Consider the following 72089-nt stretch of genomic DNA (forward strand, 5'->3'; position numbering starts at 1 on the left):
ATATGCATAAAAACAATAATGAAATTAAAAAAAGTTGTTTATTTTTATTGGAAAATATTTGTCATAAAATAATTGACATACTGGATATGGTTGATGATGTAATTGGCTATTCAAATACAACTTCTGAAGTTAATATAAAATCGTCTACCAGGAATATAAGTCTCAAATATTTCTCTGAGGTACTGATTCGTAGTTAATTTAGTTTTAAATTAGAGCTTTAAGAAGAAATTCCCGACTAGGCTCCTGATTAAGGAATTTAAATAAGTAAAATGTATCATGTGTGTGTAACTGAAGAGATTTCTGGTGATGAGTTTTACATGATAATGGAAATTTTTAGATGAAATCGATATTTATGATTGCTGTAATAAGCAGATACGGAAGATTTAAATAATAAGATTTTTCAAATTTTTACAGATAACATGTTATTAAGAAAAGAAAAACACCATCTATTGAAAAAAAATGATGGAATTGCTTTTTCAGCTTATTTGTTGTAGGATTTTATGAAAAGGCCAGAAACTGTAATTTTTATTTATATTATTTTGAAAAAAAAAAACTGTAAGTGTTTATATCTCTTTAAACGATTAGCAATGATAAAGTTATAACAGATGAAAATTTTAAATTGCAGTTGCTAAACTTGTTGCCGAAAACTATGAAATCTAAAATGAAATTTCATATACTATACTGCGAAAATGTTGATATAAGATTAGAACCTAGATACGCGTTCGTTATTAATTTGTTTACTACAATATCAAAGTCAAAGAATGTTTTCAAGGAACAAAAATCGGCTTCCGGAATAAAAGAGGATCTTCCGGTCTGTCCCTCTTTTTTGCCGCTATATGGAGTTTTTACCGGTGAAAATCACAGCAAAAATTGAAGAAATCGCAGACCACAGCAACAGAAAATCAAAATTTGTTCGTACGTACGAATAAAATTCCAAATAAAATTTACAAATTCTTGTTCATTTCTCACATTTTTAAATGCAATTTGGGAATTTTGTTCGTACGTACAAAAATCCTGGGTGTTCGTACGTATGAACAATAATCAATATTTCCCTATTATTTTTTAGTTCTGACATGCTGTTCAAACAGCTCAAATTTGTTCGTACGTCCGAACAAAATTCCAAAAAAGCTTTAAAATTATTTTTCATTTTCACATCATTTGTTGTACGCATGAACACCTGGATTTGTTTGTAGTACGAACAAATAGAGAACTGAAAAAGAATTTATTCTTAAAAAATGCAATTTGGAATTTGTTCGTACGTTACGAACAAATCCTGTCCATATTATTTTTCAATTCTGATATTCTTGTTTTAAACAGCCCCCGATTTGTTCGGACGTAGAACAAAATTCCAAACGCTTTAAAAAATTCTTTTTCCCTTTCTCACTATCATTTGTTTGTACGTACGAACAAATAGGGAAATGAAAAAGATTTTTTCTTAAAAAATGCAATTTGGAATTTTGGGTTTGTACGTACGAACAAATCCTGTCTATATTATTTTTTCAATTCTGATATTCTGTTCGACAAGAATTTTTTCTTTAAAAAAAAGCAAATTTGGAATTTTGTTCGTAAAGTACGAACAAATCCTGTCCCCTATTATTTTTCAATTCTGATATTCTGTTGAACAGCCCAGATTTGTAAATTCAAAATTCCAAACTGCTTTAAAATTCTTTTTCATTTTTCAAAATCATTTGTTCGTACATACGAACAGTCTGGATTTGTTCGTACGTACGAACAAATGAGAGAACTGAAAAAGAATTTATTCTTAAAATAATGCAACTTGGAATTTTGTTCGTACGTATGAACAAATCTTGTCCATATTTTTTTTCATTCTGATATTCTGTTCAAACAGCCCAGATTTGTTCGGAAGTACAACAAAAATTTTTAAGCTGCTTTAAAAATTCTTTTTCATTTCTTACTACATTTGTTGTATTACGAACAGCCCGGATTTGTTCGTACGTACGAACAAATGAGAGAACTGAAAAATAATTTTTTCTTAAAAAAAAAATGCAATTTGGGAATTTTGTTCGGACGTACGAACAAATCCTGTCCATAAATTTTTTTTCAATTCGGATATTCTGTTCGAAAAAATCTGTCCATATTTTTTTTAAATTTTGATATTCTGTTCGAACAGCCCAGATTTGTTCGGGCGTACGAACAAAATTCAAAACTGCTTTAAAAATTTTTTTTCATTTCTCACTAATCATTTGTTCTTTCGTACGAACAAATGAGGGGAACAGAGAAAGAATTTATTCTTAAAAAAATGCAATTTGTAATTTTGTTCGTACGTTACAAACAAATCCTGTCCATATTTTTTTTCAATTCTGATATTCTGTTCAAACAGCCCAGAAATTTTTTCGGACGTACGAACAAAATTTTCCAAACTGCTTAAAAATTCTTTTCATTTCTCACTATCATTTGTTCATACGTACGAACAAATGAAAGAACTGAAAAAGAATTTATTCTTATAAAAATGCAATTTGGAATTTTTGTTCGTACGTACGAACAATCCTGTCCATATTATTTTTTAATTTTGATATCTGTTGAACAGCCCAGATTTGTTCGGACGTACGAACAAAATTCCCAAAATGCTTTAAAAATTTTTTTCATTCACAAATTTTCTAATGACAGCCCCATTTGTTTTGTACGTACGAAAAAATGAAGAATGAAGCCCATTTATAAAGATGAAAATTATCAGATTTGATCAGTTTCATCAAAATCTTTGCAAAAAAAACAACAAAAAACAACAGAGCAAAATAAACTTTGGCATTTTTCGTAAATTTCAGAATTTATAATTTGCTCAAAATAGGCCCTACAGACACATTTACTTGTATTCTTGTATTCAGGTGTTCATTTAATAGCTGTGTTGTTACAGAAAGCCCAGAAAGGCTACCATGCAAGTGGTGTGTGATGTGGTTGGTACTGTTGTACTGATAAACAGTCCTAATACGAAAGTAAGTAAAATAAGAATCGAAATAAATAATGACAAGAAGAAGTTCATTTCATCTGCTGAAAGAAACTTACAACCTGAATGTTGTAAAAATGAAAAGAAACTATACAAGGATTTAACAGATCTCACAAAGCAAAGGGATAGGACTAATATGAAGCAAGGAATGGTAAGCTTAAAGTTTAAAACTTGTTTTCCTGGCACACAGATCATGCAGCTTTAAATAGCAATCCAGAAAAAAGACAACTTACGACCTGCATGTAAAACAAAGGTTTTAAATATTGTTGAAATTGAATTTAAATAAAATACATTTTTGTCATGACATGAGTGAACTTTTCTCTAAAACAACATTATTTTTGCTCTTGCTGTAGATATTTAAGAAGTATCTGAATTTGAACTCGTCTACATATTTCATATGGATACCATATATGAGCATCCATTACCAAAAACATGGGCAACCATATCCTTCAAACTGTAAAACTTTGTTCAAAATGATTTCGTTATGAGGACTATGTCAGAACATTACTGCCTTCCCTAGAAAGAACTATGACTGCATACTTACAATCATTATTATTCTAATCTTCATGGTTGTGCCATGGCCCATGAATATATAACTTTTTCTCATTTATTTCATTTTTGAAGTACAAATGTATGTAGGCAAGAAAAAAATCATATCCCAACAAAAAAGAAGTCTCTTTTGAAACTCGCAAAGATGTATGCTAATGAAACAAGGCAGTCTGAAAGACAGCTAAATCCCCCGCCACTGCTATGGATAGTGAAAGGGTAAACCTTTGATTTTAGCTGTGACCTTGACCTTGAACTGACATGGCTGATTCATGAATTCTGCACAACGTCTTGATGAGGTGATCATTTGACCAAAGTTTCATGAAAATCCTTCAAGGGGTTTAGGAGATACAGAGCTGAAACCTTTGACCTTCAGTTGTGACCTTGACCTTGAGTTGACATGGCTGACTCATGAGTTCTTGATGAGGTGATCATTTGACCCAAGTTTGATGAAAATCCTTCAAGGGGTTAAGGAGATACAGAGTGGACACCAAATGGAAGGCTCAAACCTTCGACCCTTAGTTGTGACCTTGACCTTGAGCTGGCATGGTTGACTCATAAGTTCTGCACATCGTTCTGATGAGGTTATCATTTGACCCAAGTTTTATAAAATTCCTTCAAGGGGTTTAGGAGATATAGAGCAGACACAAAATGGAAGGCTCAAACCTTTGACCCTAAGTTGTGACCTTGACCTTGAGCCGGCATGACTGACTCATGGGTTCTGCACATCGTCTTGATGAGGTGATCATTTGACCCAAGTTTTACAAAATTCCTTCAAGGGGTTTAAGAGATGATAGAGCGGACACAAAATGGAAGGCTCAAACCTTTGACCTTGAGTTGTGACCTTGACCTTGAGCCGGCATGGCTGAATCATGGGTTCTGCACATCGTCTTGATGAGGTGATCATTTGACCCAAGTTTTATAAAATTCCTTCAAAGGGTTTAAGAGATATAGAGCAGACACAAAATGGAAGGCTCAAACCTTTGACCTTGAGTTGTGACCTTGACCTTGAGCCGGCATGGCTGAATCATGGGTTCTGCACATCATCTTGATGAGGTGATCATTTGACCCAAGTTTTATAAAATTCCTTCAAAGGGTTTAGGAGATATAGAGCGGACACAAAATGGCAGGCTCAAACCTTTGACCTTGAGTTGTGACCTTGACCTTGAACTTACAAGGCTGACTCATGGGTTCTGCACATCGTCATGATGAGGTGATCATTTGACCCAAGTTTCATGAAAATCCTTCAAGGGGTTTAGGAGATATGGACCGGACACGATTTTGTTACGGACGGAAGGACGGACGACAGAAGGAGGGATGGAAGGACGGACGGACGGATGGACGGACGCAGACCATTCCTATAATCCCTCCGCCACGGCGGGGGATTAACTAAAAACTTAAAAATGGTACAGTAGAAACTAGACTTGCGTAATTCTTGAAACTAATTAAAGGTGGATAATCAGATTTTGGCCATGTAACGGATTTGTTCGAAACTTTAGCATCTGATCATTTACACTCATTTATGTTCACTTAACACTTAATACAAATTAGATTTTCACTGGAGGTATTTTTAAAATTTCATTTTCCTATCCTGGTTGCCCAACCAAGATAGAGTTATTTTATCATATTAAAGTATAAATTTGATAAACATACTTTGCCTAAGGAAATGTATAAATATTAGACATACCGTATTGTAATATATTTGTAAAATATTTGCATTAAAAATTACGTATTTAGATGGAATTCATTAGAAATGCAAGTTTGAAAAATTATTATTACCTCCCTTTGCCTATCTTGGTTGCGCAACCAAGATAGATTGGAAATAAATGAATTCAGAAGCTACACACAGCTTTTAAACTTGCATTTTGGTTCAGATTGTTCAATAGTTGATATGTCTATCAAATGCAAATGTAAAACTAGACATTGTATCGAAATAAAAAGGAATACCCAGCTTTTTATATACTTTCATATTAAAGGGGAGTAATTACAAAATTTTATAAAAAATAATAAAATATACATTTCAAATAGGAATCTAACTCTATGTAATCGGTCTTTTTGTTCCTTAAATAATTCTCTACCAGAATACACAAAAAGAAAAAAATGTCATTAAATGTTGTTTAAATGTGACTGACCACCTTTAAAAGGAATTAAAACATAAATAATCTCTCTATATTATAAGGCTATAGACTTAAAACTCCTCACATCTCTTTCTTTCCAGTCTGGGAAGAGTTCATCAAGTGCTCTTGTTTCTATACATGCCCCTGATAACGTGTGACCACCTAGATAAAATACAAAATTCATTTTGATAAATAAACTGGACTTTTGACCTTGGGTGATAAAGACATAAAACATAATTAAGCATGATAAAATACAACCGTTGGTTATCTTTTTAGATATATTTATGCATCAACATGTCCAAAACCTACTTTTAGAAATAAATGTCTGGCATGGTATAGAACAAAATCAAAAAATATGTAACTGCAATTTGTTAACCTCTCTGTATGTTTGTTTAGAGATTTTAAGAAAAATAACTGTAGAAATCTTCCTTGAGATAAATGTTAAGTACCAAATGAAGGCATAACAGACTAAAGCTTACAATAATAATGATGAAAATAAGAAATAAATTCAAAATTTAATTAAAAACAAAAATCAAATAAGAAAGTCTTTAGACAGCATATTAAATTCTGATAATAATAAATAAACACACTTTGATGCCCTTGTAATTGAGTAAAGTGGAAAAAAACTACTAATTTGGCTTCAAAGAATTCTCAATGAAACTTGTTTTATGGCTGTAAGTAGCAGATATAACTTTGTATATCAGTATGTATTTTTCAAACTGACCAAAAATGGATTATGAGCAACAGACAGGACCTTTTACTATGCATGCATGATTATAGCCCTTTGACTACAGATTCCCATAATGTACAGATCATAATACCTAGCAACATTTTTTTTTATTTCTTGGGCACCAGCTGCATGTCTATCCCCGTTTTTATTTAATAATTACTGCGAAATTCAGGTGGCTTTACGGTAAACTTTTACTGAATGCTGTTCAAAGCTGTGCCTGAAATGTTTTGCATTCAATGAGAAAATGAAATAGTTGAACATTACGAGAAGTTAGTCTAGCCAAGACCACAATGAAGTCTTACCAATTTCTGCTGCCTTTTCAACAAGACAAACTCTGAGTTCTTTTTCTTGTTCATTAGCTAACTGTTTAAGTCTACAAGCTGCAGAGAGACCTGCTGGTCCTCCGCCGACAATGACAACATCTGCCTCATCTGCAAACCTCTCCATGTCAACATCTGTAAAAGGACACAAAACCTGCACTATTTCGATGTAAACAAAGCAAACTTCTTCTCCCATATCGAATTGTCTAAAACTGACTGATTTCAGAAAAGAACTTCAGAATTGCTGCAAAATTTTAGTTCAAACTGACCTTAAATGAAATACGCATAAATATCTCTTATCCAAAATTTTGCTTTTGCAAGAATATACAAAAGCTTTTATCAAAACCTTCAGGAGGTCCTTTAGTATTAACTGTATAATTAAGATAGGATTACATTTCCTAAACAAATTATAAAACAAGAGCTGTCGGAGGACAGCAACACTAGACTATTCAACAGCCTTGTCAACTGAATGAATACAAAATCTGAAAAAGGGGCAATGTACAAATGCGGAACAGGGTTATGGAACCTGCACAGTGTTTATCAGCTTATGACAGTGGACAAGTGTGTGAAGTTTCAATCCATTCCCTTTAGCGGGTACTGAGATAGTTACCAGCTTACAAGGAGTGTTTGAAAAGTATTGTGTATTGTGGTCTGAAACCTTGAAAATTGATAGAAACGTGCATGTTGTCATTTCATACCCTCAAAATATTCCCCGTGGTGAGAAATGCATTATTTTAGTCTCTGGATCCATTTCCGGAAAGCGTCATGGTAGGCTGATTTTTGTATACTATGGAGGTACTGATGGGCAGCAGAACCGAGAGCTGGTTGCGATCGATATCTACGACCAGAAAGGAAGTTTTTCAGTTTTGGAAACAGAAAGAAGTCTCATGGCGCCAGATCTGGGGAATAAGGTAGATGTGGTAGCACAGTAACTCTCTCAGACTTCAAAAACTGTGTTACTGTACTAGAGGTGTGCACAGGAGCACTGTCATGCAACAGTCGAACATGTTTGAAACCTGTGACTGGGCGACGTTTCTTGTAGTACTTCTTTAATTTTTTCAAGATAACGTCACGGTAGTACCTATCAGTCACACTTCTACCCTTATTTACTGGACTCTGTACTGCTATACCTTTGCTGGAGAAGAATATCGCATACAAAACTTTCTTTGCACTCAAAGTGCGTTTTGCAATTATTGGCCTTTGGCCATGTTTGTGGCCCATATTTTGTTCCCAACCTTTCTGACAGGTTCGAAATAATGCACGCAGGTTTCATCACCTGTAGCAACATTTGCAAAAAACTTTTTGTCGTATTTTGGGAACATTTTTAGCAATCTTTTGGCAGTTTCAACATGTAGCCTTTTTTGGTCGTCAGTCAAAAGATGGGGTACCCAAAATTTTCTTTAAAATAAAATAAACTGTTGATAGTGAAATGCCAACAATGCCTGCAATATCGCGTACAGTATATCGAGCATCATTTTGAAGAATTTCTGTGATTTTCAAAACATTTTGGTCACACGTTGCTGTCTTTGGCCAACCTGATTTTGGGGCATTTTTCAACAGACTCTAAACCACAATAAAATTTGTTTTTCCACCTGCAAACAGTCTCATAAGACACTTTTCTAGACCGATAACCACGGGTTATTTCGGCAAAAAGCTCTTTCAAAGAACAACCGAGAAATTATAGGGAACATTTATGCCAAGTAAATTTCAAAATCCCTTCATCAATGGCAGAGTTATGGACCGGACAAGAAACAGACCATGTTAACCTTTGACCTCTAAGTGTGACCTTGACCTTGGAGCCAGGGGTCTGGGTCTTGCTCATGACACATTGTCTCATTATGAGGAACATTTTTGCTTAAGTAATTTCAAAATCCCTTAATGAATGGCAGAGTTATGGACTGGACACGAAACATACCCTGTTAACCTTTGACTTCTAAGTGTGACCTTGACCTTGAAGCTAGGGGTCTGGGTCTTGCACACGACACATCGTCTCATTATAGGGAACATTTATGCCAAGTTATTTCAAAATCCCTTCATCAATGGCAGAGTTATGGACCGGACAAGAAACAGACCATGTTAACCTTTGACCTCTAAGTGTGACCTTGACCTTGGAGCTAGGGGTCTGGGTCTTGCTCATGACACATCATCTCATTATGAGGAACATTTATACCCAGTAATTTCAAAATCCCTTCATGAATGGCAGGACCAGACACGAAACATGCCCTGTTAACCTTTGACTTCTAAGTGTGACCTTGACCTTGGAGCTAGGGGTCTGGGTCTTGCACATGACATATCGTCTCATTATGGTGAACATTTATGCCAAGTTATTTCAAAATCCCTTTATGGATGGAAGAGTTACAGCCCGGACAAGAATTTACTGGATGCACACACCGACGGACGGACGCACGGACAGTGCGATTTTTATATGCCCACCTTCAGAGGCATAAAAATCATATAAATATATGCTAATTAAAACTATTTTTATGAAAAAGTTACATCCATTTATGAAAAATGTCTATTTCCAATTGTTAAATGATTTTTACTTTACATCATACATGTATATACCAGTGTGCTGAGTAATATTTCTCTTTTTTTCTTTGGGATTATTTTAACTCTCAGATTAGCATATGCAATTTACACACTCAGATTAGCATATATGTCAATTAATATCCCAAGTGGTCAACACACATAATATGTTAGTCTTAAGACATACTAACTCCTACCTGCCCATCTTGTATCATTTTCTCTTGGGTTGACAGTGTAATGTGTTGTAATTTTTGGAAATGATGACTCAGGGAAACCATGGTGCACTCCTGAATGTGAATGTGTACATCGGATTACATTGTAAACTGAAAATATAAACGGTAAACAAGACTTGACAATCAGGTTTCACAATACAGATATATAAATATGTTTATGTGGAACTATCAAAATCAGATAACAAACATTTACTGCATTAAGTGGCATTATATCTAATCAAGGCTTTCAAGAAAAGACAGGAGTTATTAAATTGTGCATGAGAAACACTCTCACATCATTACATGATAATTACATGTATCTTTGACTAATTGAGACATGTATGTGATATTGAACCAGTTTGTAATTACTATGCATGCTTTATTTTTTACTTTGTATTCATTATTTGGTGATGTCAATATGCTGTATATGCATTATGACTTGATTAAATATCTGTTCTGTTACAACTGAAAACTTATAGCTGCATTTATATATTCATACAGTGCCAGATATTTCATTCTTACCAGGTATCTCTGAGCATCTATTTTAAAGTCAAACAAAGAACAAGTCTAGGAAAAAAAAATGTCTTAAGGGTTACATAATCGGCCCATAACCACATTTTTTATTCATTTTGAAAAATCTTTTTTTTCTATCAGAACGATTCAGAAGTGAATATTAGGGATAATTTGGTAACATTTTTGTCAAAATCATTCATTACAAGTTTGATTTATAGCTATTTTCACTTTTTAAGACATGTTTTTCATGAAATAAAATTTAGAAGAAAAAAATTGCCTACCTGCCTATCTACCCCTCTTTTTCGATCAAGTAACCCTTATTAATTACTCTTTATTATTCTTACTAAAGAGTGTATTCCAGTGCGAATTAGTTCCAAAGAAAATACTGGAAACCACTTTCCAGTGTTTGATACCTTGCAATTTTCATAATACTGCAATAGTTGAAGTAGACCGGATACCGGATTTGTTATTAAGGATACAGACAAAAACAAGTATTATTATAATACAAAATTTTTATTTAAAAAATGTATGTACATAATATACTAATGAAAATTAATAAAAAGGAAAGAAATTAAAATTTCTAAAAAGCTTGTTACTTGCCATTCTGTCAATGAGAGCAATAATCATGGGTAAATATATCAAACGCAAACAAATTACATGTACATGTAGCATACAATTCCAGCTTCAGAGATTAATTTGCGGATCTCTGAGCTGAAATGCAACTACATGTATATTGAAATCTAACAAGGAATTGTTCTAGAAATCTGTCACTTAACTGAAGTACTACACATCCACCTTTCACTTTAATTAAATTTTAATCATTCTTTCTTTTGATCTACCATGCAATATATTTTTTTCTTAAAAGTTTTATTAAGAAATTTCAAGTGGACACTGATGTCAGCAATACAGTGTACTCAGGTAATTTCCGAACCAGTTTTCATAAATATTAAAATTAGACTAATGCTTCAATATGTACAATATTGTTATATATATTCATGAATAGATCATTAAATTGCTAATAAAAAGCTATTATCTGAATTCTGAAATATCACTTACTTTGCGTAATATTTAAATTTACGGATATTCCGAATCACTATTGCCGTTACTCATTTCTACTTTTTAGATGCTTACCTACGGATATTAAGTTTTAAAATAAAATGCTCTTCGGAATGTTACAAAAACTTTATGATCGGTAGATCATACAAAAAAAAGTATCATTCTTTTGTTACAAAATAATTATTTAGAATTAAAAAAAAAAGACAATGAAAACTGTATTAAATTTTATTTATTTTTACAGTTTCAACATCATCATCATCATCAGGAGACAAACCGCCATTCAGTGAAACACATAGTAGCATGTAAAATGGTTCTGACCTACTATTGACATGAGCTCTAGGCATTTTTAAATAAATGGGATAACACTAGAAAATATCTAACGGTGATGTAAGAGAAGGGAGGCATATATGCTATAAATAAACAACTATTTGGTATAGAATAGAACAGACAAAAGTACATTGATTCAGAATATGCCATATTTAATGACTTTTGTTTAATATGAACAACTTTTGTACATGTAATCTTAAAAGTACTAATATATTTATAGTGTGATAGATATATATTGTACACTATGTCCATTGTATTATACATCACCTTACAATAAAGAAAGATTCTCTTGAAGAGAGCAGCTCTATATTTTCTCGGCAAAAAAATAGCATCTTGAGTCAATATACAACATACTTAAACTGTGTTTCTAACGCTTGAAAACTAGGTAAAAGATATAACCTGTGGTTGTTTAATATGCACAGATGCCTAAAGATTACAAACATAGCAATTTTCTTTAAATTTTGCCGTTCAATAATTGTTGTCATCAGCTGTAAAATGTTTAGAGTGGCCCGCATGTATACCCGAGTAGACTGTATTTGTCCCGACTCTACCACCGCAGTTATCATGCAATCGAGAGTCAACCTTCACTTTCAAATTCGTAAACAAACATGACTGGCATTAAATCACTAATTTTGGTTGATTATTTTTTGTGGATTTAAACTTTCTACCATATGTTAACATGAACATTCTTGAAAATGCTAATTATAATATTTGCAGTTAAATTGTTCTTGAATATCAAAAAGGCTGACAAAATATAAATGACATCTAAAATTTCACATGTTACAAATTTCGCATTACATCACCAGTTTTCTTATGGGAGTCAGTACAGATGTTATGCTTCGTTGCTGGTTAAGTAAACAATTGGGGTAATGGCCACTGTCATCAGGATTCAAAATAGCATCAGTTCAATAAGATAAGTAGATCTGTATTAGGGTAGAGTATAAGGGTGCACTTATATTTCCTTGCTATAAAAGCTAGCTCAATAGCAAGGAAGTATAAGTGCAGCAGCACCCTTATACTCTACCCTACTACAGATCTACATCAATAAAGATATCCAATGGCCATCTTTCAGTAAAATATTTTATCTTTATAAATTTATTTCAAATGTATAAAATCCTGATAAAATGTATTTAACTTTACTCAGAGCTCCAGATTAAAGCAATAAAGCTTTTGGTGGAATCGGGTATTTACCCATCACTTTTTGTCTGAATTGGGTATTGGAAATCTGAATTGGGTTAAAATAGTTAAAATAATATTATTACCAAGGCTTTTCAAAAGTAATTGGGCATTTGCTAAAACCAGTTGGGTATTTCACCAATCTCGCACAATGAGTATTTTTTTTCTTGTGGCTAAATTGTTCTGGATTAAACATGCTTACTGTTACAGTATATATCATTAACCAGGTTTGACTATTTTTCTACATGCCTGTAAGGAAGGTAAACATGTATATTTTAATTTATAGTTCTAATTATGTGTAATTTTAACAGACTTCCGGAAAGTTGGGAATATTGGCTGGACATTCGGTCCGGCAATGTCTAAAAATCTGCCGGACCGAAAAACAATCCACCAGACCGAAAATGAACTTGTAATGCAGAACCAAAAAAAGCCTCTGTAAACTACCAGTTTAACACGCTGTTTTACAAGCTAGGCACGAATCTTCGCCATTTATCATTTATATTAAGATAGAACCTCTTCATTCCGTACTTATTTTAGCTTTCTGTACGTTCGGCATTAATTTCTGGATTCTGCACCGGTATTTTTTTAATGACGCCATTTTGTCCAAGATGTTGCAGTTCTCGGAATACGATAAATGCCGGTCAGGCGGACCGCATTCGGGTAAAAAAACGGTGGACTGCTTCAAAATTTTGCAGTCATGTCTGTCGGACCTCCGACTTTCCGGAAGTCTGTTTCAACCAATGATATTTTTTCTCCAATTGTTTAATGTTTTCTGGGAAACTTTTGTTCCATCGTACTTTTGGCACTTTAAATGCAGCTGACGATCAATTTATCCACAATATGATGAATATTCCGAACGATGTATTCACCGCAATATGTGCTCTTTCGTAAGATGTCGGCTAGTATCGGTGGCACTTTATTATCACAAACAGATAAACTGTCTTTGCTGAACAACAAAATATCCTTCTGTTTTGTTTGTTTGTGCTGCAACAATGTTTTTCTGCAAAGTGGTCAGTTTACTGGCGTAATTTTTTTGTTTACAAAGCGTCCAAATAACACTGATCAGACTGAATGGTCCTGTGCTTTTTCCAATAAATAGATACCCGTTTTGCCGTAACGTATAACCAGTCTGTTGTCTAGCGTTAAAGTCTCGTACCCGTTCTATAATATGGAAAATGAGATACGAGTGATTTTAAATGAATTGGGTATTAGAAATTCTAATTGCATTTCAGTATGCACACTGTATGAATTCAATTGGATTTTCTGCAACTTTAATTGCGTAAATACGCAGCTTATCTGGAGCTCTGATTACTAAATATATAAATTAAGTTTCCATAATATTCATAATTAAATGACACACAGTTACAGTTGATTGTTAAAAAGGCAGCCGGTAGTACACATTTGTATAGTGTTTATCTTTATGTTATGTACTATTTAAAACCTAATGCATAGTACTGCAGTTAATATGATTGGATCAATTGTTAGATTGAAAAGATGAAAATAAATTCAGATATTTCATTATAAGCTAGAAATTTTATTTTTTGTTTTAATTTGTAGGACCGCGGACTGGATAGAATAAATTTTATAAATACGTTTTTAAATTTTGACAACAAATTTGGATCTAATATACCTTTAACTTACATTAACATAGAGAAGAAATCAGTAATACCTAACATGAAAGCTAGATTATACCACTACTTTGTGTATAAAAATATTTATAGCCTCTGGGTATGTCTGTAACTTATCACTTATGTAAGCTGTATCACTATCAGCATATTGAATATTAAATTATTTTCACTTGCAAGATTAGTTTTTGGTGCAAGATCTTTATGACATACGATATTTCCATATAATTAAATGTGAATGAAAAGAAAACCTGCATAAATATTAGTTAGCAGACAAAGAATAAAAGAAATTTAGTTACTTAACCAACGTTATACATAGTGACCTCTAAATTTCTGTTTTGTTTTCGCAAGTTATGTTCTATAAATGTCTATTTGTTAAATATCGACTACAGTTTTCATGGGGCAATATGTGAACTGTGACAATATATCGCTACATTTACAACAAGAATAGCCTGATGAAAGAGATTTTCTTACCGGAACTTCTACAAACTTTGACAGCACGAACGATCGACGCCATATTTTCGGTGTTAGGATAAAAATTTATCCCCGGACTATCTGTAGGGATATATGATTGTGTTAACACCGGTTGAAGAAAAACAAAAGCGACAGAAATATATTAAAAAGAAATATATCGTAGGTTATCGTAAAATGCAACAGTAGATATTTGTTTTGACTGTTAAAGTTGAACTGTTTTGTGTTTCAAAATGTTTTTGATGATGGTTGTCATCTTTTTGCATCCTCATATCTTGGCAGCACAGCCACACTGCACAGTGTATAAAAATGTTGGGTTATCTCCCGTTTTGATGTTCAGCAAGTTTTATGAGGATTTTGACTTCATTAAAATTTATTGAATGCCATCCGGCTTAGCTCGTAGGATGAGCGCAGATCTGTGGTCGCGGGATCATGAGTTCGATCCCCCGGCGCATGTTCTCTAAGACTCTGTGACGATATATAAAAGATGTTGTGTCTGATATCATTCGTCCTCCACCTCTGATTCATGTGGGGAAGTTGGCATTACTTGCGGAGAACAAGTTTGTACTGGTACAGAATCCAGGAACACTGGTAAGGTTAACTGCCCGCCGTTACAGAGAGGTGTAAAATTCCACTCACCCTCTTGCATTAGCGAGTTAGTCCGGATAGGACGAGTTGACCTTGCTGTATGCTCGACCGATTGGCGAGTGCTTTTTATGTAGTAACTTTACCAAAATTCAGCAAAAAATGTTTTGAATTACAGCGAAAAATTATAACAAACCTTGCGTCGTTAAAATTCAATCACTTACCGATAATGATTGTGCGCTAGACTTTGATTATTAATAATTATCAATGCAGTTATTACAAGAAAACCATGTACAGTAAGCCAGTTGAGATAAGTTAATGTTATTATTGTCACCGTTTATTTTCCCGTACTTTGTCAAAGCATGGCAATCCAACATCCGTAGTTTATTTGGAGAGCGATGACAAAAATATACAGTGAAAGAAAAATGTCTGCTATGAAAAGAAAATTTAAGCAGAATGAATATGATTAATTAAAATTGAAATGGAGTGTACAAGAGAATATTATTTGTCTACTATGTGTTATATTGGAAATTTGTTTTTTGTACATAATACTTCTTTCATAAGAGTGAAAGTATTAAAAATGTCATTAAGGTAGTTGTAATTTTATTAGGGCGAGTGACTGTTCACTAAGGGCGAGTAGATTTTACTCGCTACTATTCCTGCAGGGCAAATTTTTACTCCACTGGTTATACATAACTGAAATACTGTTGAAAAACGTTAAACCAAAACAAAACAAAAACAAAAAATTTATTGAATATAATTATGATCAGTGTATTTGTTTGGATATTCCATGGACTCTAGTTTGGCTCATGTCTTGTGTAGTCCTTCATGTTTTAGGTCGGCACAAGATGCCACACTGGTCACTACTCCAACACAAGATACTGCAATAATTAGAATGTAGACACAGCAATGCACAGAACCCCTCGGCAATGCATCATAATGCACCACATTTCACCTGTTGTATTGTGTGTTCTGGTGTTTTGTCACAAAAAGTTTTGCGTGTTCACCGTTCGCTCTTCCAAGTTGATGCACCACAATCGATACAAGGCCCAGCAATACGAAACATCTAGTGACATGAAGCACCACAATGCAACAAGACTCCTAGCTGACATAAATGTTCCGATGTCATTTCGTATTGTCATCCAGCATTGATCGCATTGTTTTGCATTGTGTTGTGTGTCAACTGTCTACTCTTCTAGGTCAATGTACCTGATGCAATAGGATGCAGGACAGTACAAAACCATGTACAACACAAGCATGAAATGTGACACTATAAATTATATGCGGGGCTAAAATACGACAAGATATTACAAGATAAATGTCATCCATGGTTGTCTCAGATAGTTGTGTCATGTGTGGTATTGCATGTTGTGCTTGACCTTGACAAATTTACAGCACTACAATGCAACTTGACAATGTGTCACAAGGCATGACATTAATGTCGTGTTGTTGTATTTTTGCCCATTTTATCTTGTGTCGAGCACCATGTCACTTTTTGTGCATTGTTACACATTGGCGAGTGTTGGTAGCACATTTTCTCATCTTGTCGCATGTCATATTGCAAGTTGTGCATTGACCTAGGAAAGTAGAATGGTCAAAATAACACAAAGTGCAACCAGGCGATACAACGCTGGACACATGATATGATGGGTGACAATACAACAAGACAGTGGGACATTATTGTCACATATTGTGTCACATTATTGTGCAGTGTCTCACGTGTCATGTCGTATTTTTGCACATGGTAATGTGCATCAAATACTGACCTTAGACAAGATGGATGAAACACAACATGAGCTAAACTAGATACCATAATATTCAGCTTGGTTTTAATATGCATGTTATGTCTCACATAAATACGTCATAGACAGGAATAAACAGTAGTCTGAGGGGAAAATCCTCTATAATATTTGAGGTATAGTTTGTTCAAATGACATAGACTGCATTTAGGTGAAATGGAACATGCATAATGAAAAGAGGTGAGATATCCAAGTAAATCCACTAATGCATATTACTTGTGCTCCTTCGTTCTGTGCTGCAATAAACGGGCTGGGAAACAGTTCAAAACAAGCTGTAATAGCTCGAAGGAACTATTTTTAAATTAAATTTAGAAAAACATGAACAACAACCTATTTTTTGTTTATAGAGACAAAAAAATCACACGCTGTCTTAGGATATCAAGTCAGTAGTGATCCCAGACATCAATTTCTGTAGTATTTTGCTTTAAATTTGTCATTTTCATTTTCTGCGATAAAAAATTGCTTTTGTCATGATAACTTTTGATGATTTTCATACATTTGATTTTCCTAGCTGCTTAATCATTTCTAACAGATATCTTTGAAATGTTTCAGGTAGGAAGATGGGGGAACCACAGCAAGTGAGTGCGTTTCCTCTGCCCCCAATGCAGTATGTTAACCAATATACTGATGAGAATGTGAAAAGAGGCAGGGTGCCACACCCTCCACCAGCCATTCAGGTAATATTTATTATAGGGAGTAACTGTTAACCACCTCTGTCAGTCAGTGGGACCTTTATGGGTTGAGAAGTAAAGGCTGCTGGTTTCCTATCACTTGCTTCCCACCACTTTTATATCAAATCTTGCTCCGATAGTTATATGAGTAACCATCCAGCCGAAATGGAGAAGGTCTACTTCTACCTAGGTGTCCACTATCGCCTGGTCTTATTCCACTGTTGAAGCCGGAAAGTTGCCATATGACATGAACTGTGTCCATGTGACATAAACCGAATAAAAACTGGAAGCCACCCAGCTAATACAGCTTTTGAGTACCAAGCTTAAGTATTACTACGTATTCTTAATGTCTTCAGAGGGGCATTGAGTATTATTTCAAACCAGTAAATAAACAGCTTTCTTCAGTATTCTTAATAAAATATGTTTTATTTGTCATAGTTGTAGAGTTTGTGGCACTGTTAAAGACACATTCCTAAGTCTAACAAGTCCAGTTAAAAATAAAAAAGTCTAGCAGTTTTAAAGGTTGTTTGGCATTTGGTTGAAATACTCATTGAAATTTGAACAAATGGTATATTATAAATGATGAAAAAGCTGTTTGCCAGAATATTATTTATTGTGGAGTAAAGTTATACACAAGGTAAATTGGCTAGTGTTCTAGCATACTAGTTCTGCTTTTTGATTTCTATAGCATATACCAGGTACCATATATATAAAACAGTGTTTAGTGGCTGTCTTCTTCAGTTTAAGTTATTAAGAACCATGTAAATTTTCATTTGTGTGCTAAAACATGTCAAGTAGCGGAAGGCATAGTTACAGATTCTTTCAATTGATGTTGAAATTGAAAATGACATACCTGTATAATAAATTATTTTCATTTCATGGGTAAAGAGTATTTTTGATGAGAAACTATTAATCTGCTACTTATTTTATGTTGATGTGTTTTTGAATTTTTCAGGACACATACACAATGTTTGGAAATACATTCACAGCCGATGACATGATTGTACGACCCTTAGAATCTCAGGGCTTTAGACGTCTTCATCCGCAGAGTTATGATCATAAGCGCGAACTAAAGAAACTGAATCATTCTATACTGGCAAACTTTCTTGATTTATTAGACATTTTAATCAAAGCTCCGGACTCGCCGAAAAGAAACGAGAAATTAGAAGATCTGAATCTTCTGTTTATTCATATGCATCATCTCATTAATGAGTTTCGACCGCATCAGGCGCGAGAAACTTTACGGGTAATGATGGAGCTGCAGAAGAAACGGCGGCACGAAGTAGCTGAAAGGTTTCAGGTGCATTTAGATAAAGTGACAGAGTTAATACAGAAAAGTCTGGTGGCTTTGCCCGATGAATTCAGTTTGGACTCTAAAGTTTTGGTAAAAAGTGAGATTTTAACCTCGGAAATGGACGAGCCGGAACAAAGGCGAGATAATGAAGAGTGTGACCAGCTGGATAGAATGATGTGTGACATAGTGGATGGTTTAAACTGAATCGTAACTAAAAATTTTACTGGTTTAATTAGCATTTTCAGACATAGATGCAGTCTGAATAAACCACTTTTAAAGGCAGAAATAACTACATTTACCAGTACTTTTAAAATTAGTTAGGGCTGATCATCCATTAAGAATTAGATACTGTAAGTGTATTAATATTAGCGGAGTACTAATTTTCGCGCTATTAGCGGGAACGGGCATGTGCTAATTCATGTCTAGCGCTAATATTAGACTGAAATGAAAGGCTTTCCTAATAAAAAAGTAACATTTACCTATTGATAATACCGTAATTACAATGCAAGATAACACAAAGAAATACATATGTATTGTGTAAATATGACAATAACTGCATTCCTAACCAATATTCTGCAGAATGTTTCAATTAGAATAATCAAACCTGCTTGAACATTAGTGCAAAAGTCATCTATTATTGTAAATTAAATTGCATTTATTTTTATCTTCGCCATTGTCCGTAAACATCGTATATAACACCTTTGGAGTAGATCACCACTTTGTCTGGTCGCGCTAATTACCAGTGTTACCATAACATTTTACTGCTTTGAAAATCAAGTGTGAATTTGAAAACAAACGATTATCACCATTTTGCACTGTATACTGTAAAAAAAAAGTGTAAATAAAATACAATGGAGATAATAACATTTATTTAATACTAGTACGAGATTTTTCCAAAGTATAAAAAGAAAGAAAAAGAAAACAGATCAACATGCATAATATATATTGCTTTTTTATTAAAAAAAAAGACAATACATATGCAAACTTTATTTTTTAAAGAAAAAACGTGTATATATAGTCCCGGGCAGAACTGTTTCATACAACAGTCACGTTCGGGCCATTCCGTATTTGATCGGAAATTTGTGTTTCAGCTACCGCTAATTGGCTATTTTAGCACTGCTGATACTGCGCTAATACACGTACGTGCTAATATGTCGAAACTACTCAATTTAAGGTGTTTGCGCTAAAATTTAGCTGCGCTAATATAAGTACACTTACAGTATGGGTTGCATATTGTAATGCCAAATTGGCATTTGCTGGAAAACCTGTTAGTGTGAGTGAATATCACTGGAGATTCTTGTTATAATTTTAAAAGACTTATAACAGCTTTAGTATTTTGAAACTCTCTGTCATGCCAAGTAGAATGTATTTTCATGCTAAATGAATTGTAAATCATTATATGCCATACCAGAACGGTTAAAGAAAAGGAAAATATATTCTGTACAGTGAGTTCTGTAGCACATGAGTTGTAATTACACTTGTGATTAGAATGTGTTGGTGATTACATGTTTGTATCTAAGCCTGTGCAGTTTTGTTTTTAGCTCACCTGATCCAAAGGCTCATGGTGAGCTTTTGTGACCGCTTGATGTCCGTCGTCCGTCAGGCGTCTGTCATCAATTTCTAAAAAATCTTCTTCTTCTAAACCATAGGGCAGATTTACTCCAAAGTTGACAGAAATGATCTTTGGGTGGCCCCCTTTCAAAATTGTTGAAAGAATTGAATTCCATACAGAACTCTGGTTGCCATGGCAACCGAAAGGAAAAACTCAAAAAATCTTCTTGTCCAAAACCACAAGGTGCAGAGCCTCGATATTTGGCATGTGACATCATCTAATGGTCCTCTATGAAGTTTGTTCAAATTATGCCCCTGGGGTGAAAGAGGCCCCGCCCTGGAGGTCCCAAGTTTTACATAGACTTACAGGAAAAAACTTTTAAAATCTTCTTGTCTCAAACCACAAGACTAGGCCTTTGATACTTGGTATGTAGCATTGCCTTGTGGTCCTCTACCAAGATTATTCAGATTATTACCCTGGGGTGAAAAGAGGCCATGCCCCAGGGGTCCCAAGTTTTACATAGATTTCCAGAAAATCTTCTTGTCTGAAACTGTTACGCCTAGGCTTTTGATATTTGGTATGTTGCATTGCCTAATGGTCCTCTACTAAGATTATTCAAACTATGCCCCTGAGGTGAAAAGAGGCCCCACCAAGGGGGTCTTTAAAAACTTTAAAAACCTTCTTGCCTGAAACTGCAAGGTGAAGGCTTTTGATATTTGGTATGTTGTATTACCTAGTGGTCCTCTACCAAAATTGTTCAAATTATGCGCCTGGGGTGAAAAGAGGACCTGTCCTGGGGGTTCCAAGTTTTACATAGACTTGTATGGCCTAAAAAAAAAATTCTTTGTTAACGGTAACATGCTCAAAAAAATTAGGGTAGGTAGGTCAGAAAAATTTTTTGGGGGGATTTTTTTTTTATTAAGTGAGACTTTCCAGAAATTATTTTTATGTCAAAAAATGAACACAAATAAGGGGGTTATGCCTTTAGAGCATCAGTAAAGTTGATTTCTAACATCACTGACCATCTTTAAAGCATAAAAGTGCAGTTTTGCAACTTTTTGTTAAAAAGTTGAAAAAAATATTCTCCAAGGCCATAAAAACATTTAGGGTTGGGCCAAAAATTTAGGGTAGGTCGGGACACCAGAAACAAAAAATTTTTTTTTACACCTATAGGAAAAAAAAAAATCAAAATCTTCTTGTCTGAAAGTTCAAGGCCTAGGCCTTTGGTATTTGGTATGTAGCATTACCTAGTGGTTCTCTAACAAGATTGTTCAAATTGTGCCCCTGGGGTGAAAAGAGGCCCAGCTCTGGGGGTCACTTGTTTTACATAGAGCAAAAAGTCCTAACTCGGCAATGCCGGAGCATAGGACTCACAAGCTAATAGCAATTTTTATGCTTTTGTGCGCAAAGCGGACTTTTTCGATAGAACTGTGTAAAAAGACAAATCATGGTGGTTTGTTTAAAAATGTCCATTACAAAGTTGAGGAGGCAGACTTTAACAAAAATGAATTTTGTTTGTTCGGTTTTTGCTTTAGCACTATTTTCTCAAAAGTTTTGTTTCTAAATATGCAATGAGAGTCAGCTTCAAATGGATTAGATGTTAAGGTCAAATGTTTTCAAACACATTGTCTCAAAATTGTCAAATCGTTAGCACCGGTGATCGAACTGTCGACCTACAGAGTCGTAGCCTTGTGCTCTAGATTACCTAACAAAAGACTAACCTGATATCTAGGAGGCGATCGAGCTACCTACTTATTGAGTCACAGCCTTGTGCTCTAGATTACCAAACAAAAGACTAACCTGATATCTAGGAGGTGATCGAGCTACCTATCTATTGAGTCATAGCCCTGTGATCTAGATTACCAAACAAAAGACTAACCTCATAACTAGGAGGTGATCGAGCTACCAACTTATTGAGTCATAAAGTGATCTAGATTACCAAACAAAAGGCTAACTTGATAACTAGGAGGTGATCGAGCTACCTACTTATTGAGTCATAAATTTGTGATCTAGATTACCAAACAAAAGACTAACCTGATATCTAGGAGGTGATCGAGCTACCTACTTATTGAGTCACAGCCCTGTGGTCTAGATTACCAAACAAAAGACTAACCTGATATCTAGGAGGTGATCGAGCTACCTACTTATTGAGTCACAGCCTTGTGGTCTAGATTACCAAACAAAAGCCTAACCTGATATCTAGGAGGTGATCGAGCTACCTACTTATTGAGTCTTAGCCTTGTGATCTAGATTTCCAAACAAAAACCTAACCTGATATCTAGGAGGTCATCGAGCTACCTACTTATTGAGTCACAGCCCTGTGGTCTAGATTACCAAACAAAAGACTAACCTGATATCTAGGAGGTGATCGAGCTACCTATCTATTGAGTCATAGCCTTGTGGTTTTAGATTACCAAACAGAAGACTAACCTGATATCTAGGAGAAGACCGAGCTATCTATCTTTTGAGTCATAGCCTTGTGCTTTAGATTACCTAACAAAAGACTTACCTGATATCTAGGTGATCGAGCTACCTACCTATTGAGTCATAGCCCTGTGCTTTAGATTACCTAACTAAAGACTAACCTGATATCTAGGAGGTGATCGAGCTACTTACTTATTGAGTGATAGCCTTTCGCTTTAGATTACCTAACAAAAGTCTGAGGTGATCGAGCTATCTACCTATTGAGTCATATCCTTGTGCTTTAGATTACCTAACAAAAGACTAACCTGATGCCTAGGAGGTGATCGAGCTGCCTACCTATTGAGTCATAGCCTTGTGCTTTAGATTACCAAACAAGAGACCGACATGATATCTAGGAGGTGATCGAGCTACCTATCTATTTAGTCGTAGCCTTGTGCTTTAGATTACCTAAGAAAAGACTAACCTGATATCAAGGAGGTGATCGAGCTGCCTACTTATTGAGTCATAGCCTCGTGATCTTTATTACCAGCAAAAACCTAACCTGATATCTAGGAGGTGATCGAGCTACCTACTTATTGAGTCATAGCCTTGTACATTAGATTACCTAACAGAAGGCTAACCTGATATCTAGGTGATCGAGCTACCTACCTATTGAGTCATTGCCTTGTGCTTTAGATTACCTAACAGAAGACTAACCTGATATCTAGGAGGTGATCGATCCACCTATCTATTGAGTCATAGCCTTGTGCGTTAGATTACCAAACAAGAGACCAACATGATATCTAGGAGGTGATCGAGCTACCAATCTATTTAGTCGTAGCCTTGTGCTTTAGATTACCTAACAAAAGACTAACCTGATATCTAGGAGGTGATCGAGCTACCTACTTATTGAGTCATAGCCTTGTGATCTAGATTACCAAACAAAAGACTAACCTGATATCTAGGAGGTGATCGAGCTACCTACCAATTGAGTCATAGCCTTGTGCTTTAGATTACCTAACAAAAGACTAACCTGATATCTAGGAGGTGATCGAGCTACCTACCTATTGAGTCATAGCCTTGTGCTTTAGATTACCTAACAGATGACTAACCTGATACCTAGGAGGTGATCAAGCTACCTACCTATTGAGTCATAGCCTTGTGCTTTAGATTACCTAGCAAAAAACTAACCTGATATCTAGGAGGTGATCGATCCACCTATCTATTGAGTCATAGCCTTGTGGTTTTAGATTACCAAACAGAAGACTAACCTGATATCTAGGAAAAGACCGAGCTACCTATCTTTTGAGTCATAGCCTTATGCTTTAGATTACCTAACAAAAGACTAACCTGATATCTAGGTGATCGAGCTACCTACCTATTGAGTCATAGCCCTGTGCTTTAGATTACCTAACTAAAGACTAATCTGATATCTAGGAGGTGATCGAGCTACTTACTTATTGAGTGATAGCCTTTCGCTTTAGATTACCTAACAAAAGTCTGAGGTGATCGAGCTATCTACCTATTGAGTCATATCCTTGTGCTTTAGATTACCTAACAAAAGACTAACCTGATGCCTAGGAGGTGATCGAGCTGCCTACCTATTGAGTCATAGCCTTGTGCTTTAGATTACCAAACAAGAGACCGACATGATATCTAGGAGGTGGTCGAGCTACCTATCTATTTAGTCGTAGCCTTGTGCTTTAGATTACCTAGCAAAAAACTAACCTGATATCTAGGAGGTGATCGATCCACCTATCTATTGAGTCATAGCCATGTGGTTTTAGATTACCAAACAGAAGACTAACCTGATATCTAGGAGAAGACCGAGCTACCTTCCTATTGAGTCATAGCCTTATGCTTTAGATTACCTAACAAAAGACTAACCTGATATCTAGGTGATCGAGCTACCTACCTATTGAGTCATAGCCCTGTGCTTTAGATTACCTAACTAAAGACTAACCTGATATCTAGGAGACGATCGAGCTACTTACTTATTGAGTGATAGCCTTTCGCTTTAGATTACCTAACAAAAGTCTGAGGTGATCGAGCTATCTACCTATTGAGTCATATCCTTGTGCTTTAGATTACCTAACAAAAGACTAACCTGATGCCTAGGAGGTGATCGAGCTGCCTACCTATTGAGTCATGGCCTTGTGCTTTAGATTACCAAACAAGAGACCGACATGATATCTAGGAGGTGATCGAGCTACCTATCTATTTAGTCGTAGCCTTGTGCTTTAGATTACCTAAGAAAAGACTAACCTGATATCAAGGAGGTGATCGAGCTGCCAACTTATTGAGTCATAGCCTCGTGATCTTGATTACCAGCACAAACCTAACCTGATATCTAGGAGGTGATCGAGCTACCTACTTATTGAGTCATAGCCTTGTGCATTTGATTACCTAACAAAAGACTGACCTGATATCTAGGAGGTGATCGAGCTACCTACCTATTGAGTCATAGCCTTGTGCTTTAGATTACCTAACAAAAGACTAACCTGATATCTAGGAGGTGATCGATCCACCTATCTATTGAGTCATAGCTTTGTGCGTTAGATTACCAAACAAGAGACCAACATGATATCTAGGAGGTGATCGAGCTACCAATCTATTTAGTCGTAGCCTTGTGCTTTAGATTACCTAAGAAAAGACTAACCTGATATCTAGGAGGTGATCGAGCTACCTATCTTTTGAGTCATACCCTTGTGCTTTAGATTACCGAACAAAAGACTAACCTGATATCTAGTAGATGATCAAGCTATCGACCTATTGAGTCATTGCCTTGTGCTTTAGATTACCTAACAAAACTGAAAGACTAACCTGATATCTAGGAGATGATCGAGCTACCTACCTATTGTGTCATAGCCTTGTGCTTTAGATTACCTAACAAAAGACTGAGGTGATCGAGCTATCTACCTATTGAGTCATATCCTTGTGCTTTAGATTACCTAACAAAAGACTAACCTGATGCCTAGGAGGTGATCGAGCTGCCTACCTATTGAGTCATAGCCTTGTGCTTTAGATTACCAAACAAGAGACCGACATGATATCTAGGAGGTGATCGAGCTACCTATCTATTTAGTCGTAGCCTTGTGCTTTAGATTACCTAAGAAAAGACTAACCTGATATCAAGGAGGTGATCGAGCTGCCTACTTAATGAGTCATAGCCTCGTGATCTTGATTACCAGCAAAAACCTAACCTGATATCTAGGAGGTGATCGAGCTACCTACTTATTGAGTCATAGCCTTGTGCATTTGACTACCTAACAAAAGACTGACCTGATATCTAGGAGGTGATCGAGCTACCTACCTATTGAGTCATAGCCTTGTGCTTTAGATTACCTAACAAAAGACTAACCTGATATCTAGGAGGTGATCGATCCACCTATCTATTGAGTCATAGCCTTGTGCGTTAGATTACCAAACAAGAGACCAACATGATATCTAGGAGGTGATCGAGCTACCAATCTATTTAGTCGTAGCCTTGTGCTTTAGATTACCTAAGAAAAGACTAACCTGATATCTAGGAGGTGATCGAGCTACCTACTTATTGAGTCATAGCCTTGTGATCTAGATTACCAAACAAAAGACTAACCTGATATCTAGGAGGTGATCGAGTTACCTACTAATTGAGTCATAGCCTTGTGCTTTAGATTACCTAGCAAAAAACTAACCTGATATCTAGGAGGTGATCGATCCACCTATCTATTGAGTCATAGCCTTGTGGTTTTAGATTACCAAACAGAAGACTAACCTGATATCTAGAAGAAGACCGAGCTACCTATCTTTTGAGTCATAGCCTTATGCTTTAGATTACCTAACAAAAGACTAACCTGATATCTAGGTGATCGAGCTACCTACCTATTGAGTCATAGCCCTGTGCTTTAGATTACCTAACTAAAGACTAACCTGATATCTAGGAGGTGATCGAGCTACTTACTTATTGAGTGATAGCCTTTCGCTTTAGATTACCTAACAAAAGTCTGAGGTGATCGAGCTATCTACCTATTGAGTCATATCCTTGTGCTTTAGATTACCTAACAAAAGACTAACCTGATGCCTAGGAGGTGATCGAGCTGCCTACCTATTGAGTCATAGCCTTGTGCTTTAGATTACCAAACAAGAGACCGACATGATATCTAGGAGGTGATCGAGCTACCTATCTATTTAGTCGTAGCCTTGTGCTTTAGATTACCTAAGAAAAGACTAACCTGATATCAAGGAGGTGATCGAGCTGCCAACTTATTGAGTCATAGCCTCGTGATCTTGATTACCAGCACAAACCTAACCTGATATCTAGGAGGTGATCGAGCTACCTACTTATTGAGTCATAGCCTTGTGCATTTGATTACCTAACAAAAGACTGACCTGATATCTAGGAGGTGATCGAGCTACCTACCTATTGAGTCATAGCCTTGTGCTTTAGATTACCTAACAAAAGACTAACCTGATATCTAGGAGGTGATCGATCCACCTATCTATTGAGTCATAGCCTTGTGCGTTAGATTACCAAACAAGGGACCAACATGATATCTAGGAGGTGATCGAGCTTCCAATCTATTTAGTCGTAGCCTTGTGCTTTAGATTACCTAAGAAAAGACTAACCTGATATCTAGGAGGTGATCGAGCTACCTATCTTTTGAGTCATACCCTTGTGCTTTAGATTACCGAACAAAAGACTAACCTGATATCTAGTAGATGATCAAGCTATCGACCTATTGAGTTATTGCCTTGTGCTTTAGATTACCTAACAAAACTTAAAGACTAACCTGATATCTAGGAGATGATCGAGCTACCTACCTATTGTGTCATAGCCTTGTGCTTTAGATTACCTAACAAAAGACTGAGGTGATCGAGCTACCTACCTATTGAGAAATAGCCTTGTGCTTTAGATTACCTAACAAAAGACTAACATGATATCTAGGAGGTGATCGAGCTACCTATCCATTTAGTCATAGCCTTGTGCTTTAGATTACCAAACAAAAGACTAACATGGTATCTAGGAGGTGATCGAGCTATCGACCTGCAGAGTTACAACCTCGTGCTCTAGATTACCTGACAAAAGACTAACATGATATCGAGGAGGTGATCGAGCTATCGACCTGGAGAATCACAGTCTTGTGCACTTGATTTCTTGACAAACGACTAACATGATATCTAGGAGGTGATCGAACTATCGACCTACAGAGTCATAGCCTTGTGCTCTAGATTACCTAACAAAAGACTAACATGATATCTAGGAGGTGATCGAGCTACCTATCTATTGAGTCATAGCCTTGTGCTCTAGATTACCTAACAAAAGACTAACTTGATATCTAGGAGGTGATCGAGCTATCGACCTACAGAGGCAAAGCCTTGTGCTCTAGATTACCTAACAAAAGACTAACATGATATCGAGGAGGTGATTGAGCTATCGTCCTGCAGAGTCACAGCGTTGTGCTCTTGATTACCAAACAAAAGACTAACATGATATCGAGGAGGTGATAGAGCTATCGACCTGCAGAGTCATAGCCTTGTGCTCTAGATTACCTAACAAAAGACTAACATGATATCTAGGAGGTGATCGAGCTATCGACCTGCAGAGACACAGCCTTGTGCTTTAGATTACCTGACGAAAGACTAACATGATATCGAGGAGGTGATCGAGCTATCGACCTGCAGAGTCACAGCCTTGTGCTCTAGATTACCTAACAGAAGACTAACATGATATCTAGGAGGTGATCGAGCTATCGACCTACAGAGTCATAGCCTTGTGCTCTAGATTACCTAACAAAAGACTAACATGATATCTAGGAGGTGATCGAGCTATCGACCTACAGAGTCACAGCCTTGTGCTCTAGATTACCTAACAAAAGACTAACCTGATATCTAGGAGGTGATCGTGATACCTACTTACTGAGTCACAGCCTTGTGCTTTAGTTTACCTAACAAAAGACTAATCTGATGTCTAGGAGGTGATCGAGCTACCCATCTATTGAGTCGTAGCCTTGTGCTTTAGATCACCTAACAAAAGACTAACCTGATATCTAGGAGTAGATTGAGCTACCTACCTATTGAGTCATAGCCTTGTGCTCTAGATTACCTAACAAAAGACTAACATGATATCTAGGAGGTGATCGAGCTATCGACCTATAGAGTCATAGCCTTGTGCTCTAGATTACCTAACAAAAGACTTACATGATATCTAGGAGTCTTTAATTGTCTTTTAATCAAGTACCATTTGATGTTAAGTAAATAAATAAAAAACCCACAGAAATGCGAGTCAAACGCAGGTCAAGGTTCCTCGGATATATGATAACGAGGTGACCCAACATTGACGGGACAACTATCAGTACAGTTTAAATAATTATGTGGCACCGCTTTGATCAAAGCGACCCGTGTGCAACCTTTTGTCTAATTAGAAAGTAATCTACTGAATATTATTGTGAGTGTCTAGCCACCGAAAAAGTTAATGTCCTTATGCTAATTTCAGAACAAAGGATACAAGATAAGGTTTCAATTTAATATCTTTCAAATATATGTTTGGGTTTTCCATGTACATAATACTTAATCTAACTAAAGATTTTAAATGTAAGGGTTAAAAAACCTTTTTAAGTGTAAGGGTTCAAAAATATGATTGACGTGGTTTTGAAATCGGTTCTGCCATGGTATTAAATAAAGATTACATTTGTTACTCTGAGCGGGCCATTAAATATCGTCGACATCAACAGTTAATTATACCAGACCGACATCGGGTCTTTGTCGGACCTGTCTGTGTTTGTTTTTGTTGGGTTACGACGCACAGCGACACGGTGACTATGCCAGCTTTTAAGTATGGAGGAAGACCCATGGTGCCCCTCAGGCCTTGTTTCAGGCATGGGCGGGCAGCTGGGTAGAACCGCCGACCTTCCATAAGCCATCTGGAATGCCCCCTCTAATGAAAATTCTACATCCCAAGCGAGATTTCGAACCCACAACAGGGCAAGTGATTCAAAGCCTCTCCGATATACAAATTGTACTGGTCCAGTGATGGCTAGATATTGGTGCACTGGGCTGGTAGTATTTCTTTTGTATTATAGATCATGCGCCATTTCACTTTTTAAAAACTTTTTTTTAATTTTGTTACTTCGTAAATACAATGTAAAAATATGTTTTACTTCGGCAATAAATATCAGTGCAACTAACATTTTCATTGTATTTGTGCACACTTACGATATTTGACACGCAGCAGTTTGGAATGATTTCATTTCATTCGTTCATAAATACTCGTTCACAGCCAGTGATCGGACATTAAATTTATTTAATTGGAAGGAACATTGATCTCAAAAAAGGCAAGTGTAAATTTTTACTTTGGATTTTTTTTTTTCAATTAAACAACATGATTAGTTTTTAGAGACCGTTCGAGTAAAAAGACAACAGAAATAAATAGATACTATGCGTCAAAGTCGCCGAAAACAAGATGATTTAGAATTAACGTATTTCTGTTTTTAAAATCCACTGATTTAAAAATAAATTTCAAAATGAAAAAAAAAAGTTAGTTTTCATTTGACTTCTGAAAACTACATTTTGTATTGTATAAGGAAGCTGAAGAAAGAAATGGTCAATTGATATTTTTATCTATTGGATTAATATTGTTCAATGGATTTCTGGCTCAATTTTATTAACCATTACGAACTTTTAGTAACATCGATCTATTGGAAAATTGATAAACAAAGAAGGAAAAAGTTTCTTAAATAGAAAAAGTTCTATCTAGAAATAAAAAATTCGATACCTCACAAATTAAAGTTTAGTTTATTCCGGAAATTATGAATATTTAAAAAAAAATAAAATATTTTGATATTTGGTTGGTCCTTTTTGACTTTAAATAGACCCACCTCAGTTCATATAGACTCTGTAGGAAACGGGACAAAAAACTGACTTTTTGAAATAAAAGAGATAATATGAGATATTTTCCGCAAGATATAAAAAAATTGATACCCCTAAAAATGTAAAAACGTTATTCAATTTTGTGGGAATGCATAGATATATAATTACCGATATAGATATGCTCCTTATTATTTTGCGTAGAATGCAGAATAAAATATACAAAGGAGGTTCGGAAAAAAATGCAGAATTATCAACTCATCATGGCTATCTTTCAAATAAAAGTTTGGCCATATTATGGACAATTAAATATGTTTTTTTTTGTTTCTAAATCATTGTAAAATGCCATAGGAAGAAAAAAAAAAGATGACCGCGTCGGGAATCGGACCTTCACCGCCGCGGCAATGAAAAGGTTTTCCGCTGTCGTTCAAAATAACGCTATAAAGGATTTAGTGTTCAATTCGGATTAAATATACAAATGCTTTTAATTTTCATCGCCAAAAATACTTAAAACAACTAATTCTTATGTGTTTCCGTAAAAAAAATAGTCTACCAGAAAGTGCTCAAAGGTGAGCTTTTGTGATCGCCCTGTGTCCGTCGTCCGTCGTCGTCCGTCCGTCGTCCGTCGTCGTCGTCAACAATTTGACTGTTAACACTCTAGAGGTCACAATTTTTGCCCAATCTTAATGAAACTTGGTCAGAATGCTACTCTCAATAAAATCTTGGAGGAGTTCGATATTGGGTCATCTGGGATCAAAAACTAGGTCACCAGGTCAAATCAAAAGAAAAGCTTGTTAACACTCTATAGAGGTCACAATTTTAGCCCAATATTCATGAATCTTGGTCAGAATATTACCCTCAATAAAATCTTTGACGAGTGTGATATTGGGTCACCTGGAATCAAAAACTAGGTCACCAGGTCAAATCAAAGGAAAAGCTTGTTAACACTGTAGAGGCCACATTAAAGACTATATCTTCATGAAACTTGGTCAGAATGTTAATCGTGATGATCTTAAGGTCCAGTTTGAATCTGGGTCAAGTAGGGTCAAAAACTAGGTCACCAGGTCAAATCAAAGGAAAAGCTAGTTAACACTCCAGAGGCCACATTTATGACCATATCTTCATGAAACTTCGTCAGAATGTTAATCTTGATGATATTAAGGTCCAGTTGGAATCTGGGTCATGTAGGATCAAAAACTAGGTCACCAGGTCAAATCAAAGGAAAAGCTAGTTAACACTCCAGAGGCCACATTTATGACATATCTTAATGAAACTTAGTCAGAATGTTAATCGTGATGATCTATAGGTCAGATTCAAATCTGCGTCAAATGGGGTGAAAAACTAGGTCACTAGGTCAAATCAAAAGAAAAGCTTGTTAACACTCTAGAGGCCACATTTATGACTATATCTTTATGAAACTTAGTCAGAATGTTAATCCTGGTGATCGATCTTTAGGTCAAATTTAAGTCTGGGTTATGTTGGGTCAAAAACTAGGTCACCAGTTCAAATCAAAGGAAAAGCTAGTTAACACTCCAGAGGCAACATTTATGACCATATCTTAATGAAAGTTGGTCAGAATGTTAATCCTAACGATCATTAGTTCAAATTAAAATCTGAGTCAGGTGGGGTGAAAAACTAGGTCACTAGGTCAAATCAAAAGAAAAGCTTGTTAACCCTCTAGAGGCCACATTTATGACTATATCTTCATGAAACTTAGTCAGAATGTTAATCTTGATGATCTTAAGGTCAAGTTCGAATCTGGGTCATGTGGGGTCAAAAGCTAGGTCACCGGGTCAATTCAAAGGAAAAGCTAGTTAACACTTTAGAGGCCACATTTATGACCATATCTTAATGAAACTTGGTCAGAATTTTAATCTTTATGATCTTTAGGTCAATAGGTCAGGTGAGCGATACAGGGCCTTCATGGCCCTCTTGTTTAATAATCTAGAAACAAAAACAAATATATAATTTATTATATATATTATTCATAATATGACTAAACTTTCATTTGAAAGATAACTTTGTTGAACTGAAAATTCTGCTTTTTTCCGAACCTCCTTTATATATTTTATTTTGTATTCTTAAATTAATGCATGTTTTTGGTACATATTTTTTATTTATTCGTCTAAAAGTTGCATTATCTATTATTTGTTTTAGTCTCAAGATTGCATACAGTCACATTAAGCATAAAATAATTTAATTGTAACAAATGTTTTAAAATTACCGTCTGACTTTTATTGTGTATTACAATATTGCCTACGGGTAAACAATATCCGGCCAGTGTTGTTTCAAGCAGGGTCATAAAAAGTATGTTACCCCACCTACTAAAAGTGATAGTGATAGGTATTTTCATTGTTTTATGGTTTTCGCATGTAATATAAAATATAAGTTAAAGTATACATTCTTCTGTCTTTATATAGTCTTTTTAATTTTGTTTTTATGATTTTACCCTTATTCATTAATCGTGTGATAGTAGGAAGAATCAATACAAATTTAGAATTCACAGTAATTAATTATCGCAATGAACTTGTCCATCTATGAATTTAGATTTTATCATAAATCGTTAATAGAGAAAGGACTATAAGCCCTACTGGAGTGATGAGTTGGAGAATCTACAGGCAAAGTTATCAGAAGCCAGGGAGGAAGCAGAAAACAATCCCTCACAAGAAAGTAACCTCTCTCTACAGCAAGCCAAGGCCAAATTCCTCAGGCACAAACGGGAAGCACAGAGGAAGAGCTGGAGAAACAAAACAGCCTCGCTCAACCTGGAGCGAGATGGCCAAAAGCTGTGGAGATTGATGAGACAGCTGAACGATGAAGAAACAGGAAGAGGCTCAGTAACTTTGGAAGAGAATGGTGAACTGTTGACCGGTAAACAAGCGGCAAACACTTTTGCCTCTAATTACAAAGATGTTTCCAACATCCCCATCAACAGGGAACGGCAAAGGGAAGCCCGAAGAGAAAAAAGGGAAAGGCAGACAAGCCAAGTGACACCAGAATGCATGAAGCAGAGTCTTAAACTGCATGAGCTACAGACAACTCTTAGGCAGTTGAATACAAAGAAGTTTCCTGAACCAGATGGAGTCACAAATGAAATGCTGACCCATCTAGGCAATTTGCAAACTCCTGGAAATTTACAACTACAGCTGGACACAAGGACTGCTTCCACAGATGTGGAAAGAGGCAGTCATGATCCCCATCCACAAGAAAGGGAAGGATCCAAAGAAGGCTGCAAGCTATCGCCCAATCAACCTAACCAGCTATGTTGGAAAGACAATGGAGAGGATTGTGAATGCACGCCTGAAGTGGTACATGGAGACTAACAACCTATTCGCAACGCAACAAGCTGGCTTCAGACAATTCCGCTCCACTGAGGACCAAACCACTTATCTATCGCAAGAGATAGAGGACGCCTTCCAAGAGCAGAAAGTCGTGCTTACAGCATGGATTGATATGCAGAGGGCGGTTGACAAAGTCTGGACTGATGGACTCTCCGTCAAGCTGATGAGGACTGGAGTAGGAGGTCACATGCTGAGGCGGATTAAGTCATACCTCCGCAACAGAGTCAGTTTAGAACATGTCAGCAGTAGGAAGTTCCTGTTACGTCATGGTTTCCCACAAGACGGAGTCTTATCCCTGCACTCCTCTTGCTTTACATCAATGATCTGGTGTCTGAACTACCGAAAGGAGTTAAGGCTGCTGTCTACGCTGACGATCTGGTGTTATGGTTTAAGGAAGAAGATGTCACTACAGCCACATGCAGGATGCAAGAAGCCATCAACAAGCTTTCAGCTTGGGCTGAAGATTGGTGTGTATCGATCAATACAGCGAATTCGTCCACCACACTATTCTCCCTGTCGTCAAAACAGAGGGCGGGTAAAATCAAGATGGGAAATACTTCGCTGATTGAAGCAGACGAGGCAAAATACCTCGGAGTGACCTTTGACAAACGGCTAACCTGGAAGCCCCACATTAGTCAAGCAGAGGGGAAGGCCCGTAGGGAGCTTGCCATGATGCGCAAACCTGCTGGAACAACGTGGGGAGCAAATGAGCAAATACTCAAGACAGTATATCAGGGAACTGTGAGACCCCATTTAGAGTATAGCTCAACTGCCTGGTCCACTACTGCCAAAACTAACCAACAGGCTTTAGACAAGGTTCAGAACCAAGCACTGCGGATCATGACAGGTGCTACAAAGTCTACACCAATCTCCTTCATGGAGAAGCTAACAGGCACACAGCCGTTACAAGACAGAAGACATGCAAAGGTTCTGCTTCAAGCAGAGAAGTTCAGGTCTTTTCAAGACCATCCCATGAAAGCCAAGCTAGATGGCTACACAAAGAATCGGCTCAAACGTAGCAGCTTCGTACATGAGGCAAAGAAACTCAACCGAGAGTTTAAAACTGAGCTGAGCATACCAACGACTCCCCTAGGTAGTGAAGACATTATAAACCCACTAGCGAATGATCTGTCTTCAGTGACTGTGAGACTTGCTGTTCCTCGTCTTGACCGCGGGAAGCAAGAGGATGAAGGCTTTCGGAAGAGCCTCACACTTGCTATGATCAATGAAGACTATCCTCCGGAATCATGGACTCGTGTCTATACAGACGGATTAGCCACATGCGCCGTCAGAGATGGAAGAGCAGGAGTTTTCATTCAATACCCATCTGGCAAGAGAGAAACACTACATGCAGCCACAGGAAAACACTGCAGCAATTACAAGGCAGAGACTTAGGCACTCATGAAGGCCGTCTCAATGGTTGAAAACTCGTCGTCTTTCTCACAGCTGCACTGTCTGTCATGGAAGCTCTGATCAACAATAAAGCTCCACAGCTGGCCAGGAGGATGCAGAGCCTGAGTATAACCTGCAAAGTAGCACTTCAGTGGATTCCATCCCATTGTGGACTTGCAGGCAATGAAGAGGCAGACAAACTGGCTATGCTAGGAGCTCAGTCAGAACAACCAACAGAACCTATGAGTTACAAGGAGAAAGTCACCATCATCAAGGCACTAACGAGACCAAGGATGGAGGAAGATGCTTTTCATCTCCTTGATCGGTCTGAACAAGTGATGATGGTCAGGCTTCGCTCAGGGCACAACAAGAAATACAGACTGACATCATCGCCAACTTGTCCATGTGGCGAAGAAGATCAGACTGCGGAGCATATACTTCAGAGATGTAAAAGACATAACCAGGAGCGAGCTGCGACTTGGCCGATAGATACCTCAATCCACCAGAAACTGTATGGAGGCATTGAGGATCTGCGGCAAACCACAAGTTTCATCGAGGCTACTGGTCTGACAGTGTAGTCGCGAACGACAAGAAGAAGGTAATAGAGAGATCCTGGCCCAAATTTCACGAAAAATGTTAGTAATTACTAACTTAAGTCTGCTATTCTAAAATTGAGCTATTGCTTAAGTTATTGTTATTCAATGTTGATTTTTTTCTGTAACAATGATTTATTATTAAAGTATACTATGGTAGTAGTACTTGCCAGCAGTACTTGTTCAAGTCACGCAAATATGATAGCATTATGTTTAAAGTAAATTTATGTGCTAGTTGTAAAAAATGTTACGCTTTCTAAATATTATATAAATACCATATGGCAGCGTGTGTGACATTGATATTGTCAACCCGAGGGCAGAATGTCACCCGAGGCGATAGCCGAGTGGTGACATTCTGTTCCGAGGGTTGACAATATCAATGTCACACACGCTGCCATATGGTATTTATTTTATTATACCGAACAAAACTAAACACATAAAAAAGTTTTAAAAATGTTTCTGGTTCATTTAATTCAACAGTTTCATCTTTAGCGCGGTAATCAGTTGTGAACACACTGAATAGCGACGTCATTACAATATGACACTGTGTACAAGGGACGCAATCATATGGCTAAAAACCTGAAGCAGTTATTTGCCCTTATATGACATTCAAAATATCAGCGCGGTCACATGACCTGACAGTCACTTTCGCTTGGTCACGTGTCAGAAAGACTGAAAATGTTTCTGATAGTCAAAATATCTCCTTTTCGGGTAATGGGATTTTACCATTGTAGACAAAAGTGAGGTATAATAAAAATAGATAACATATTCTTTAGTCTATTTACAGACAGTTTCTTGTGCGTAGATATTTCTTTTCTGTACATAGATATATGTTAAGCATGATGTTTCATGTAACAAAAAGAAAGTAGATTCATATGTTAGATGTATAAAATGTAACGATTTCTAAATATTTTAGATAACATATTCGTATTCTTAAATATTACTTTTATTAGTATTACAGAAATTTTCGACTTTTCACTTTAACAGATGGTTTTTTTCTAGTGTGTCATAATTCATAAATATAAAAACTAATTATAAAACAATATATTTGTCGTCGGAATCGAACACTTTTAAAACATGTACTTTCTGAAAAGAAAAAAACCAACAGTTTATAAACAGTTCGAGTGTCGCGTACATCTTTTATTTTATCAAATATATTTTGGGTGCCATTTTGAAGAAAACTAGATTAATATCTAAAAATGCTTCTAGCCAATATTTAATACTAACTGTTATAAAACATAGCCGTCTCGCTAATATACTTTTCACATAGCAAAAAGTTTATTCGATGGTGAAAATACACGTAATTATACTTTCGCGATATAAAATTGCAAAATGTTTTTATCTTCCTTCTTTAATGATAAAAATGTAAGAGGTTATCAAAACATGTATTACAAAAGTACTGGCATCAGAAACGGGGTGTCTTTTAATCTCTAGCCTGCTAAATTTCTAAATTGGACTGGTCAATCAATTTGGGCAATACCATTTATTATTCGAAGGGGGTTCACTGAAAATTTACTGACTGAATAGCGAACAGTGCAGACCATGATCAGCATGGATGTGCAGGCTGATCATGGTCTGCACTGGTCACTTGCCACCAGCAGGCTAAAGGTTAAAAGCAAAGCTGTGTTGTAAGGTATGAGAATGTGTCCTTGTACTACGTTACGTACAAGCTTTATATTTTCCTACAAAATCTATCTTAATATTGTTTGCATTCAACGATGAATCGAGTGTTTAAATCATGTTCGAATATTTTCTTATAATAAAATAAACAAGGTAGTCAATCCGTAAATAGTCGGTAGATTCCTTGCGATTTCGGCAATACGGGTAAATGGATTTTCATTACTGAGGAGTGCTGAATCATATACGGAGAATCAACCATTACGGTGCTATTGCCATACAAGTCTTTAAACTGAAAATAGAGACAAACTATTTCTGAAATATCTCTTTTTGCCACATCTGTTTTATGCGTGAAAGATGTAGATGAAAGAAAGCTTATACTGGACAATATTCACTTAGTGGTTTTTGTTGTTGCTGTTTTTGTTCTTCTTCTTGTTGAAATGACATTAATGAACAAATTGAATGTAATTCTTTGTTATGGGCCTGGCTATATGCACATGTATGGCAATTCTGAGGAGTTTGTACAACTAAGAATTAACTTATTATAGTCGCGCGTACATGGAAGTCATGATTCCATTCTTTATTGAAAATATAGTTTAATTAAAAAATCTTGATACGAAATATGTAAACCAAAAATAAAATGTACGTATTATATTTAAAGGACTACCAAGGACCGCGAAAAAGATGTTGGGTAAGTGGATTATTACCCTGATCTGGATGCATTTTGCATTAGGTGAGTAATGGTTTTACATTATCTTAAACGTTATTTAACCGTTTGCTAATAATCATCAGAGTGAAAATGTCTGGAAATTATTTAGTACGTTGATAGAAGTCACTCGTGTACTTTTTTCAAGGAGTATTTTCAGCTAATTTCTATTGTATTTGGTTAGGTTAGGCACAACTGTTCAATGTGTGTAAAATCTAAGCTCCCATTGCGTGATCTCATTATTGTTGCATTTTTTTCTATTTCGAACACAAACATTTGTAAGGTCATAGCGGAAGTTAATTGCAGAATATAAATTTAGTATATACGTCATCTGGGGTAAAAAAAAAACACCTTAGAGGCCACATTTTCTACCTAACCTTTGTGGAACTTTTTCAATATCTTTGTCTCTATTAAATCTAGGTCAAGTTCGAAACTGGATTTTCTAGGTCAAAATATGTCACAATTAGGTCAACTCATAGAAATTTTTTTTATTAAAACTCAAAAGGCCACGTTTTTTTGACCTGATATTCATTGGACTTGGTAAGAATGTTTGTCTTTTTTAAATGTAGGATAAATCTGTAACGAGTGACCTTGAAAAAAATTAGGTCATTAGGTCAAATCATAGAAAAACTTTGTTGACGTTTCAGAGGCGTCTTTTTCAAGTTGATCATCCGAAATCTTAGTCAGAATGTTTGTCTGTATGAAATTTTGGTCAAAAGTGTCACTAGGTCAAATCATTGAAAAACTTGGTAAATGATCTACCTGATTTACATGAAATATGTCCAGTAGTGTTTGTTTCCTTGAAATCTAGGACAAAACACATACTGTCCTAGAGTTTCCAGTGGTAAGAACTAGGTCAGGTGAGCGATACACTCCATGGTCCACTTGTTTCCAAATGCTTTATATGCAATTCTATATTCTAACCTTGGTCTCAATTTTAATATAAGCTACATAGACACTTAGAATACTTGTAAGAGGCACAACGCCTGGACCATATGAAACCCCCGCCTTGGTATGGGCTTCCCTTATGCTAAGTTGCATTGATTTGAGAGGTGGCTGAGCGCACGTTGTTTCTTTTTCTTCTTACTTTTAACAACAGTGAAATTTGCCATATATACTCTCCTTGTCTTAAAATTGATATAATCCTCCCCTTTAGGTTTTAGCGGGAATAGTTTGTTTTCTCTATTTTCAATAATAAAGTCTTGACCTTATACGAGCTCACCCCATGTGCAATTCAAACCTTGGTATTGATGTGAGAACCCTATTGACTAAGTTGTGTTTGATTCATACTACTTTTCGATACTAATTTTGCTGTGTTTATTGTTTTACGATATCAATTATGACAACGCATGACCCGACAGACAACTTTGGTTTCATTTCAATACATTGTACTTCTATTCAAACACTACTTTCTAGTGTTGCGTGACTGAGGTGAGTTTGACATTGCCACCAATGTGATACAAAGGCTTTTGTTTAAAATCTATAGCCCCAAGCTGTTTCTTAGTGTCGGTATTTTCATCCTGTCAAAATTGAGTTCAATTACTCGGAAGTTTTCTTTATGCAACTTCGATGAAATTCAACACTTACATGACTTATGAGTTAGTGCCTTCAACACTTCTTAGGCTTATTTCGATTTGCAGTTGTCATTGGACAATCACCGACACCAGGCACTGATCCCCGTCACCAGGCACTGACCCCCCTGGTGATGGTACCACCACCACCACAACAACAACAACAACAACTTTAGCTCCTGATACCACCACCACAACAACAACAACAACTTTAGCTCCTGATACCACCACCACAACAACAACTTTAGCTCCTGATACCACCACCACAACAACAACAGCAGCTCCTGATACGACAACAACAACAACAACAGCAGCTCCTAGTACCACAACAGCTGATCCTGGCTGCAATCAGACATTAACAGCAACTCTAACAACTTCATATTTTACAACTGTGAATTATCCATACAACTATGACAGGTAATTTTTTTTGTTCGATAAGCGCTGTGTTTGCAACAGTATACATCGTACTAAGGGCAGGTCTCTAGATATTTGAAATAGTGTTGAAAAACGGCACTATACCAAAGAAACAATCAAAGAGAACGTTTTGATGCATAGAAGGTCGCAACTAAACAAGTAGTCCTACCGTTGAATACTTCTCCGTATCGGATCGGAGTTGTATACAAGGTTTTGCATTCATAAGTGAAATACAAGCTTTGTTTCGGATAAAACATCGTTGATATATAATAAATGCATGTACTTTCCATAGATAACTTACCTTTTAATAGGGCCAGTATATTTTTTGAGTTCCACTGTAAACATATATTATAAACTACGGAAGCCGTGGAGAGCCACTTTTGAGTTTTGACTTACAGGTGTTTTTGACTTTTACATTATGAACGACTTACGACCTTTGACTTTTGACTTTTGATTTTTACATTATGACTGACTACTTTTGGTTTATTTCTTAGCATTTTTAAGCACGTGCTCTAGAAGCTGAACATTTTCTTGCAAGAAGGCAACTTCGTTGATCTCAGGTATGTAATAAACATTTTGAACACCTAATGCAAGCATATAAGCTCTGAATTAAAATTATTTCCAGTAGTCTTCCTCAAATACTCCAGATCACAAGTATTTAATGTGGTTCATAAGGGAGTGTTTGTTTATATTACCGAGACATTTTCGTAATACAAGGTACTAGTAATGATGAGCTGTTGTAGGGCCGAGAAAAGAACTGTCATAAGACTATTGTTATAAAAGAAATGATACTATATATAGGAGGTCAGTAATTTGCTCTAATCGGATAAAGGACATACAGTCCAACCTGTGTTAAAGACCACCTCTGAACAGAGACCACCTGGCAGTAAAGACCACATGTTTTGTTTCCAGTTTTAACATTTACAGTGTATTAAACCTGTGAATAAAGACCACCTCCCAATAAAGACCACATTTTGGCTCTCCCAAATGGTGGTCTTTATAGACAAGTTTGACTGTATATATTTTAGTAAATGGATAAGTTTGTGTCCACCCATCTCAGACTGAAGATGGCATGATTTCAGGAAGAAAAGCTATCCCAGAAACGATCTTTATAAGCCTGTTGTAACTGGCCACCGTGAAAATAGTTACTTTGCTTTGCATCATAGCTTCACGAGCCTTGTCATTGGAATCATCGTAGAATAATGGTCTCGGCCCTTCATCAAACAGCTCACCGTTACTAGTACCCTGTATTACGAACATGTCTTGGTAACATCAACGTACCGCCACGCCCTCTCTGCCGTTAAAAACCACATTAAATACATTTGATCTGGAGATTTTGACGTAGGCTACTGGAAATGCTTAAGAAATGAAATGTATTTTTTTCGGTGTTCATGCGAAATGAACGACAGAATAGGATTCAATTTGGCAAATTAAACATGAATCGCGCAGAATGAACGCCACAATAGGATCGGCAAATCCAGCGATTCATGTTTAATTTGCTGATCCTGTTCTGTCGTTCATTTCGCATGAACACCGAAAAAATGCATTTCATTTCTTATATTTACATTATATTTCCTTTCCATTTGTAAACAAGATTATATTATAAATTGCACACATTTTCTTGCATTTAATCTTAAAATCAGCTTCCCGGATATTCTGTTCAACAGACGGAACAACTGCGACGTCATCTAAGGAAAGTTCTCCCTGACTATACGCGGACGTCGTCAAAACAGCGGCCCGTTATCACTAAGCAGCGTTGACGTAACTTTCGCGCCTTTCATTTTGCTGTCATACGAAATGAACGTCAAAATTTTCAATGGAAAAGAATAGAGCGAATGTAAATATTTTTAATTCAAAGCGTGTATGCTTGAAGGTGTTTAATTACAATATTTATCACATACCTGAGATCAACGAAGTTGCCTTCTTGCAAGCAAATATTCAGCTTCTAGAACACGTGCTTAAATAATTTCAGATATAAGCCAAAAGTCATTAAGTCAAAATGTAAAAGTCAAAAGTCAAAGACTGTAAGTCATAAGTAAAAGCACTCGTAAGTAAAAACTCAAAAGTGGCCCTTCTCGGCTTCCGTAATAAACAGCCAGTAACATTTTATCTATGGTATAAATTAATTTTATTGTGTTCATCTATCACAGGTGAGCACAAACTGCTTTTTCAACATCATTTATTTACTTATTCAGCTTTTGTTAGTTTCTTTCGGTTAAAACGGAATTTATACAGCTTTTATTGAGTATAATGCGATTTATCAAACTTTTGTTGGTTTTTAAGCGGAATTATTAACAGAAATTAACCATGGCATGTGTCTCACTTATGCTCGGTTTGTCCTCTTTTCAAATGAAATATCTACTTGTATGCGGAACCGAAATGTCACTTGTTTGCCATCTGCTTTTCTAATGCGATTTTAAACATTATTTATCTATAATGTGAACCTAGCTGTTGTCGTGCTTTATACGGGTGCTTTGCGCTGGACACGCTAAAGAGTTAGGGAAGCTTCTGGAACTGAAGCATCTTGTGTATCCTGCAAGTTATCCTCCACGTTCTTCTGGAGGAGTCGCCCTTATAAGTAACTGGAGGCGGCTATAAATAAGCATAGATACACAAACTACAAGTTATTCCACCGGCCCATGTAATTTAATCGAAATTTACCTATACTCAGTCTATCGTTGGGTATTTAAATTATACTAAATGTTACTAAAACACATATGACTTTTTTTTTGCATAAAGGTATGGCTGTATAACTTGAAAAGTTGCACATACAATGTTTTTTTTCTTTCAGCAATATGAACTGTCATATACTGATTACGTCTCCAACAGATACGGCAATTACGTTAACTTTTCTCGCTTTTACGTTTGAAGCTGACACGTATTGCACGTACGACAATTTTGCAGTCTACGATTGTAAGTAGTCCTTTAATAAAGTAAAATGCAGATGTACAAAACAGTAATGTGCTTTGATCCGATGACACAATCAGGTGGTCGTCTCAAGGAACCTCATTCTGATTTGATGTCTCATAGCGACTCTGCAGAATCCGATTGACCGTTTCTTATTTGCAGCCTGATCAACTTGAGTCAATCAAAGCCGGAAATCCGTCACTAGGAGTCTCATTGTGATTTAATTAGCCAGGTCATGTCTACCGGGTGCCTCGAATAGTCTCTAAGAATATCAATTCGATCATAATTTGCTAATCCAGTAGGCCGTCTCTTAAGAGCTTTATTTTAAATTGATGACTAAAATCAATATCAATTTGATTTCACGATTCCGATCGAATCTGCCAAATCCGGTCGAACATCCCTCAGAGCCTCATTTTGATTTGAAAACTCTGATTTTGTCTACCGAAACCTGTGGATCGTATCTATGAGAAACATTCAGATCGGCTCAGCCGAACCCGGCTGGCTGTCTCTTAGAGCATCATTTTGATGTGCTGACTTTAAGATCGAGTCTGCCAATTCTGCTGCACTGTTTTAACCCTTACCCTGCTATATTTCTATAATGGACTGGTCCATCTTTCAATTTGGACACTACCACTTATTACTCAAAGGGGTTTTCACTGAAAATTTACTGACTGAATAGCGAACAGTGCAGACCATGATCAGACTGCACGGATGTGCAGGCTGGTCTTGGTCTGCACTGGTCGCAAAGGCAGAATCATCTGCCGCCAGCAGTCTAAGGGTTAAGGAGAACCTCATTTTAATTTAATGACCAGAGTCTTGCGAATCTGTTTCTCCTTGAGTCATACTTGATTTGATGACTCTTCCGAACCCAGGAGCTCCATTTCAGTTTCGAAATCGATGGACCGTTTGACTCTCTATGGACTCCTTTTTGATTAAATGACCCAGATCAAGTCTACCGAAACCTGTGGACCGTGTCAAGGAGCTTCATTTGAACTTTATTCAGGCCAATCCGGTGGACCGTCACTATGGGTCTCTTTTTAATTTGTGAATTAGATTGAGTCTACCGAATCCGATGGACGGTACTATGAACCTCTTCTTGATACGATGACTCAAGTCGAGTATACTAGTACCAAATTCTGCTGGTCTCTACGGACCTCATTTTGAGTTGATAACTCAGATCGAGTCTGCCTAATGAATCTCTCTGACTTTCACCATGAGCCTCCGTTTGATTTGATGACTCAGAGTCTATCGGGTCCACTTTATGGTTTTAGGCACCTCATTTTAATTAAATGACTATTATCAACTCAACTGAATCCTATGGACCGTCTCTATAAATCTCATCGGATGTTTTTACTTAGACCGGATCTACCGAATCCCGTGGACCGTCTCTAAAAACTGATTTTATGTCAGATCGAGTCTGTCATATCTGTTTGACTGTCACAATGACTCTCATTTTGTTTTGATGGCCCGTAAAGGGGCTACCAAAACTACCGGAGCGTCTTTTGAATACTAATTTTGATTAAATGACTATACTTAAGTCAACCAAATCCTGTGGTCTAGGGCCGCATTATGATCTGATGACATATATTCGGTGGACCAGCACTATGGACCTAATTTTGATTCAATATCCCATATCTAGTCTACCGAATATGCTGGATCGTCCCTTGGCACCTCATTTCAAGAAAATGACAATTGAAAATGTCGAATCCGCTTGACCGCCCGTAGGAACCATAATTCGGTCTCAGGAGCCAGTTCAAGTCTGCAGGACCCTGTCGACCAACTTTATGAAATATTAAAAGGTGAGTAGATTATCTGGAAGAACTGAGCCCCGAAAACTCGGCTAGTCACACATCGCAAAGAAGGTCAGCCGTAAACTTTTCTGTATGCCATTGAACCTAATTACACGGGTAGACTCGAGAAGGTGCGGACTGGACAAATGTATCTTATCTTTTATCATTTTGGTAAATTATTTAATGAAATCATATCATTTTAGATTCCACTGTGGATGGATCTACGTCTCTCATTGGAACATACTGCGGGACCAACGCACCAGGGAGTATTCTAAGTAACAACAATGCATTGTACATAGTAATATACAGTGACGGTTCTATACAGCGCACTGGGGCTAATGTTGGTTACGTATATTCGAACAACTGTAAGTTGAAACTTAGTTGTTTTCATGTAGTGTTTAGATAATTGCCAGATGTATTCAGCGTTTTCAAAATATAATCATTACACTTGAATTGGTACCTTAATTCTTGATAAAACATGACCGGTATAGGGGTGTGTGGGGAAGTGGGGCGTGGGCTTGGAAACTACTAAAAGGACAACACATCGTTTTAAGTACTTGACATCGGTGCTGTTTTGGTGTTCACATATTATCTCGAAATAAATTGAAGCCAGAAAGCGTTTTAATGCGACCGTAACAAAATGTAATTTCGCTAATAATACAGACTGAGACATTCCAACACCTCATCATGCCATAAACATTTTATTTTTAAATTATTCAATTATTTTACCTCAGCTTACCCAAATTGCAAGGCTGGCTACACATCATATACAGCCACGAGTACCGTACTGTCTTTGAGCAACACGAATTCTCCATACCTGAGGTAGGTATACCTTATTCCGTCACGTCAGATATTGCTGATGTAATAAATGTACTTTCTTGTCATTGCTGTTTGTCAAACTTCTATGTCTATAACATTTCTAATCAGCACAACATACAATGTGGGCATTCCTATGACAATTGGATCGTTACGAATACTAAAGAATCCCGTAAATTTATAATATCCCCACATGTAAAAATCTCCAGAAAGAAACAACAGATGATAGAAAGGTCGAAACAGCAATGGCGAAAACTCGAAATGAATTCGTGCTTTCGTTACCGAAGTTTCGACTTTTCATCATCGTGATTTGGTTGTTTCGACTTTTCACTTTTTTATTTTGACTTTGCAACATCTTAGTTTCACCATTTCACGATTATAGTGTTGATTTTTCTCCACCGTGACATCAATTCATTATTGTAGTTTCGACTTTCCGCATTGTAGTTTGTACTGTATTGTAGGTATTTGCTATTTCAAAATTTCTTTAACCCTTACCATGCTGGGACACGATTTATTCTGCCTTTGCGACCAGTTTAGATCATGATCAGCCTGCACATCCGTGCAGTCTGATCATAAGATGCACTGTTCGCCATTCAGTCAGTATCTTTTTGGTAAGCACCCCTTTTAACAGTTAATGGTACTGTCCGAATTGGAAGATGGACAAGTTCATTATAGAAATTTAGCAGGGTAAGGGTTAAAATGTAATTAAAATATTTGAGACGGCTTTCTATTGCGAAAATAACTGATGTGTTGTCGTATTATATGTGAAATCCTCTGCTCGAAAATGTCTTTGCTGTTTGTTCCATGTATGTGTTTAATAATGTGACGATATGTTGTATAACACAAACAAAGGCTGCTCAATAACCAATGAAATAATCGGTGCTCGTGGTATATCAACTTTTTGCTTCAAACGATATTGCGATTCAATGCTTTACAGCAAACATTCGTTGCTCAATAACAGAAAAAGTTATCTACTGTTCTCGGTATATCGAATATTACGATTGTTAGCTCTCATGCTCTGTAACTTGGCAAACAGCGGTTGTATGATCATAACAGACTAACCTGGTTCTCGCGATATTTCGAACACTGCAAGTGAATGCTTTATAACAAACAACGATTTATCAATAACAGATAGCCCGGTTCTCATGATCGGATATAACGAACTAACAATGGTTTCCCGATTACAAACAGACAAGCCTGGTTTTCGCGTTATATCGAACATAGCGATTGAATGCTTTTTAATAGACAACGGTTTCCAAATTACAATAAGACTAACCCGGCTCGCGCTGTATATCGATCATAGCGATTGTATTCTTTGTAATAAACCACGGTTCACGATTAAAGACAAAATAGCCCGGTCCTCACGGTATGCCGAGTGTTAGGATTGTCATTTATGAATATCAGAGGTCTACCACAGTTCGTTTCAGAATTACGTAGCGTCGATGGATGAGGATGTACGCTCTGCAATAAACAGTGGTCTGGTTCTTGATCCCTGTTACATTTATCGCTGATTTACTTATAGGGGATGAAAATCCTCGAGACGGTAACGTCCGTATATAGCTATTCGTCTTTGTTGTCTGCATATACTGAGGCAATTTTTTCGATGTTTTCCGGTTCCGGTTTATATACACACACCGCAGACTGGTTGTCTGCATGAACACCCGAGCACCCCGAATCAGTCATAGAAACTCGTAAACCGCGCTAACATGATTATTTTACTTCTTTTTTTGTATTGAAAACTGTACATGCAACTGAAAAACACTTTTAAAACAATAAGGAAGTGTAAAGGCCGTCAAGTTTCTGCGTGGAGTGCAAACAAACAAAAAAAATCATAAAAGCTAGTGCAAGAACGCTGAATGACGTCACCGTCACGGCTTCCGTAAATTTTGCAAAGTATGATATTCGCTGTAAGAGGTATGATGACACTAAATGTAAACTACAGTTTAGAGCAAAGTTTCACTTTCTTGAGTATTGAATATTTCTTTCTAAGCGGATACCGGTGTATTGATCCAAAGTAAATACATGTCAATCTTTTGTCTTGAATTACAGCAATCAGGACGAGTACTTTCTTGTGGAGAATCCAACAGGTGGTAATCTTATTCTACAGTTGTCCGCAATGAGCATTGAACGGGCGTCGGGATGCACATATGATAGGCTGACCATCTACAACGGTAATATGATACAACCATAATACTATATACTACTACTGAAGTATATCTTTCATCGAGTGAACATTAGATGCAATATTTCAAAATGTAAGATCTAATGTTGACGAGTGAAAGATATTTTACCTATAAAAGAGACACATACAAAAAACCTTTCATTTTCCTTAAAATATGTCCAATAGTTTTAACTAAATCATACCGAGTTTCAGATCTGTTCAAATAACTTTATTTACTATTTTTGTCACTGAAATTTCTGGTTGCAACTGTTGAATATATGTTTTATTTCAACTTGAATATTTTTCTGTTAATAATCTAAATCAAAATTTCTTGTAAAAATGGTATTTGTGATATGTTGAATGTAATGAATGTTTTTGCATTTTAATTGTTTGCCATGTTGTAAAGGGGCCTATACAACTTTTTTCACATGTGTTGAACTTTTGCCATGCTGTATTGAACGCATTGTAATTAATCTTACTTATAAATATTCATGTTTAATTGGACAGGTGCTTGCACAAAGAATTCTGTATTAGATATACACTGTGGAACATTCTTGAAGAGATGGGAGTTAACAGGCACTGAATATCTCGTGCATTTTCATTCTGACAGCAGCATAGAAAAGAATGGGTTTACTTTACAATATTTTCTAGGTAATTACATGCACATATACGCTATGAAATAAGACTGTAACCAAAAATTTAGTTATTGTATGTTAAATTAAAATTGTGCTATAAGTCAAACATACATTGCCTTAATCCGCAGCTGTAGACCTGTCCAAAGAAATGCATTATGATCATATGTGTTTTGAAAAAAAAAACAAATACAGCAAAACCATGGTTTAATAGATTCTAATACTACGAAGAGGTTATACGACTGCGGAATAATTTCACGAGGGCGTGACGAAGTGAATTATTCTGCTTGTTTGTATGTAAGCTTATTTATAGTCGACATCGGTAACCCATATTGGCGACTCCTCCAGAAGACTGTTAGAAATGTTAGTCGCAAGATGCAAAAGACGCTCCAATTCCAGAAGCTTCCCTGGTTCTTAAGTGTGCCAGGTGTAAAGCACCCATACACGGGACTCTTATCCCATGCAGTGTTAGTAATTTTTAGTTGGAGGAACTGGAGCTCGAACTCACGACACCTTGTTTCGTAATCAGACAGAGTTACCACTGGACCACTGCACGCGCTCTAATTATTCTGCGCGGTGTCCAACTGTTTAAATATATTAAAACATACTTCATTTGTATATGTTTTTTTTTTCAATTTTGATATGTCTTTTATGTAAACAAGCTGAATGAAATAGGGAAGAATGTTTTAGAGTATACATGACACTAAATAATATGTCGACGTGACTACAACGTGTCCGTGTTTTAAAGTGATTTTATTAAAACAGACCAAAGATGTTATACATCCTGAGGAAATATCTACGAGTGCGTAGAGATAGACTAGCCACTAGACTGATAATAATATTTTCCTACATTTTTCCTTTTTTTATTGAATTTAATTTTATAGAGACAAAAGTCAGTCTATTTTAGAGACTTTCACAGAGGAATGATATGATATTGGACATAGAATATAGACTGGCTCACTTCACTACATTTAATCATAAAAATGTAAAAAAAAGATATATCATAGTCTAGGAGCTAGTCTAGCGTAGAGAGTGCGTAGATGCCTTGTGAATTATTCCGCGTGCGTAATAAATGATTCAAAATATGCGAATATGTATAACACCGATCTGTTATGTCATTCTGATTCTGAAACGCTAGATCTAGTATGATAGCTATGTATGAAATTATGCTCCACATGAGTAACACACCTTGTGTCTTTAATCATGAAAGCAGAGTGAGAAATTATAACCCATACAAGTTATATGCCTTGTGTCTTAATTATAGAAACAAAGTGTGAAATTATACTCGACTTGGGTTACAAACTTCTGTCTTTAGTCCTAGAAACAAAGTGTGAAATCATTCTTCAAATGAATAATCAAACGTGTCATTTTCTACATGCGCACAGGTGTATCTGGAACAGGAGCTCCGACCACCACCACAACTACTATTGGTCCGCCAGTGTCCGCCGAGGTGTTCCTAATCAATGACGTACTGACCAACTACAGTACTGAAAACTTTCCAGTCAGGAATTTATCTACCCCTGTTGAATCAGTTGTAGAAGTGTATTTAGCAGGCGTCAACAGTTTGGACGAGGTACCAGAATTCAGTATCATCTCCTTCTCTTTAAGTCGTAATATATCAGTAAATAATATCATTCAATAACTGAAGTTAAAAACTTTAAAAAGTGTTCACAATGAAATAAGTTTGAGAGTAAAATTATTACAATTAATTCGCGTTGAATAATACTCGCAGTGTTTGACCAGTTTCTGAGACATAAAGGTATATTTTAAAGATGTCCAATGTGCATCTTTCACTATGATAATTTATTTAAAGATACTACATTTACATGGAGGAAATCCTCACTAAATGAATCAAAATTTAATTAAATACATAAACTAGCTCTGTTTGTACCGCTACATTCACAATTAAATGTCATGTATAACAGTTATTTGTTAAAAAACTTCCAGTTCTCACTACAGTTTAGTGTTTTTAAACATTTATACTGTTCTTAACTATACAATTAATACACAGTACGGAAACGTGTTAATTTTATGTTCACGTAGACATTATGACGTATCAGATATGAATTTGGGTCTAATATATATTAAAAAAATAATTAGAGTCGCACCATGAGAAAACCAACATAGTGCATTTGCGACCAGCATGGATCCAGACCAGCCTGCGCATCCGCGCAGTCTGGCCAGGATCAACGCTGTTCGCTAACAGTTTCTCTAATTGCAATAGGCTTTGAAAGCGAACAGTATGGATCTGTTATTTACCGTCCATTTAAGTATGTTTAACGTATGCAGAAAACAAATAATTGTTTACAGGATACTCAAGAATTTTTCAAACGACTATTTCTAATTTTGTAATGTTATCTCTTTCACATATCGACATATATAAATGAAAATTAGAAACAATCTTTAATGGTCATTTAATTTTAATGGAATATGATAAAGACAACATTTTTGCTAGAATTAATTGAGCGTAACAGATACAATTGAATAATGTAAGCATAAAATCAAAATTAGAATAATGAGTGCATCAGTACTTGGTTTGACTGTCCTATGGCAATCAACGTGATTGAATAAAAATATTTTAAGTATGTTTATCTTAAATAAAATGCTTTGTATTTATTGTACACACATTAATCGTTGAAGTCAATACTAGAAATAATCAATGAAAATTTGTATCACCTGGAAAGTAATGAAATGGGTATCGCCGAGGAAATTTTGCCGCCAATTTCTGTGCTTATGTTATGGCCTAACCCATTAGTGTGTAAAGAGGTGGTTTTGCTTAACAACTAGAAAACTTTATATAGCTTTAGCTAATCGGTACAAATTGTGTTTTAGGACATCGTGTTTAGATATTGCATTTTCAAGCACCGGACACTAGCCTGGAAAAATTGCCTTCTTAGTACTGTATCCTCAACTAGCGAAGCCATTCGTTTTTAGAAGGAATTTTGCCATTGAAGATCTAAAGAATTTCAGTACTGTAATGACTGTCAGTCCTTTTGATGAATTCTATACTAGTACTGAATCTTTCGAATAGTATTGGGCACAAATTATATGTCTGACAGTTTCATACATGAGATCGATGTTTGGTATCAAATAGTTCTGAGCACAAGTTATATCCTTGTCTAGTTTCAAATAGTTGCGGGCACGACCGTTATGCCCATGTCAATTTCAAACGTTATATTACTGTCTGGTTTCAAATGATTGAAAGCATAAGTTATATTCCTGTCTAATTCCGCACAGGTATGGTTACAAGTAATGTCCCTGTCTGGGTTCAAATGGGTGTGGGCAAATATCTGGTGAATATATGAATATTTTTTTTGCTCGCTTTTTTTCCATACTTCAGCAGTAGCAGGGACAACAACAACAACAACAGCAGCAACAGCAGCAACAATAACAACAGCCACAACGACCACGACACTGGCACCTGATACAACAACAACAACAGATCCTCCCCGAACTGCCACAACAACGAAAACAACAATCGCTTCTGATACAACTACGACGATGACAACGACAACGACAACGACAACAACCGTTTCTGTTACCACAACGACTGATAGTCCGGGCTGCAATGCTTCGCTTACGGCAACTGTAACCACTTTCTATTTTACCACTGAAAATTATCCAAATAACTATAACAGGTAAATCAGTTGTTCAAGGTTCATGTCATTTATTTGGTTATCTCCCCTCGATTGAAATTTAAATCGTTTTACAGATGTAATCATTTAGCTAGTGGAAGGCCCACCAACGTTTCCGTACGTTCCTTATTGCGTAATGCCCGGAGAAGAACACTTTTAAGTTGCTAAGCCCACCATGTTACATTAATTGTGTTAATATGACTGCAAACCTTTATGTCAAATGTTGATTTTACAGCAATATGAACTGATACTGATTACTGATTACGTCACCCGCGGACACGGCAATTACTTTGACATTCGTGGCGTTCCAGTTCGAAGCTGACACCAATTGCACACACGACTATTTTTCTGTCTACGATTGTAAGTATACTCCAAATGTGGCAGCTTATCGGATAGACTAAAGTCATGTTGTGGTCGCAAATTTCCGTAATCGCACAGAAATTAACAAGCCTTATAAATAAACGCAGCACTAACTTTTTGATCAATTTATCAAAGTCGATAAAATCATCATTAAACTAGATATTTAAATCTTCTTAGAAAAACCTAATCATGATTGTAAGAAAATCGATACATAAAATAGTTTATACTCATTTTATTACCTTTATCCTTTTAAGCAGTCGCAAAAGGTAACATAAGAATATTTTTTCTAACATGTAGACATCGCTCGACGACAATGTTTTGTTAATCCCCGCCAAGAGTGGTGATGGGTTATAGGAATGGTCTCCGTCCTTCCGTCCGTCTGTCCGTCCGTCCGTAACACTTTGTGCCCGCTCTGTATCTCCTAATCCCCTTGAAAGATTATCATGAAACTTGCGTCAAATGATCACCTCATCACGGCGATGTGCAGAACTTATGTGTCAGCCATGTCGGCTCAAGTCAAGGTCACAACTTAAGGTCAAATGTTTGAGCTTCCATTTTGTGTCCGCTCTGTATCTCCTAAACCCTTTGAATGATTTTTTTTTCAAATTCACTGATGTCGTCATACATGGACTTTAAAATATACTTAACAACCTCAATCTTTCCACCAAATACCATCACTTTCACTATCAATAACAGTGGCGGTGGATATAGCTGTCTTTCAGACTGCCTTGTTTCGTTGTTTTCCATTCTTTCATAGCATCTAACCATTTGTTTGTATTTTTGTTTCTTTTTATAGATAGATTGAAGCCGTAAAATAAATAAATCATATGGTGATTCATTACCTTAATATGTTATCAAGTGTGTATCTGTGTTAGTGTTTGCTAGTATTATTTAACATCATAAGTGTTGCGTCTGAAAATGAGTTGAGAGAATTAATTTAGGCACTGTAATAAACTCCGTAACAATTATCTTCCCTTGCAGTGCAATCACTGTTACAAATGTACTTTGTAAGTTATGGTCTGTATCATTGAAATATTCAAAACATGGGACAAATGCTCGACTTTTCAAAAGCCTTGTCGTGAAAGTAATCGAAACAAAATAATACTGTAAGTAAAAACACAACACAAATTTGCGTAAAAATATAACTGAGTTATGCAACCTTAGCATTTCATATCAGATCATCACAGTTGACAATTGTTAAAGGTTTCAATCGATTCCCATAGGTGGTTCTACATGCAAAAATTAAACAAGAGGTTTCCCAGATACAATTTTAAACATAAATTGTTGTGTCAAAAGGTAGGCTTAACTTTGTAAAATAAAAAAAATAGAGTTTAGTTTAATCATATTTTATTGCACATATATACAGAAACACAAGCAACAATCACATACATCAAAAATGTCATATATACAAATGGGTTGGGCCAAAAGTTATTACAACATTATCGAGGGCCCTTCCCAGGGTGGTCACGCTATAAATAAAAGTAATGTATTTTTATATCACACTTATACATATATACATACATAAACACAGTAAATTTTGATTGCTAAAGCCTTTCAGTAATTAAACAAGTATGAAATTCGCATAGTTCTTTTTTTTAAAAAAAAGCAGATGTTAGAAGTAAGATAAATTATGAAAAGCAGATAAGGAAAACAAAAACAAAAGAAAAATGCTTCTTTCCTCTTGTTGCTGCCAGCCACAAAGCCACCACTCCGTTATATGTCAATGTCAACAGTGACAACAGTTAAAAATTAGATCAAATCAAATCAAGAGAGAGAGAGAGAGATTTCTGCAAGTTAACATAAGCTATGTAAAGCTTTTTACCCACACAAAAGATAAAGATAAACAACAGTATCATAATATTTATATCATATTGAACAAGTATCAAATCTTTTACTTTCCTTTATGTATTTATGAACTTCTTTAAAAAGTTTTTCATTTTGTTCATCTGTTAAAGAATCTATTCCAAATAATAATTTCTTTGCACTAAGAGGATGGAACTGTCTGGTATTGATGAAAAGAGTTCGCCTTTGAGGCCTGTATCTGTTACATATAAAAAGAAGTGTTCAGCATTTTCAAGCTCAGCACCGCATTCACATGATGGACTGGGCACAAGATGGTTATTATATAAATCTGAGTTGAGGTTACTACAGTTATTTCTAATTCTACAGTGATGAATTGTCTGTATTCTTTCGCCTTTGAGATAAAATGTAGGGACGACGGGAGGTTTGAAAGCTTCTTTAAGACTTCTTTTAAAAACTGCTAAAGATTGAGATTCGCGTATATCCATAGGTAGTTCATTCCAAATTTTTAGAGAAGACGGTATTACAGATTTTGAATAAATGTCTGTTCTTCTTACAACGGCTGCATAATCCATATTATTTCTTAGCCAGTAACGATTTTCGACAGCTAAATCTACAGAAGGGGGAAATAACTGTGCTAAATAAAGGGGAAGTAAATTATTTTTTCCTTTGTATATAAGTGTAAGTTTTTGTATTTTCCTTCTATCACTAAGCGAAACCCAGCCTATCTCCTTAAGTAAATTATGGATCGACACTGATCTTGTGAGACCTGTTACTACACGAGCAGCTTCATACTATAATTTTTCAAGTGTTTGTTTTTCATATTCCGTGCAATTATCCCATACTAATGACGCGTATTCGAGGTGAGGTCTTAAATATGAAATATAAATTTGATTAAGTGTTTTTCGCTGTAGTTTGAACTTAAGCATTTTCATACTTCCAAGTATTTTTGACGATGTCGTTACAATGTTTGTTATGTGTTGATGCCAAGATGCATCGTGACTGAAAGTAACTCCAAGATGTTTATGTTGCTCTACAAAATTAATCAGAACATTGTCAAAATATAAATTTGGGCGAATTCTATTAACTAATGATATGAACATAGCTTCAGTTTTCATGGGGTTAAAATTTACGAGCCATTGTTTGGACCATGATGTAATTGAAAAAATAGAGTAATGTGGTCTGCGCGATCCATGTCAGATTATCATAGTGAACAAATATGTGCATTATTTCATCACGGGTGGGCACCTGGGTAGAACCAGCTGGATGGCTTCCTCACATGAAGAATTCAACGCATCGAGTGAGGCTCGAACCCACATCGGTGAGGGGCAAGTAATTTGAAGTCAGTGACCTTAACCACTCGGCCACGGAGGCCCCTACTGAGATACAAGCTTACATACAAAAACTTAACCAAGTCAGACGCCGATGCTGTCGCAGACGCCGACGATCTGATGAGTGCAATAAATATGCCTATTCTTCGAATATCTGAGATAAATATTGTGTTGCAGACTAGAAAAGAGATGAGAGAAGAGCTGACGCTGAGGTGTTTTGGTAAGACGTCGTACTGTGAAGCAAGGGGCTGTAAGTTCAAGTCACTGCTCCTCCATTTCTTGCGTTCAAATTAGGCAGAATAGATTTCATTTTACGGGAGGGTTTATAACATTTCTGGCTTTGTTATGATATAAAATGTGTATCAATAGTTTGCAACTTTATATTATTCTAGACTCAACTACAGATAAGCCCGCCCGCTTAGCTCAGTAGGTAAGAGCGTTGGTCTACGGATCGCGGGGTCGCGAGTTCGATCCTCGGGCGGGGCGTATGTTCTCCGTGACTACTTGATAAACGACATTGTGTCTGAAATCATTAGTCCTCCACCTCTGATAATTCATGTGGGGAAGTTGGCAGTTACTTGCGGAGAACAGGTTTGTACTGGTACAGAACCCAGGAACACTGGTTAGGTTAACTGCCCGCCGTTACATGACTGAAATACTGTTGAAAAACGGCGTTAAACCCAAAACAAACAAACAAAATCAACTACAGATAAATCTACGTCCCTTATTGGAACGTACTGTGGAACAAACGTGCCAGGCACTGTTCTAAGTTCCAACAACGCGTTGTACATTGTGATATACAGCGACAATTCTACACAAAGAAGTGGCGCTAATGTTGGATACCAATACTGTGTCACGGACAATTGTAAGTGGGTGATCTGTTATTTACTCTCCATTTCAGTATGTTTAACGAATGCAGAAAACCAATAATTATTAAGAGGATACTCAAACATTTTTTCGCACGAATATGTCCAACTTTTTAATGTTATCTCTTTCGATTATCGACATATTTCAATGAAAATTAGAAACAATGTTTAATGGTCATTTAATTTTAATGGAATATGATAAAGATAACAATTTTACCTGAATTAATTCAACTTAACAGATACAATAAAATACGCATAAAATCACAATTAGAATAATGAGTTCATCAGTACTTAGTATGACCACTTGTATCTTGGAACATGTGGAATTGAAGTAATTCTTATTGCACGCCTATGGATTAGTACCCCGTGTCCGAATAAGGTCATCTTCTATGTCTTGAAGAATGTGAGATTGGCAATAAGATAGTTTAATCGGGAAGTTGACATTACACTACTTACCAAACTGCGGCACTCGTATTATTGTATGAAGGGGCCTCCGTGACCGAATGGTTATATCCGTTTTTCTCGAATCACTTGTCACTCACCACTATGGATTCGAAATCCCAGGGAACGTGAGGTTTTTCTCCACAAGAATCGATTGAAAATCGCTATGTGGTCTAATTGTGTGGGTGTGACTTTAGACCCAACAAAAAAAACAAGATCTATGTCACGATTTAACAACTAAATGCTCAATAGTGATCGCTGTTATGTTTCACTGAAATAATGTCAATACATAAATCTGAGAGACGTAAACACAAAAGTATATACTTTGTATTAAGAAAAGTTTATCTTTCGGTGAATTTGAAAGTTAATGTAATAAGGAGAAAGTATTTATGTTAGTTCATTTGAAATCTTTCTTCCCCATCTTTCTAGCGTATACTTTTACAGAATTAACTGAATTACAATTATTCTCTTACAGCTTATCCAAGTTGTAAATCCGGCTATACAACTTACACAGCCTCTTCCACCACACAGACCATTTTAGCCTGTGTCATCTTATATTGGATCTCAACTTTGCGCTGATGTGAAGTAATGGAACGAAATCAAAGGACATATAACATGTTTTTGTGAATTAAAAAAAAGACACCCTCGAGAACTTCAAGGATTTTTGGAACAATCGTCTGGTTGTCCCGTGCGACTGAATTTTATCTTCTCTACGGATATTTGCTTTTGTTTATTTCTGGTCGCCATTGCCAAAGATTCTCTGTTTTGGAGATTTAGGTGAAATTTCACGTGTTATGTTTCGAAAAACACGCACAATCCTCAGTGATGTTTCACACTTACTTTTTACAATTAGCTTTTTTTCCTTCCGTAATTTGAAACAGACTGAGTTTGAAATAGAAATCTAGATCTACAAACAAATATTTTAAAAATTGCAAAAGTGAAAATTAGATCTAGTAAATGAAGAAAGCTGCAACTGATTATTCACTCAAATAAATTCCATTAATCACAATTCCTTTAATCCTTCAAATCTTTGTTCATTTCAATGCTAGTTGCCAAGTCAGAAGAAAATCCAACATCCGAAAATTGATCAAGTCAAGAGTTTCAGGTAAATAACTGAACTACGCACATAAAACGATATCTTAATCACAGTACGTTCCAAATGCATAATCATCACTCCATCAGCCTCCTGGGAATGTTGCCTACTTTACAATCTCTCCTTGACACAACGCTGAATTTAACTTATGCCATAATCTATATGACGTAATTTAAACATCTTGAGCGATAAAGTGAGGCCATGGGCGGCACGATGTGTGAGCTCTTACGCGTAGCTACCCCAAATACAATTTAGTATCGAAGCTCATGGAGTTCGTAGGTAAAGTAAATTAGCTGTCAAAGGTGCGGATAAAATATAAGTCAAAGGCGGGATAGTGCATGTTCTTTAAGTTTAAAGGCTTGTTGGCAAATATGAGATTTTGACATTAATAGTCAAATTCACAGACACTTGGAAGTCTAGCCCCCTCCCCTCCCCGCTCCTGCCAAATATCAGCCAATATTTTTAGTCTTTTAAAACACAATGAACATGACTATATGTTTTGTTATAAATTCAACATATTTTGAAATTAGATCTACCATTTACTATCAATGCAATAAAAAGTAAAGATAACTTACTCCGAGCGTTTCAACAGAAATTGCTTGTCCAGTGAAGACGAAAATCGATCCGTGCTTGGTTGGTCTTGCCCAATCATATTTACCAACAGAGCCGGGACACAGACGTTATAATCAATGGTTATATAATAAAAATACTCGCCTTCGCAGTCATATATATAAAATAGAGATTATATAATTAAAGAGAATACGAAAATACAAGAAATATTACATTAGAAAAAAAAAAAGATCGCCCACAGCTGGGAGCGAACCCGCGGCCCTGACATAAATTGTGCAGCATTATTAACCATCGGCAACGGGGGCAGATGACTGCGAAGGCGAGTGTTTTTATCATAACCATTGATGATATCGTTTGTGTCCCGGCTCTGTTGGTATTTTTGACTGCGCAACACCAACAAAGCTCGGATCGATTCTCGTATTCCTTGGACTGAAACGCTAGGAGTAAGTTATCTTTACTTTTTATTGTATTGATAGTAAATGTTATTTTTTAAAACATGTTGAATTTGTAACAAAACATATTAAGTGTTTGAGACATATACTCTGTTTGTTTTAAAAGACTAAGCTATTGGCTGATATTTGGCAGGGGCGGAGAGGGGAGGGGGGCTTTACCTCCAAGTGTCTGTGCTATATTCATTAACTCATTACATGTCTTCAGAAGTAAGATGTAGATGAATATGGGTTAGAATACCCGAACTTATTTACGACCGTTAAAGATCATCTTTAAACAAAACCAAGTTGCATTGTATCGCTCGAAACATCCCAAAACTTCCTCCTCCACCAAATAAAATTTACACGTAGAAAAACCAATTGAAATATATAGAAAGTTCAAGAATAATACTGTATTAATAGTTGTAATTAAACTTTCGTCTTAACAATTTAAAAAAAAAAATTATGACGTGTACAAAACAATTCAAACTGAATTTGCTGTTGAGGCTTGAAGACTATTGAAATTTCATTAAATATTTTTAACGACGCGTGTACTCGCATTTACTGTTTAAATAAAAAATGTGTATTAATAATGAAATTTTCAAATGAATTAATAAAAGTTTCAATTTTTATATTTTTGTAAATATATATGTAAATATATAAAAACAACAACGTAATCGGTGTCAGATTAAAGCCTTAATTGAGTTGTTGCTTTATTTGTCTTTAGCATGTGCGATGTATTTACCTTTAAATTAGAATTTAAATAGTGTTGGGAATATTCCGATGAACCGCCGTTAAAGGGGCCTCCATGGCCATGTGGTTGAGTTCCCTAACTTCGAATCACTTGCTCCGCAACGCTGTAGGTTTGGGGTGTAGAATTCTTTCATGTGAGGAAGCCATTCAGCTGGCTTACGTAAGGTCTGTGGTTCTACCATGGTTCCTGCCTTTGATGAAATAATGCCCGTCGGGGCACTTGGCGTCTTCTTTATATGACATAAATTGTGTCGGCGTGACGTTAAACCAACCCAAAAACTTAAACAAAAACAAAAACCAACAAATGTATCGCTGTATAAAGCATTTGACAACATAAATGTTCGAACACTTCTTGAGCTTCAGTTACAAGTTAGTTTAGTTACAAATTGTGGCAGTTGATAGTAAAATTTCTCCCCGTACCTTCAGTCAGAGCTGTTGCATTTCGATCTATTCAGATCGTTCAACACGACATTAATGTTATGTTAGTGTAATGTTTAATTTTTCAGCTTGAACATTTCGGATTGGGTGGTTCCAAGACTCCCGCTTTAACAGCCTAATCACCCCTTGGATATGGTGCCTGCTTTTTAATTTTTGACAGTTTCTATGAAATACAGGCTCCATAACCACAGATCCCCTCTCTAAAATCCAGATTGTTTAGTTCGGCTCATTGTTTTCTCGTTTAAGGCAAAGCCATTATTTTATCTGGGGGCCATACGCTGCTTTTCATGGAATTGCACTCAGTGCATCATTGAAGGTTCCATGTGCATGGCCGTATGAATACATCTGCGGATGTCTCTAATTTATATTCTGGTACTTATGGCATGTGTAAATGTTGACATTTGCTCAACCCGGGGCTAGAGGGCGTAGACGGTAGCTTGCATTTCCACTACTGTCCATGAACAGGCTCAATCAAACCTAACCTGCAACACATTTGTTTATTTCGTGTTGGGCGATCTGTGGTTTTCCACTTTTTCTATCTTAACATAGCGTCGACTGGTACTTAAATTGCCCTGCTTTGAAATTTCACCAAACGGCCGCGCAGCAATCTGGCTAAAGTATTTGATCTTCTAAACGAAGATCTGAGAATGACTCATTCACATTAATCTTTCTGTGTATTTGCATTTCCGATATTGCTATTTTTATTTTCGCAAATCTATTTTTATTTGAACCAGTCAGACGACTCGTTTCAACAAGCATTCGGCTGAACCAACAAAATGGCGCCGATGAGGTATTATAGTGATCTGTTTCCTATCTTGTCACCGGGATAAGCACCTTTTAGTAGGCATGCACAGGGAGACAGGTCTAGCGTTTTATCTACGCTTCTGTGATATTAATCTATTAACTTCAATTCGATATATACCTAAAAATAAATCAGGTGATAAACAAAAGAGCTCTAGTGAAGTAAAAAGAAAACTGTCATAGCCGTAAAAGCGCTCATGATAGACAATAATACCCCCTTGATACTTATAGTAATCATAACCATGCTGATAGTCTTTAGGCGTTAGAACCAAGGTTGTAGCAGTAAGGACCCTGATGATTGCCAGGTATTAGAAAACCGGTGATAGCACCAAGAACCCCGGTGATAGGGATTAGAACCCCGTTGAAAGCAGTAAGAACCCCGGTGATAGCAGTATGAACCCGGGTGATAGCAGTAAGAACCCTAGTGATAGGCATCAGACGCCCAGTGAAAGCAGTAAAAACCCCGGTGATATCAGTAAGAACCCCAGTGATAGGCATTAGAACCCCGGTGACAGCAGTATAAATCCTGGTGATAGACATTACAAGCCCATGGAAAGCAGTAAGAACCCCGGTGATAGCAGTAAGTGCACCGGTGATAGGCATTAGAACCCTGGTGATATTCATTGGACTCCCGGAGATTGACAATACAACCCCTGTAATAGCAGGAAGAACCCACTTTGATAGACACTAGAATCCTGCTGATTGTATTAAGAACCTCGGTGATAGGTATTAGAACTCCGGTAATAGTGGTATGAACCCATGTGATAGGCATAGGAAACCCAGTGATAATAGTCATTACACCCCAAAGGTAGTTATTACAACCCATGTAATAGCGGGAAGAATTTCCTTTGATAGACATTCAAACCGTGGTGGTAGTAGAAAGAACTTTTAATAAGCCCGATAATAGATATTTCAACCCCGGTGACAAGCAACAGAACCCCTATGTTAGCAGTAAGAACTACGGTGATATGCATTAGAACCCCGGTGATGGCAAAAAGGTCCCTGGTGAAAGGCATTAAAACCCTGGTGATAGGCATTAGAATCCTGGTGATAGACATTAGATCCCTGGCGATAGATATTAAAACCCCGGTGATAGACATTACAACCCCGGTGATAGCAGTAAGAATCGAAGTGATATGCTTTCAGCTTCGGAGATAGGCACAACACCATTGGTGACAGATATTAGAGCCCCGATGTTAAAGGCACTGACTTCCAGATTTGGCTAAAAATATTCTTTCTTTCAAATTGTAGTTTGGTCGTATTATGAACATTAGAATATGAGTTTTTGTTTCTAAAATATTAAAAAAATTCCAAATCAAGAAAAAATGATGACCACGACGGGAATAGAACCCCGGACCGACGCGGCAATAAAGACATTTTCCCGTCGTCGTAACCAATAGCGCTATAGTGGAATTAGTGAATTATGGCTTCAAAATATAGATATTTATAATCGAGACAGTCTACCTCATCGCAAAAAGTAGTAAAATCAGCATGTTCTCATATGTACAATACACCTATATATTCAAAAGGAAACAACATGTTGTGTGTAGTCAAAGATGAATATAACGGTTTGGATAACATGTGTACACCGGTTCTCGATAACGTAGTCTCTTTGGATATTGCGGTTTGGACTTGCCCTTTTAGCTGCTAATGTTTGTTACTAACTTATGCTTTTATACTTTGCATTGTAAACATAATCGTTTAGTGGTACATGTTCAAATATATCTTCCGACAAACGAAGCATGGTCACCAATCCCTTGTTGTCAGTTTTTTTTATAAAGGTAAATGTTTATACAATGGAGATGATACTTTCAAAGAAATATTCATCTGTTGATAAATATGAATTACCAGTCTGAAAGACAGTCTTTTCACTGGAAGAAGTGTGTTAAAATTGAAAACGTTTGGGTATAAACATTCCATGAGGAAATATTTAGTTTCATTAAAGTGACGCACACCTCACACGTAAAATTTGCGTAAACACGTGCCCAAATAAACATCCCCGTTGAATGACATCTGTAAAGAGGATAACTTAAGGTCCGCCAGAAATACGTTAAGCGATAGGTTGAATATAATATTATAGTGGTTGCTGTACATGGCTTTACCGTATCACCTTTCCGTATGCACTACAAGTCTTATGCTGTGTTGTAATTTTGCCAGTGACGGCTCCAATGCGATACCCAAGTGCTTATTAGTTTCTTTTACGTTATGTGTACATTAAGGTTAATCTATGTATGTTTGTGTGTACACGTCCATGCATACGCTGTTGTAAGGTTTTCGGTTTAAAGGGACTGTGTTCTTAGAACGTGTCTTTTCCATTAGCATTTTTCCCTTTTATTATTTTCATTTCCCAAGCGCATAGCAGTGTAATTTTCCCTTCTAGAACGCAAGTGGGAGGGGAATGACCAAGAAAAGCAATGGTAAACACCATTTATCATAAATCGAAATTCAAACGCACCATCCTAGTACTTAACCGTATGATAGGATGCAAGAAAACGAACTGTTGTTAATTATGCATGGTGGCTAGTTTACCTGATGATAAGGTCCCATTACAAACCTTTGCTGTCTGCCGATCCTACATTTCAAAGGAAGGTAGGTAGAAAGTTCTTAGAAAAATAATTATTCACTTGCTTGTTTTAATATGCTGATTTCTGCTTTAATTTTAAAAATCATTTCACGACTGTTTACATATATCTCATTTAAAAGGGGCAAATATCAAATATAAAGGAGAACAATAAATCTCGACTACTGAAATGCCTTTTCACTAAAGAAAGCAAAAGAAACATATAAGTGACATCAACAATTTTGCTTAAACTTATATCTAAACCATTTAACTTTCCCTCTTATTATTATACCAGATTTATATAGCGCCCTTTTCATGATAAACCCGTTCAAAGGCGCTTTACATATAGCAAACGCAGCCACTCAGGGCGCGAAATTCATCCTCTACTGGTACAGACACAGAGCGATCTGACCAGAGGGACAGAGTGAGACAAAGCCCCCAGAACAGAAAGAGAGAAATCCTTTTTAGATACAGGCCTGTCCGGCTAACTTAGCCTAGCTTTCTGCGAATAGACAGTCTGGTTCTTTAACGTGCCCGGGGTATAGCATCGATACACACGAAGCCGTCTTTCCTGGGAAGAACCAGTACAGGCCTATAGTTAGGTGGGAGACACTCAAGAGCATCTCAGAAATTTCCAGTGCCTGGACCGGGATTCGAACCCCGGACCTCTGGATTGACAGTCAAGCGTGTTACCACTAGACCACCGGCCCACCTATATAATGCTGAATAAGAGACCTGCTATCAAACAAAAACTTAATCAAGAATTGCAAAGTCAAAATATGGGTATAACGTTTTGAAAAAGCAAAGCAGAATCATGGAACCTATGCAAAGCACGTCTGATCATCACTGTCAATAGTGTTGGAAGATATGTAGGTTCATTTCATTCTTAAAAGTGGTCATTGAAGCAAACAAAATTACATGCATACAAAAGCTTACTAAAAATTGGTTAAGTTGAAGAGACGGCATAACCTTGTGACAAAAACATAATCAGAGTTATGAAGACTCTTCATTGCATGTTAGATCAGTAATCAGGTGTGTGAAATTTTAACACCATTCCAACTAGCCATTACTAAGATATCTGCATTCATACAAAAACGTTACAAAAATTGCTAAATCCAAAAAGGGGCATAACTTCGTGGAACAGCAAACTAGATCCTTGGAACATGTGCGTTACATGCCAGATCACCAAACTGAACAACTGTGTTTATTTTCAGTACAAAATATATCATATCGGGACGCTGAATCCGACGACCGGGTGTGTGCAATAACCCTGCGTTTTCTTTTAGAGTTGCGAAAAGCTAATTTGTACAGGTCATTTGTTTTTAAATTTGTAGTGAATATAGGCTTAGTTTCTATTCATTTACTGATTGCTGTTCCTAAAGCGCAACTGACAAATGAGGCAGATAAATGAACTTTAAAATTATTTGTTTTTGAATCAAATCATCCCAGAGACGGAAGACTGGCTTGTGACCGAACCTATGGTTCCGAAAACGAATAACTTTGATAATCTGAACAAGTAAGGCACTAAAATATACTTACACCCCTTGATTTAAGAGTCGTTTTAACCTATCTATCAGGACATTATCAGGATACTGGTTATATGACCCAGGGAAGTGCCTACGCCTTTAGTATCTTGAACAATGGTTTGGGTCCAATCGCTAAGGTGACTATGTCTTAGACTAGCTGACAAACGATGTAGAATGTCCTTTGTTAAAACGTAGAGCTGGTGAGACCAAATATTTCATAAATAGAATGTTCCTTTGGCTACCTTGCCTAAATGATTCGTGTACCAATGATTCGTAAATGATTTCTATTATGAGCTAGACAATTTCAGGGATTAGGCAAATCACTAAATGTTTCAAACTATCAATCTTCAATTAAAAATGATTAGCTCAAACTCCTATAGGCTGGAGACTCTATACTTGACTGGTCTTTTTGTTGAAGTTCCCGTCAGACAATGTCTTTGAATCAACATCATACGAGTCCTAATGCATAGATGCTCGGCCTCTGTCCTCTCAAACTCTATATGATTGCCCTGACTCCTGGATGCTCAGCGCCTATATGCTATCCTATGTAGCATTCAACTACCATATAGGTATATCCCCGATGCCTTGGCTGTACTTCGCCAGTAATGCTGAACAGTCTATAAGCTGGAACTCTCTAAATATCTCAGTAGATTACCAAACTCTGGGTCCCTGTCTCAGCTTCCCAATGCTCAGCCTATATATGCTATCGTCTATAGCATTCAATTACCTTTAAGGTAAAACTCCTATGCGCTGGCCCTATAGCTCGAAACCTTATCGAAATTTTGCTACTCTTCTTTAGTCTAAGAACTTCCAAAGTCTTCTTTTTAATAATGTATCCGCCCTGACAGGGTAACTGCAATAGTCTCCTTCTCAAGGTACTGGGATAAATTATCAGTTGACTCCTCGATGTGTCTTCTTCTACCGCTGGATTTCGAATGAGCTCTCTGTCACCCATCTACCTATTTATACCCCAGCAGACGTGCTATTCTTAGAACTTGTTTCTGATTGGTCCAAATTTAAACGTAACATTTTACAACGAGTACTTGCTCTATCAAATATCTGGTTCCCTTTAACTTTTGTATATGACATAATGTGCGAAGCTGGGACCCAGCTATCCATATAATGAACCCAAATTCTATTAATAACAGCCATTCAACAAAAATTATAGCAATGGCAACATGAAAAGGGAGTCAAGCACTATCTGTGCTTATGTGTTACGTTATCAATATATTAAATATACAAATTATTCTGACAGACATATAATGCTTCATTTGAAATGATCCCTGAAATAACTCCTTTATTATACGTCATAAATTCTCGCGCATCAGTAGCAAAAAAAGTGGTACAATGTTAATTCTGGAATCGTTTATATATAGTTGTTTCCTTTTAGCTCAGATATTTAGTTTTGTAACCTTTAGTTTGCTTTCTTCCCTAGATGTTATTCGTGATAATATATAATATATTTGTGTCGATTCGCTGTAAAATCCAAGTCGCTAGAATTGATGCCATTCAGATACAAGGGCAGTCTGATATCCCAGAAATTAGTGAATGAGATAAGTGTATTTGTATCTGATTTTTATCAACCTTGATACCGAGCATGTGAATTTAGATGCTATCCAAACCGTTACACATACTAAATCCAAACCGTTAGCTGTTTTTTGATTACTTGTATCCAAACCGTTACATACTTGATACATGTGGTTGACTTCAGGTTGTATTTTATCGGAAAATTCTAAATTTACAGTTGAGAGACAAACGACTGCACATGTTAAATTCTTAACAATTTTTACTGATGATACAGTTGCAAGAATTTTGCTAACGTCGTTTAAAATTTTAAAGTCTTTTCACTTCACAACTGTCATAATCTGCAAGGATTTAAACTGGAATGCTTTGACAATTTTATAATCAACAGTTTGGAGATAAGAATGATGAGACAAAACGATATATTTTATGTAAAAATATTATGTTAAATGGTAGAAATCAGCAAAACTTGTTTTTATGCCCCAGAAGGGAGGCATATTAGTTTTCAACTGTCCGTCCGTTCGTTAGTTCGTTCGTTAGTTCGTCCCAACGTTAACTTTTTGCATGAAGGCACTTTACTCACGAACCACTACACCCAGGACCTTCAAACTTCACGTGCTGATAGTACTTATTGAGTACACAAGCCCTACTGACTTTGGGGTCACCAGATTAAAGGTCAAGGTCACAGGGGCCAATGTTAACTTTTTGCATGAAAGCACTTTACTCGCGAACCACTGCACCCAGGACCTTCAAACTTTACATGCTGATAATACTTATTGCGTACAGGACTTCTACTGACTTTGGGGTCACCAGGTCAAAGGTCAAGGTCACAGGGGCTAAAGTTAAGTTTTTGCATGAAGGAACTTTACTCGCAAACCACTGCACCCAGGCCCTTTAAACTTCACATGCTAATAGTACTTATTGAGTACACGACCCCTATTGACTTTGGGGTCACCAGGTTAAAGGTCAAGGTCACCAGGTCAAAGGTCAAGGTGCTGCGGGGGCATTTGTCACCATTAGTGACAACTCTTGTTTTTGTCCATTTTGCTCGGGAGAGGCCATACTGGACAGATTCAAACACGGCTACCGGTATAATTACCATACAGTGAACTTAGTTTTAAAGGTAGACCTTATATTTATAGATCACGGGGGTGAGTTTAATTCCCTGACGAGGTATATGTTCTCCGTGGCGATTTGATAATTTAAAAAAAAACATCATTCGTCTTCCACCTCTGATACATCTGAACAAGTTGGCTGTTACTTATGGAGAACAGGTAAGTAAAGGAAAAGAATGCACAAACACTGGTTAAATTATCTGCCCGTCGTAACATAACGGATTAACTATTGGAAAACGGCGCTTAACCCCCCCCCCCACCCCCGCCCCCCCCCACCCAAAAAAAAAAAAAAAACAACATACGAACTTTTCCTCATAAAGTTCCATCCAATCCGGAGGAAGACTGGTATACATTATCAACAAGACGTAGATATGTGCATATTATTGGTTTTATATGTCCGTTTATGATTTTTGAGTTAGTTATTTATGGACATTTTAATATTATTCTGTGAAGCATTTTTCAGGGACATGTGTCATACAATGTTGGCATCATTTTTGTTAATTGGTGCTGGCAAAGTTAGCGATTTGTACAAATTCATCATATCTTATTTGCTTTACAAACATTGAAGATATGGAAAATGCAGCTTCCTCTTTCCTAGGAGTTCGTAAAATAGACGTTTTTGCAAACATTTTACATTTGGGTTTTTTAATTTTGGAGTTTTTGGCATTAGTATTCAGTGGTGATTTGATAACAGACATTTTGTCTGAAAACATTCGTCCTCCACCTCTGATTTGTGTGGAGTAATTGGGAGTTGGGAAGTTACTTACCGGGAACTAGTTAGTACTGTAACAGAACCCAGGGACATTGGTAAGGTTAACTACATGCCCTTACAATTACTGTTGAAAAACGGCACAAAATCCACACAGGGACATGCATCGTTAAATGTTGGCATCATTCTTGGTAACTGCAAATTAATCCAGCGATTTTATTTGAGTTTACAAACTTGGAATTTCGGCAAATGCAGATACTACTTTAACTGGAGTTTGAAAATCGTATGTTTTAGCACACTATTCTACATTTACTTTTTGAGATTTTAAATCCAGGAAATAAGGCACTGGACTTACAAACCTGGAATTTTTGTATTGGCAGTAGTTTGCGATTCGAGAGATTACGTAAAGTAAACTACATTTTCCAAAGTGGTTTTCAGTTCTGGAGTTTTAAAAAGTTCATCTACAGTGAATCATTAATTTTCGTTGATTTTACGGTTGTGGCAATAATGCCAACGCAGCAGTAAAATTTTCATTAGTTTATGTTCAAATTTTTGCCCCCAAAATAACTGTTCCGACCAAAACCACGAAATTTCTTGCCTGCAAAATTAAACGATTTCAAAGTAATATTTTACAGTAGCAGTGTTACATTAATTCCTCTTTCAGAGCAGAAAGTCTAAGGAGTTCCTGTTCTGCTTGAACGATATTAATTATTAGAGACACGCGCTTAAGCCTTAAATTTGCATATGAATATCCAATTTCTTTTTGTAACAGACATTAGTCGAGGGTCTATGTTTATTTCCTTTTGTCATATTTTAACAATATCTTTATAAATTAACGTTCCGATCATTCTTACCTATTTTAAGATTCACAACAAAAGCCTTATCTTTAAACTTTCGATTAAAATACAATTGTAATTGACTGATTTTACCTATTACATTTGTATTTACAATTACAATTAATTACAGCGAATGTAAATATTTGTACTTATCTGACCGTAAAACAAAACGCGGAATAGAATACATTATAAACATTTAAGAATTTTAGTTTTCTATTGAATTTCTGTTCAAGGTATCCAGACGAATATCAAAATTCCATTGCTTTTAAAATCAGATGATAAAGCTATTTTATCAGTACCCTTTTCTTTTCTTTAAATGAGTAACGTTTTCTTCAACTTAAGTATTATTTCGTATACATTTCACGAGAGTATTTAATAGTATGTATTGCCTAAACCTCTCTGAATCTCCTGAGGCTTGTATGCAGATTTGATTTTCGAGGTACGTTCACTTCTTAGGTGCGGTATGCTTGCTGAATACCAGGTTCTTACCTAGGCAATTTGAAAACTGTAATTGAAAACGATGTTCATTTGTAAGATTTAATAGCAATCATCGTTATATGTTATTCATACATTCCAGTGTATGTACACAATGCATAAATGTACGTATGGAAATCAATAAAATATCAATAACTTATTCTTACGTAAAATCTGTAACATTATACTGTTCAATAAGCAGTAATCATGGTCAAAAACATGGCCAGTGTCATTAGGGTTGTAAGAAGTAGATAGATTAAGAAAAACAACACATCCGTACAAGATACAAGATCAGGCCACGAAAGTTTATTTTGATCATTGTTCTCTGAGTCATTAGTACTACTGTTAGTACTTCCTTCGCTTAAACTTTCACCACTTGTTTCAGATTCAAGTTCAGCTTCAGTATGTACTAACTTCCTGTCTGTTTCTTCAGCTTCAAACGTCGTGTCTGCTGTATCTGAACGAGTTAATGTAGCTGGAGGCCTCTGACGCACAAGTGGCAACGACCGATTGCTGAGAATGGAAACTGGTCGGCAACTTCCTTGTGAACGAGGTCTGTTATTACCAGCGGAGACTGCACGGCCACTTTCAACCAATATCAATCTACTTCCAGTAGACAAACATTGTTTGTTTACCGACAGTGGTCGATTTTCTACATTTGAAGATGGTCTATTCATTTTAAAGTCGAATGCGGATGTTTGTTGATTTTCTGTTATATCATCAGTTAGAGTATCTAATCGACCAGCGTTACCTACAGTCATTTTTGATGCAACACCAGTTGAAAGGGAGGTGGGTACAATGTCATCTGAAGTAATTTGCTTTTGTTTGTCGTTTTCATCTTGATTTGAATCTTTCTTTGCTGAGACTGAAGCAGGTCGGATATTGTCACTTAATTGGTTTGGTATTTGGTCACCTAGGCTTGATTCATGTATGTCTAATTCGTAGTTAGAAATACCTGTCACTTGTAAATGCTGATGTTTCGAAGAGTCTATTTGACTTCCTGCGGTTTCAATGTCTTCAGGAGAGGACACCAACGGTTCCGAATATTTTTCACCATAAGGAAATGACTGGCCATTTGATTCTGGTTTTGGTGATATAACAATTGTTCTAGCGGGAAGTATACCTCTATTTATATCTGATTCATTATCTGTTTCTTTTGGTTGTGTTATATCCTCTGTAGACAAGAAATGTTTGTCGTGTTTCTGTGTCGACAGATTTTCATCAAATGAAGTAGGCCGATCTAAAGTTTGAATTGGAGATGCGACAGCTTTACCTACGTAGGATGTAGATCTCGAATCAGTCAAGGTAGCTATTTCCTTCCATTTCTCTTCTGGTGTTTGTCTTTTTCCAGTTTCACACGAATACTTCGTCTCAGAATACAATGGCTCGTAATCAGTTGGATTGGTGCTGGCGTTACTTTTTCGACTTTTAGTATGTTTATCATATCCTACGTGCTCATCCGCAAATTTAACAGTTTTCATACTGATAGAGTCATTTCCTTTCAGTTTTCTGTTGATGGATAGATTATCGTTTATGGAAATCATTGTTGCAGACCGTACAAACGTTCCTGCATCAAACAACGTATTTTCTCTATCATATTTGATGGTTTCATCTGTCTCTCGTTTACGCGGAATTACAAATCTATCAGTATAATTACTATCTCCTACAACCGCATCGTCGCCCTTAAAGGTAACTTTCTTTCCTTTTTTTGTAGCCAAAGTTTCATATCCAATTTCCTCATTTTCAGAGATGCTTTGTTTACCTACAAAAAGATTTTCATTTGCCAGTTTATTTTTCAGCCTAAATTCATATACCCCATTGTCATCATTTCCTACTTTGTTTTTCTTTCCGCGGCATGTTAATATTGATTGAACCAATTTTATATGTCTCATTGCTTTTTTCACACGTTTAGCTATTGGATATGTGCTTTCTGAGAATGTTACTGCCCGTATCTGTAGCACGCACACTATAAGTGCAACTGCACTTAAAATTGTCATTGCCAAAACATATGCTGCATATATAGAGATAGTATCAGAATTTTCCGGCATGGAACCATTGTTAATTATCAAAAGAACTACAAAAGATAGAAAAATAGTAATACTAAAGCCCGTTTTCTCTCCTGATTCTACAGGAATCACGAAAGTGAAAATATTCATGTAAGC

General features: G+C 36.4%; 4 protein-coding genes and 1 long non-coding RNA gene across 7 annotated transcripts in view; 3 read left to right on the plus strand and 2 right to left on the minus strand.

Annotated features, from left to right (window-relative positions):
• Positions 1 to 2713: 2713 nt before the first annotated feature.
• LOC128556976 (electron transfer flavoprotein-ubiquinone oxidoreductase, mitochondrial-like) lies at positions 2714 to 14646 on the minus strand. The gene is made up of 4 exons (XM_053543230.1): positions 14585 to 14646; positions 9399 to 9524; positions 6658 to 6810; positions 2714 to 5787 (listed from the first exon to the last, which is right to left on the minus strand). Exons 1-4 carry the CDS (start codon positions 14625 to 14627, stop codon positions 5681 to 5683), a joined length of 429 nt encoding a protein of 142 aa, XP_053399205.1. The 5' UTR covers positions 14628 to 14646; the 3' UTR covers positions 2714 to 5680.
• Positions 14647 to 14668: 22 nt separating this feature from the next.
• On the plus strand, positions 14669 to 20449 carry LOC128545848 (mediator of RNA polymerase II transcription subunit 7-like). 2 transcript variants are annotated; one of them, XM_053543232.1, is made up of 3 exons: positions 14669 to 14766; positions 17518 to 17642; positions 18592 to 20449. In XM_053543232.1, exons 2-3 carry the CDS (start codon positions 17526 to 17528, stop codon positions 19132 to 19134), a joined length of 660 nt encoding a protein of 219 aa, XP_053399207.1. In that variant the 5' UTR covers positions 14669 to 14766; positions 17518 to 17525; the 3' UTR covers positions 19135 to 20449. The 2 variants fall into 2 exon arrangements, with proteins under 2 accessions (XP_053399207.1, XP_053399206.1); XM_053543231.1 differs by having other exon boundaries at positions 14671 to 14743.
• A 17823-nt stretch (positions 20450 to 38272) lies between these two features.
• LOC123556923 (tolloid-like protein 2) lies at positions 38273 to 51967 on the plus strand. Its single transcript, XM_053544538.1, has 9 exons — positions 38273 to 38406; positions 40020 to 40367; positions 43156 to 43277; positions 45265 to 45426; positions 45796 to 45883; positions 47927 to 48048; positions 48546 to 48689; positions 50056 to 50291; positions 51908 to 51967. Exons 3-9 carry the CDS (start codon positions 43160 to 43162, stop codon positions 51965 to 51967), a joined length of 930 nt encoding a protein of 309 aa, XP_053400513.1. The 5' UTR covers positions 38273 to 38406; positions 40020 to 40367; positions 43156 to 43159.
• A 49-nt stretch (positions 51968 to 52016) lies between these two features.
• LOC123558909 (uncharacterized) lies at positions 52017 to 58674 on the plus strand. The gene is made up of 3 exons (XR_006687830.2): positions 52017 to 52308; positions 52541 to 52665; positions 57579 to 58674. It is a non-coding gene; the product is annotated as an uncharacterized LOC123558909 (long non-coding RNA).
• Positions 58675 to 69982: 11308 nt separating this feature from the next.
• The window catches only part of LOC128556977 (uncharacterized), an 18213-nt gene continuing 16106 nt past the window's right edge, over positions 69983 to 72089 (minus strand). For both annotated transcript variants that reach the window (XM_053543235.1, XM_053543234.1), the window contains one exon: positions 69983 to 72089. This exon is cut by the window's right edge and continues 222 nt beyond it. In XM_053543235.1, the coding sequence (XP_053399210.1) occupies positions 70119 to 72089 (1971 nt within the window). In that variant the 3' untranslated portion in view covers positions 69983 to 70118.

The sequence above is a fragment of the Mercenaria mercenaria genome, chromosome 5 (assembly GCF_021730395.1).
Source record: "Mercenaria mercenaria strain notata chromosome 5, MADL_Memer_1, whole genome shotgun sequence".
NCBI classification, from domain to species: domain Eukaryota; kingdom Metazoa; phylum Mollusca; class Bivalvia; order Venerida; family Veneridae; genus Mercenaria; species Mercenaria mercenaria.

Excerpts from the sequence above, each read along its gene's own strand:
- LOC123556923 (XM_053544538.1), top strand. The coding sequence starts at position 43,160 with ATGAACTGTCATATACTGATTACGTCTCCAACAGATACGGCAATTACG. Across the intron at positions 48,049-48,545 it reads TAGGCTGACCATCTACAACG|GTGCTTGCACAAAGAATTCT; the intron begins GTAATATGATAC and ends TTAATTGGACAG. Across the intron at positions 50,292-51,907 it reads CTTTAAGTCGTAATATATCA|GTATGGTTACAAGTAATGTC; the intron begins GTAAATAATATC and ends AATTCCGCACAG.
- LOC128545848 (XM_053543232.1), top strand. The coding sequence starts at position 17,526 with ATGGGGGAACCACAGCAAGTGAGTGCGTTTCCTCTGCCCCCAATGCAG. Across the intron at positions 17,643-18,591 it reads ACCCTCCACCAGCCATTCAG|GACACATACACAATGTTTGG; the intron begins GTAATATTTATT and ends TGAATTTTTCAG.
- LOC128556976 (XM_053543230.1), bottom strand. The coding sequence starts at position 14,627 with ATGGCGTCGATCGTTCGTGCTGTCAAAGTTTGTAGAAGTTCCG. Across the intron at positions 6,811-9,398 it reads AAATGATACAAGATGGGCAG|ATGTTGACATGGAGAGGTTT; the intron begins GTAGGAGTTAGT and ends GTCCTTTTACAG. Across the intron at positions 5,788-6,657 it reads TGAAAAGGCAGCAGAAATTG|GTGGTCACACGTTATCAGGG; the intron begins GTAAGACTTCAT and ends TATTTTATCTAG.